At 36.1% G+C, this 59,004-nt stretch overlaps 3 protein-coding genes across 3 annotated transcripts; 1 reads left to right on the forward strand and 2 right to left on the reverse strand.

Annotated features, from left to right (window-relative positions):
• Positions 1 to 4,262: 4,262 nt before the first annotated feature.
• LOC143564350 (autophagy-related protein 13b-like) lies at positions 4,263 to 8,740 on the reverse strand. The gene is made up of 3 exons (XM_077051654.1): positions 7,208 to 8,740; positions 6,490 to 6,671; positions 4,263 to 4,806 (listed from the first exon to the last, which is right to left on the reverse strand). Exons 1-3 carry the CDS (start codon positions 8,603 to 8,605, stop codon positions 4,470 to 4,472), a joined length of 1,917 nt encoding a protein of 638 aa, XP_076907769.1. The 5' UTR covers positions 8,606 to 8,740; the 3' UTR covers positions 4,263 to 4,469.
• A 27,255-nt stretch (positions 8,741 to 35,995) lies between these two features.
• Positions 35,996 to 38,840, forward strand: LOC143564341 (short-chain dehydrogenase RED1-like). The gene is made up of 3 exons (XM_077051647.1): positions 35,996 to 36,369; positions 37,211 to 37,370; positions 38,438 to 38,840. Exons 1-3 carry the CDS (start codon positions 36,030 to 36,032, stop codon positions 38,775 to 38,777), a joined length of 840 nt encoding a protein of 279 aa, XP_076907762.1. The 5' UTR covers positions 35,996 to 36,029; the 3' UTR covers positions 38,778 to 38,840.
• A 1,503-nt stretch (positions 38,841 to 40,343) lies between these two features.
• On the reverse strand, positions 40,344 to 55,987 carry LOC143564354 (uncharacterized). The gene is made up of 4 exons (XM_077051658.1): positions 55,051 to 55,987; positions 41,442 to 41,642; positions 41,174 to 41,325; positions 40,344 to 40,676 (listed from the first exon to the last, which is right to left on the reverse strand). The coding sequence occupies exons 1-4, from the start codon at positions 55,985 to 55,987 to the stop codon at positions 40,344 to 40,346; spliced, it is 1,623 nt and encodes a 540-aa protein (XP_076907773.1).
• Between the last annotated feature and the right edge of the window lie 3,017 nt (positions 55,988 to 59,004).

Below are 59,004 nucleotides of genomic sequence, written 5' to 3' on the forward strand. Positions count from 1 at the left end.
TGGGACTCGCGTAGAGGGCCCGAATATACTTGGGAACTCGAATCTAAAATGAGAAAGAAATACCCCCCCAACTATTCTTGTAAAGCAATCTAGAGGACGAGATTTGTTTCAAGGTGGGGAGGATGTAACAACGTGAAAATTTCGAGTTCAAAGTATCAACTTTCCAAAGTCTTGCCAAAATCCAAATTTGAGGGTTTAAATTGAAAATTCTGATTTCTTGACCCATCGCGCTACGCGATGAGTCAGAGGAGAACCCCATCGCGTACCGCGATGGGGTACCTGACACATTGTGACACGTGTACCACGTGGCACACGGTGGCACTAGGTGCTGCCACGCGTCACCACGTGGCAACACTGCTGCCACGTGTCGCAACAGCTGCCACGTGTCAACATGTGGCAGGTCTATACTGCTGCGTCATCAGGCCTATATCGCGATACACCATAGGCCTGCCCAAGGACCTATCGCGTAGCGCGATGGGGTCCAAAATAAAGTCTATAAATAGCGGGTTCGGGATTCATTCCAATTCACACCAAAACCTGCTCTCTCTCACTTCTCTCTAGCCTCTCTCTAGAATCCCAAGTTCGTATACTCGATTTGCCTCGTAAAACGTGCCACGATTCCCTTGAAACCCTCGAATGTGCATCAACGTTTCTTTGAAAGTTTATACCACTTCCCACCCACATACAACCAAGATGGTGTTGGTTCTTAAAATTTTCTTTTAAACAAGAGGTTTTCAAGTAAATAAAGAATTGAACTAGAGGTTCAATCGATGATTGAGATATAAGACTAAAGGTCTTAAGCCGGATCGTGTATCCGACTAACAAATATTTATACTCGTAACTATAGGTTCGAGATAAAGAAAGGGAAAGACCCTTGGACGGTGAGTGAAGCCGATCCAAAAGAGACAAGGTGAATACGCCCCCAAACTTTTAAACTTGTTTTCAAACAAATCAATGTGTTATTTGAAAATGTTTACAAGGGACTATGTGTTCCTAAAACCATTATAACTATGGGTATGAACCTATCCCTCAGGCTGTGGTATACGTGTGTCTGGATCCTTACATAGGTGGTACTATGCGATGTATGGGCATGATCGCACCACCCTTGGTCGTAGGATGCTCCTCTGCAGGGAGTACGACCGTATGTGTATATTTATGGTTACTTAACTAAGTCAAACGCTGCGGTGTTTGTGAGGTGACATAGTGTATAATGTGTTATTTGACTTTGTTATCCCTAAGCCACGTTGGGCCGAGGCAGGCGTAGTCTCGAGGGGTAATAAAGTAAAAGAAAATATTTTTGTGTCAGCGAGTTCACCATCATTCGTTGCTGACGTATTTTATTACATTTTGCAGGTGAACAAAGTTAGAGCTTGGAACAACGAAGTACTAATATCCGATGGCTCGGATAACTTTGTATAAGTTTAATTTGGTGGTTTTGTAAATATAAACACATAAATATTTTGTAACTTAAAGCGGGTTTTATAATCCCGTCTTTTGATCGTAAATATAAATATTACGCTTTCGATCCTTAAAGTTTATAAGTCTTCCGCAAACAAACGTAACTCTGATTTATTTACAATTACGATACCAACTTATGAGTCATACTCCTAGGCCTTAGATAGGGGTGTGACATACTAACTGTTCATAAGTGCAGGATATTTAAGAACAGGGGCAACAAAGGCTTCATCCCCACAAACAGAGGATCCCTCCACCTTTGTCACCCCCGCAAATTGTCTTAAGGATCATGGATCCTTTACCCTAGTTACTACTGTTTATTACAGACCAAAAGTAATTGTTCAGAAAAACATCAACACAAATAAAAAAAAAAGTGGGCTCGGGTCTTGTCTTCTATATCCTTAATCGCCCACCTAAGCTGCATCTTCACCCTCTGCAGCACCATCCCCCTTGCCTGCTTCGACCGCATCCTTAACACCACTAGTCCCAGCCTCGGTGTTTTCAGCCATCTCCTCGTCGTCCTCACCACCAAGATCGTCAAGGGCAGTATTCCATTTCTCCACATCCCAGGTCGACTTGTCAAAAGCGGGATCACCGGCCTCCTTCGCCATCTTGATCCGTGCTTGGAATGTCGACCTGGCAGCCCATACTTTGGCCTCATCCGTAGCTTGCTGCACGACCTCCTGACGTTGGGCTTCGGCCAAAGATAGCTGATCCTCCAACTGTTTCTTCTCCTTGGAGAGCTGGATCATGGCCTTATCCTTGGCAACCACAGCTTTCCCTAACCCCGACAGCTTGTCACTCATTTGGCCGATAATCTTTTCATAGTGCTCTTTGAAACCACTCATGGCCTACACACAACAAAGTAATCAGAATCAGAAGGATATTGGATCCTCCAACTCAAAGTAGCAGGATACAGAATACTTACAGAGAGGACAATGTCATAATGGGTCTCAGGATCAGAGGACCTCTTCCTCTTCGAAGCAGCGGACTTGGCCATAGTTGTTGCAGTCTTGGGCTCGGAACTAGTGCCTGCTTTTGAAGCCTCTTTCTTGACAGCAGGGGAGGTGACCATACAGTCAATGTTTTCCAGAGAGAACTTGCCGGCTGACTTCTGGGATTTCTTGGCGCCTGAAAAAAAACTAACAGATAAGTTTTCTTATTCTAATCTTATTTATGTTAAAATTGTTAACTTACTTGACATGCTTGAACCCAAGGAGATTTCACAAAAACCTTCAACGAAACAAGCTTAAGAGGTCCTAATCTTGGTATCCAGTGCTAGGAACCGTTTTGTCTTTTCTTTTGTGCCGGGTAACTTGCCCAAGGAAGCAAAGTTGTCAATTGCAAACAAAAAGGAAAGTTCAGAATTTAAGTTGAAGCATCAAGGATCCTGCTATTTCTTAAGGATCCAAGATCCTACCCTTTCTAACCCACTTTGAAGGAAGATCAATTTCTCCTGGTATCGAATCACGTTTTACGAAGAAAAACCGATTCCTCCACAGGGAATCCTTTAAAGTGACTTTTGATATCGGGTGGGGTTGTCGAGGCTTGGATTTGAAGATGAACCGGGCAGGGCCGTGGGTAGTGAGGGTGTACAAATGTGATAACTCTGGAAGACCGACGTCCATCTCTTGCTCTTCTATGATTCTCTCGATAGTGCTGAGAACCCTCCAAACCATAGGCATAGCCTGTATATAGGATATGCCAGTGGAATCAATAAAGCTTTGAGTAAAAGACGGAAATGGATATTTGTAGCCGATCAGAAATGGGGTCGCCGGAAAACAAACCCAGACCTTGGAATATACATCACATCGGACGCTGGATTCGTAGAGTCGGAATAGGGTTTTCGGAGGAAACAGTGTGCGGAAGTCATCAACCTCTGGATCAGTGAGTTTGCAAATTTCGGCAGACGGGTTAGCTAACAGGCATTGGGGTCCATTTCCGTTAACTCAGAGTCATCGGAGGTTTGTTCGGAAGGTTTAGAGGGAGACGGAGAAGAAGAAGACGAAGCAGTCGACATGGTAAAAGAAAATAGGAAAGAAGTAAGAAGGATACCTGATGCGTCGGCTGAAGGTGTGGTTATAATCAAAGATATAGGGCGGCATATATAGACGGTTATTATTATCTTGGGGGCTAAATGGTAAATAATTCCAACCGTCCCATCATCCAGTTTTCGCAGAAGTTTGAATTTCAAAATGACAGCTGTGTTCCACTATCACCCGCCATTTTGGGGGCAATTGTTAGGGCTGATATTTTCTCTGCTGAGGATATATTATCCTTGAAGATATGTCTGGATCAGTTATCTTCCCGAAGAGCTCCAGGACCATGTCAAAGATCAAGGATCCTCAGAGGTTAATATTATTAACAATTGTTTCATATGTGTAGGTTATTATTCTACAGGAGTAACGGCTAAAGGACTTGGTCCACCTTAAATCTCGCTATTGGAAGCCGCTCGCACGTGGTCAAGCGAACGTTGGAAGGGTAGTTGAATAGTGGCGGATTAATAGGACTTGTTGTTATTTGTATTTTCCAATACCTAAGCTAATCAAACAGATTAATTATAAAAATCTAAAACCCGATACATTAACCAATTTAGCACAGGTGTCTAGGTTTATGCCAGGTATTATAAATCTTTTAAACCTATTTATTTTTGTATTTATGTTTCTGTTTTTGTTCTGAGTTATTTGGTCATGACTGGATATAAAACAACTAGTGAAATAATTTTAATCAAGATCTTCACAAGTGCTGCAGAAGAAACAAAGACAAAAATGGCCTGGTTGCTATTGTTTTTTATTCCTGGAATACCCCTTCTGCCCACTGCCCAGTGCACCAATCAATAAGCCATGTTTTGTAATGAAAGCTACCATATATACCAATAGTTAAAATATGTACAAAGACAACCCCAATATAACAAAACGAATATAACCAACCATATGACCAACTTTTATAATAGAGTAACACTCGACTTTAAAACCAAAACAAGATCATCATCAATGTTTTCCACACGCATCATTCTAGGGCTTACCGGATGGCCTTAACAGCATCATTTTCACATCCATATACACTTTGAGCTCCTCTAATGCATCAGATGTGGTCTTGATGCCAGTAACCCTAGAAGATGACATGGTTGAAGAACCAAGAGGTGGCTCTGGGTGGTCATCATGAACTTGAATCTGATTGAATGAATTTTCAGGCCTTGAAGATTTGCACACGCTTTGTGACCGATTCAGGTCTTGTTGTAGAGGTGGTGCTTTTTTTAACATCTGAACAAGAGCACCAACTGCAGCATCTTGTGATTTTATACGTTCATGCGGTGTGCCTAGATTTCCTGATCGATCAGATGAACAGGGTCTGGAAGATCATAGAGTGTTAAAATAAGCATAAATGGAAATTAAATCATAAAGAAAGGCAAAATTATAGTACCCGAATTAGTAAAACAAAGCGATAATCAAATACCCCCTCGAAACTTGATATAATAGCATATTTGCCCAACAAAATTCAGAATATCAAATATACCTATTTTCAAAATACTCTTCTCTTGAGAAGGATATAATAGTCATATTATAAATGGTATTTAATGAAATGGGTGAACATGAAATTAAGTATTTTCAATGGGTATATTTGATATTAACTTTTTTGATTGGGTAAATATGATATTATGCAAGTTTTCAAAATTGCTACTGAAATTCAAAAAGAATAACAAAATAGAAAAAAAAAGTCATGTTAGGATGTGCGTCAACAAGTCAAAACACGTCGAAAGTCGCCCAAAGTGTTTTCAATGCATAATACCTCCTGAATTATTTTCTAAAAACGAATATTAATTTACAAGTGAGATAAAATTACTATTATTAGCATATTTGACACTAACTATTAACAGAAAACTCGACAGATGCCGTTTAGCAAAATGAAGATGAATATTTAGTCAAAGTACCTCTTAGCAAATTAACAGAGATCTGAAATATGCATATCTATGCATCTGCAATGTCAACGATACTAAATAGCATTCGCACATTTTTATTTATAAATATAAGAATGATATCTGCTTAGGCTATGACACAGGACAAATCTGATCCAAGTGACCAAAGAAGTCTGATTATAAAAAATAATCATTACAAATATTAATAGTTAATCTTCCATATTTATGTTAATTATATGACAAAAACTTAGTTATCACTTTCCTAGAATAAGTATCAAACTTGTAGTAGAGATATCCTACATATTTTCGACAAGCATCTATTTCACCAGTCAAGTGATATCAAGGTCGCATTGCCATTTCATAGATGACATTGACTACTATTGAGGGTCTTTTGTGTATACTGTCTACATACATACATAAGCATTAAATATATAGTAATTCAGTGATATGCCAAGAAGCATAATAGCTGACATAAGTTTTTAACAAGTGTAAATATTTAAATTCCTCCTTGACCAAACTGTAACAAGACTTATGAGACTTCTGTTACTAAACCTAACAGAAAACCAAACCATCGCCCAAGCCGTTTTAACCACCAACCCACCAAAACCAAACCATGAAGTCATGAACCAACCATATTCATTTGTTCTACAGGCTTGAACAATATCAAAACACAAAATAAACAAAGTTTCTTCACACAACGCCTGTTTACCCTTATTTCTTGCATCTTACTAAAACAGTCTAGCAAATAAGACCTTGAAGCAATGGGCCCCACAGTGTCACATGGATTGAATGAATTATCTGAACTAAAGATAACTAATGAAGGAGCTAAAATTAACTAGTTTTAGAACTTAAGATTATATTCTGTCGACTCTAATCGACAACACATAACACAACTAGCCTTTTCAACAAAAAAATGAATAAGCATAAGTTCATTAAACGAGTAAATCTAACAGAAATGAAAAACCCCACAATAACTCATAACTAATAGCACCTTCTAATTCCCTGTTTTTCCTCATCTCCTATGTAATGTTATGGAACAGAATATATAACAAGTTCACAAATCAACATAATACTTTAACACCGTGCTAGAAACAGGACCCAATGTTATGTTTGCATACCTGCTACCAGGATCCATTATGCCATCGTCATCCAAGACAAAGGGGCCTGAAAAATCTGAGTCATCATAACTATCTTCAAATGATAACCTACTAAAGCTTCTAGAAGAAGATTTATGCGGGGAGTCGTTGGATAAAATCTTCACACCAGATATCCTTGCAATCTCTTCTTCCCTTAGAGATAACTAAATCATGCAAAATAACTTAATTAGCCATTTTTATGCATAACTCCATATTATAACAACATACTATAACCGGTGAACTCCGGTACATGTGGCCCATACAAATTACAATCCACTTTATCTTGTATTTTAGGAACTTTCTTATCAACCATGTCTATGTGGCTTTGAATTAAAATAACAAAAATCCCAACTTTAAAACAAGCAAAATAATTATAACTCTGAGCATCCGAATAAATGAAGTATCAGTCATGACAATGACCAGCACAAGCAAAAGTGCTGATGACATCATTATTTGTCATTATATTGATCATTAAACGACAAAATACGCCCACATTTAATGTACTTAATGTGTTTTTGTCTAATTTGAATAGAACACCCGATGATAATTCTTTTACATGGTAAGTTGCAAAGATAAATAGAGTTATAAAAATTGCATTTCAAACATCCTTGTGATATTTTGATCATATCTCATTTGAGCACAGTTTGAGGTGATTCTAGATCATGAAGAAAGCTAACAAATAATTGCATTATTAAAGTACCTTTCCAGCAGTTGTGGTAATATTTGAGCTCCTCTCCACTAACGAAAGACTTGGTCTAATGCCTTTAAGAGGAGGCGAAAAGGGCAAAACCGTCTTATTGCAAGATAAAGGTGCGTCCCCAAGCCGAGAAGCAGGTATATAAACAGGTGCGCTATCAGATCTTAAAAGAACCTTCAACATATTACTTCCAACAGGCGGTGACGGAGATGGGGACGGTGAGAAATTAGGAGAAGGAAAATACTCATCATAACCAACATCTTTCACATGACCCTGAGTCGGTTCTAATGAAGTGTATCTTGAACTAACAGGCGGCCTATGGCTGCCATATTTAGCCTGCAAAGTTCTTGATTCTGAATACGTTGGTGAAGGCGATGGTAATGCCGATGGTGGTGATGCTGACACCCTATTTGCATCATAACTCCAACTGTGTCGCCTTGCAAATGATGAAGACGATGGTGAATATTGTGGCATTGAGAGTGAAGGCAGTCTTTTTAACGGATCTGCTAACGGGCTACCAACATAATCAGGTATAAACTGTGGGGACATCGGTGTGGACGACTCAGAAGCGGTGTCCGAAATTGACGGAAGATACAATAACGAAACGCAAAGTTTACCACTAGAAGTATCCACAGGAGTGAACACAAACTGCTGCATTTCAGCTTCATCTTTACGGGTGAACGGCTCAACAGACGAAGACACCCTGTGGATTAAGCTAAACGACCGAATCTGACCCGACGAGTTTACCTCACGAAATACCTTGTAAGCAGGTAAAAGCCTAACAGTCACATACAACGATCTCAAAAGCAAAATCGACTTCTTGTATAACGCGTGCGAGCTCGTCGAGTTCGTTCTTTTATTATTATTATTCCCAGACAACGACGAGCTCGTTCTTTTATTATTATTATTATTCCCAGACAACCCGTCTTTGCAGCCCTTCTTATTATTATCATACTGCACGATCCATCTCTCAATAATCTTTTCACTAGTTCCATAACTTCCATCACACCCGAACTCATTCCAAATACCAGGAAACCGATACTCTTTCGACGATAAGTTCCTTTCAAGTCCCACTTTCGGTGAGCTTCTAGCCGAGTCCCAATTACCCGGCCTCTGAACCAATACGACATCCACCACCATCGGTTCTAAATTACTCTGGCGCCAGAAATCAATGTTTTCAAGCGCAGCAGGACAGTCCCTGAGAGCCAAATTGAACCACTTATCCCTAGGTCTCATACTCGAAGTGGACGAGTGAGGCGAATACAACCTCTCAGTGTTGTAATTACGCGACGACACGGACGGAGACCTGGATTCGAGTATGATATGCAAACTCTTTGCGAAGAATTCGGTGATTATCTGCTCGGTTTTCGCAAGCTCGGAGTGCGAAGAATTAACCGACATGATCGTAAATAAGCTTTGTTTGTCCGATTAAACCCTAAGTCAGTAAGTCTATTGCTTATATACTCAAACTAATAATAATAATAATAATAAATGATGGAATCGGAGCAAAATTGAAAGAAAGTGAATAAGGTGTTAATAATAGAGTGTATTGTAACCCTAGATAATACGAGTAAAAATAAAAATAAAAATAAATAGAGTGTGTTAATAATAGAGTGTATTGATGAAGTTGAAATGGTGAGTTATTATTAGGGTTTGTGCAGGAGGATCCAAAGAGTCGTCTGAGGAGGAAGACGATGACTCCATGAGAGTAAGAATGAATAGATGATTGATTTTGAGGCCACGGGGTTGTGGGATCTTGGAACTTATATGGGCCCACTTAGTTACCTTTTTATATATATATATATAAACATCTTTATCCTTTTTCAAATTTCAAACTCTATATAGTCGAGTTACTGTTACCGTACTGATATTGATCTCGACTTTTTGAAAAAACTTGATGCCCGTACTGAAATTCTTGGTACCACACGTTATCGGTTTCGGTACTGGTACCGAGGAAAATGTTCGATAAATACTAGTGACTGTTTTGATTTGAATTTCTTGATCTCGTTTTTTTCTTAAAAACCTGATTTGTATGGTATATTGAATTTAAAGTTAAAAGGTTTGGGGCTAGTTTGAAAGAGTCAAATGAGTGAGTCAACATTATGAGTGAACTTTACTCAAGCTTGAGTCGTTTACAAATCATGCTGATTTTGAGTGAGCTAATCTTTTTAGTTTTTTTCGGTTGAATTTCGAGCGAGCTTCGAGCTATCTAGTTATTTGAAAAGTCAACAAATATGACATATTATCAATATTATCTTGCTAGTGTTGTCATTACCCTGATTGATTATATAAAAATATGAAGATATAGTGTTTTGGTATAGTGTTGGCACATTGCGCGTTAAAAATGATGAACCTTGTTATGATAATAGTATGTGGTATGTTTAATCTTACGGATTTATTTATGTGAGGTCAGTTAGATTCGTAAATCAGCTTCTGGCATCAATAACTTTTGGATTAATTATAGAATCTGCTTTTTAATACATTGAATTTGATAAATGTTAGATTAACTTAATAAAAGGGATTTAGAAGAGAGTGTTTGTTAAAACTATTGATTGTTTTATGAAATAAACAGTTTAAAATAATAATCTAGTTAATTTGAGATATCTTAAAAGCAACTTAATGTTATAGAAATATTGAAATGACAAGTGATTTTAATAATATGTCAACATATTATAGTTGAGATGACAACTTTGAAGATGTAAATGTATGCCATTAAAATCTTTTACTAACATGTCGACATGTTACCTTCGTATGACACCTTATATAAACATGTAATCTCTTTGGTGTTATTTACTTGAGTTTTAGTCTATATAAAATGTGTATGATGTTTATTGATTTGTTATCCCTTTCGTTTATTTTTGTTTGTGAAATTAGGTCAAGAATTTAAAATCAAAAAATGACAAGTTAGACTTATGACCCACAATGAGGACACAAAAACCAACCCATGTTCCCTCACGTGCTTTGTGATTTGCCACAATCCGAGATCTCATGTAAAAATTTATTCAGTCCGGTTAAAACTAGGTCGGGTCATATAGAAAAAATCAAACTAGATTTTATAGAAATGGTAAAAGTTCGTCTAACATTATTACAAACGCATAACGGAAATCTAATATATCTAAGAAAAAATTACAAATTTTGTCCTTTTGAATTATATAAATTATGGAATGGGTCGTTTATCAAAAATAGTTTCAATTTTTGTTCTTTATTTGCATGTTTGCCATGGTTTTTGTTCTTTAAGCTAAAGCATGTTAACTCTTCCCGTAAACTAGCCCCATGTGCATAAAACGTTACGGGCATAATCGTCTTTTCCCCTGCCCCTTTTTTATACCTCCTGACCTGTTATAACAGCTCGTACATAACACTTTTTCAAATTTCATCACAGATCTAAATTAGGGCTTCAATATTTTATCTAAATTGGGATGCGAGAAGAACGATTGATGATAAAGCTTTGTAAGTGTGGCAAGCAAGCTATTCTAATAACATCTTGGACTGAAAGGAATCATGGTCGAAGTTTTTATGGTTGTCCTAACAAGGTAATGTAAATCTGATTTATAGAAACATACAATTTTCATATGCTTATGGTTTGTCTTTCAGTCATCAAGATTTTCGTTCCTTGGTTGGTTTGACCCTCCGATGTGTGAAAGGGGAAGGATCATCATATCTGGTTTGTTGAGATCCAAGAACAAGACGGAAGAATCCTTGAAACAAGCTGAAGCTAAAGCTAAGAGATTCAAGGAGTATCTGATACTCACATGGATTGGTATTTTTGCAATGTTAATTGCATTCAAGATTTATTAGCTTTGTAGTTCAATTGTGGGTAATGTAATGCTAAGGGCAAATAAAAAGTATGCCTTGTACTTCATTTGTATGTCATGTCTTAACTTTAGGCTAATAGTGCAATTTTTGTTCAATGAAAATGTATTCGCCCTGTTATTCCAATGACAGTTATCCATGATGATTATCTATTTACTAATCGACATGTTTACCAATATACATGTTATATATCTCTTGCCAAATTATACAAGATAGCCAAAATATACATGTTTACCAAATTATACAAGACATCCAAATTATACATGTTTACCAATGCAAAATCCTCAATATACAAGACAAACAAATTATAACCAACATATTGCACAAACACAACACTAAATCTCCATATACAACAAAAATACAACACAAGACAAAGATATATACACAAACATAACACTAATTACCATATTGCATTTTCATAACACTAAATACCATAGTGAAACAAAGACATATACACAAACATAACACTAAATACCATAGTGAAACAAAGTAGCTCCTTGTCTTAGCATTACAAATACACAAAAAATCAAACATCCAAACAGAAGTTCAAGACATGAAACAAACACAAAACAAAGTCTTTTTAAAAAGCAAAATAACAAAATTTAAACATAGAAAACAACCCTACTTTGTTTTTTTGGTTGCTTTATTGGAGGTTTTTTGGTAGTCTTTATGGTAGCCTTCTTGGTTGGTTTTTTGGTTGATTTATTGGTAACAATTTTTGCAGTACAAGACCTGATATTGTGACCCTTTTTCCCACACTTTGAACATCCATATTGACCCTTTTTTCCTTTTCTTACTTGGGCCTTCTTCTTCTATTTCCACAACAGATCTTTTTCTTGACTTTTTTGGTCTCCCAATGGGTTTATGGTACTTGAGTGGTACTATGATTGGCACATGTGACTTTGCCAACATGGATATACCATTCAATGGATAGACCTTTTGATTGTAAACAACTTTCCACCTTTACGTTCCATAAATATCATTCACAAATGTTTCTAGTATGCCAACACTTCTGTCATGGTTTCTTTTGACCCAAATGCTTGCTACAACATGCTTGCATGGTATCCTAGTTATTTCCCAAATCCTACAAGTACAAGACTTCTCTCTCATGTTCACAACACATTAATCACCATGTGGTCCATACACTTGATAATGCTCCTCACCATTCTGATGTGTTGTGTTGTGTTGATAAAATGATAACTTATTGGGGTTTAGCTTTTGCACAAGATCGTGTTTTTTAAATTTATAAAAGTGATTTATACTAAGACTAAACACACACAAAATAGACAAGTGTACCTATCGTATATGTATAATAGTATTGGTAAGAACCAAGTATCGATTCATGGAAACAAATGTTTCTAATAATGAATCTTTGTCTTACTTTAATTGGAATGTTTAATCATTTTGAGATTGATTTTTAAACTTTTTATAAAATAGAAATACATAGTATATAGGTGACAAGAAGAAAAATTTTAAGTGAGTAATTTAATTATATAAAGGTTTACCATCTAATATCAAGAATCCACTCCATTATTCCTTGATGATTATTAAATAAACATGTGATAAACTTGTCCTAATAATATATGATAGAGTAGTCCCTCATTTCTAAGTGAACATATTCTATGACATAAAAGAAAGTAGCATGCGCATTTTAAAGTCCATCCTTTCCTAATAATATGCTACCACGAGAATGTCAATTTAAGTAGACAAGCAGTTTGGTATAGTAGAACGATTAGGATTGACTTCGATTTCTCAAATACCAATCTTAACAACTTCGAGTGGTTGTCGTTAACTCATACAACCTCCCCTTGGTTGATTTAATTAGATTATAATCACACATTCCATTAACATATGATTTCTTTAACTAGCATGATAACCTAAGCAATCGTGTTAACAATGTTATTTCAGAATTATCAAAACTAGAGAAATAGATCATATCTTATATCTCATCATTTCTAAGTACAACATAAGGATCCATGTTTTATCTTGAATAATGTATCAAAGTATTCTTTTTACCATTTCTAGTTTCCAAGAACATGAATTACCATGAATGATTATAAATCATCAACTTTGATGTATTGAATTAAACTGATAAAACATTTCTTTATCAATGGATAATTGCAAAATAACCATGTACTATACCAAACTGAACCACATGTTTCACATAATTATCAAGTAAAACAAAGCTTCTTCATAGATTATAGATGGTAAATGGAGTTTAGCTCATAATGAGCGTTGTTATGAACATAAAAAGAGATGATGATAACAGACACATGATTAAACTAGAACAATCTAACCAAATGTGGATGAGCCTCCCTTCTTAATGATAATGGATTATGGTGATGGATGATGATGATAACCTCCAAGCCTTCAAACTTCTCACAAAATCTTCAATATGAGTGTAATATGGGTGTTTTTATAAGAGAAACTCGTTTAAAAATCTTCTTCAAGCACACCAAGTGAGTGCAACTTAAGCCTCTATTTGTAGGCTGTCTGGAGAGAGGGGCATGGCCCCGTGCTTCATGTGGCACGGTCCCGTGTCCAGGTGGCCAGTTGCATGTTGTCAGATCGTACATGATGACTCACCACGGGGGCGTGCTTCTGAGGCACGACCCCTTCCTTTTTAATGACATGTGCTGAATTATTTTTTTGTCTTATCTGAAGGTGACCACGGCCCCGTGGTTGAGGAGGCACGACCCGTGCTTTCTTCTTCAGTGTTTGTCTTTTCTTGTAGATTTTTGTCCTTTCTTGTGTTCAGAAGCATGGGGGCGTGTTTCTTGTTTTTCTTGTGTTTTCTTCCGTTTTTCTTTGTCTTTTCGCTTGTTTCTTCGTTTGAGGCTTGGGTTTACCTGAAATTGTATTTTATTATGATAAGTAGCCTTCTGAGCTATGTTATTTGATAGAAGTTGCAGTTTTTAGAGATTATTTGATGCTAAAAATATGTATAATTTTATGTACATCAAACATCCCCACACTTGAATCTTGCTTGTCCTCAAGCAAGCTAATTATAAATATTTTCTAAAAATAGCAAGTTTAGTACTATAGCTTTTAAATCCCCAAAAGAGTTCTAAAAGAATGGGAACAAAATAACCAACCTTAAATCATAGGAATATATGTAGTGATATATAAAAAGGTAATTTGTTTTTATAAGCTTTTGTTTATGCAAAACGTCACGTTCTCATAATATTCACTCACACTCGGTTTAAATATCTGATCATACCTGTGATGTATGGATGTGGACACTCTTATTCAGAATGTGACCTGTGAAAAATAAGTCTGTAACAAGTTCAAATCTCCACCTTTGTGAAGGGTTGCATAGATCAGAAGGTAATTAGGGTTGGTTTTGTCTGAACCGGGATTGGGTATTTTGTGGTGGTTCAAGGGTTTAGGTTAATGAGGATGGTAAATACAACTTCTGTTGATTGTCGGGAATCTTAAGATGTCTTCAATGGTCAGCTTTATTTTTCCCGTTTGAATTTTTTTTAAACAAATCTAATGACTCTTTTAAGGTCAGATCGTCAAGACCAGTTTTGTCGAGGATGTGAATCAGTTCTTCCTCAATCTGCTTTGAACATAACTTCCAATTCTAATGGATCGTTAGGCTTTGAGCCTAATAGCCCCCACCCTCATTAGTTCGGTATATTCATATTGAGACTGAGTTTGACTTTTTCTACATATTCCTTCGTGGGACCAGTTCCCGCATCCTAAGCATTGTTCATATCTTTTTGCTATTCTTTTCATTGCGCTTTTGGAAATTCCACATAATGGGGGCCTTTGTTCGTCTTGGCGCCACTTTTTTCTCACCTTATTGTTAATGAGAAAAATTATCTCCTTAAGTTCTAGAGGTAACCTAGGTTTTGCGAAATGTATGCAGCAAAGGAAATTTAAATTGAAAGACCAGTGTTGTATTTTACCGGTTTGTAAGGGATAAAGTGGTAAGGTTTTGGTTTATGGTTTTGTAATCTGCGGAACGGTTTGAAGGGTTTGTAGTGATATTACCTTCTTCCTTATAAAATGCTTCGTGTGTCCTTGAAATGACTATTTGTGACAAGTTCTAAGTCACATGAAACATATGACTCACTCAATGTTTCCGAAAAATATTTATATGGTATGAGGTTTATCTCACAGTAACGGAGGGATTGGCTATAAACGCCATATTTTGCATATTCTCAATATTACAAAACTTCTTTTTACTTTTTCACTTTTTTGGTTATAATTAATTTTTAGTTTGGTTATTTGCAAAAAATTCTCCTAGATATTTTTTTTGTTTGATTATAAAAAATAGTCTTTGTTTGCTATAAATATTATAGTTTAATAGAGAATTTTATAATTAGTTGATCAAGCAATTGGTCCAGTAATTCCTCTCCCCACACTTGAATCTCACATTGTCCTCAATGTGAAAAGATTCATAAGAAGATTAAAATTCTAATTACGTATGGTGGGTTTAGTTGAAAGGTACTTTCCTACGGGTTAACAAAATTTCGACAGAGCGTCCCATGTTTTTCGTGCGTTTTCTTGTTTTGTACCTGTATAATATAAAACTACAAACAACCACAAACAACTAAGCATAAATCTGCTGAAAATTGGGTATGGAATCATCCATTCTCTGCCCACACGGGCTAAATAAGTAGCTACTAAAGTGTCTTGGCACCTACGGCCATAAAAAGTATCCAACCAACCAAACAAACAAGTGATAGAATGTAAATTGTTCAAACTAACATGATAAGAATGTTATATAGGTACTACCAGCCCATCCCATACCCTTACCAGACCTACCATTGTCGCTGCTCGTCAGTTACCCGTGTCCGGGTCGAACGATCCCCACTGCATGTCCATGCGATATCCCAAACGGTCAATCTCTCGCCTCATTTCTGCATATTCAGCTGCCCGTTGTGCGTCTGAGGCAGCAATTTATCCTGTAACCTGTCAAAAGAGGCAGTAGTGTTAGCTTGGAACTGGTCAATGAGCCCGTATAGGCCTTCAAATGAGTATCTGCTATCGTATGACGAGCTAGGGTTGGCCCCTGATGAAGATGAGCCTCCTTGCTGGTGGTAAATGCGGTGGCGGGTCTGTGGATGTGGAGATCCTCCTCTCCTCTCGCAACGTCTTGGATCATCATGTCGGCCGGGTCCTCGGGATCCCAAACCTGGTTATGGGCATCATGAAATCTCCACACCTCCGGGTCTCTGCTGATCTGTTGGGCCATCTGTATGCTGATACAAAAACCAAGGTTAAGAGGAATCGGGTCTGGGCTACGGGTCCCCTCTGTGTCTACATGGTAAGCTTTATACAGCTTATAGATCTATGGTCCGCCAAAGATCGGGGTGTTTGGGCTCCTTGCATTTGCATTTGTTCTGAACAGTTGGCTGAACAAATAAGTGATGTTGCAAGGTGTGTTATTCTTCATGCAATACAGGGACCATAAATCCCTCAAGTTTACCACCCCTTCACTTTGACCACGAGCAGTGACAGTGTGGCTAAGTAATCTGTGAATGTATCTCATTAGTGGGTTGCGTAATGTCATGCTCTTTGAGCTGCTTACAATGTAGGTTTCATCACCGTAGCTTAACTGTTTCCATGCTTGTACCCGTGTTTTTCCTACCACTGCGTCTTCATCAACATCTTCGTCTGCGAATGTGGTTGCAGCCTCGTACCAAATTGGTCTGTCTGTTTCTTCACTTGTGTAAATTCCCAAATCTACCCCCAGTTGGGTGACCGATGTTGTATACCACTCACCCCCACACCTAAACTCGATTGCTTGTTCATCCACATGTCCAAATTTCTTGTCTTAAAAGAGAAATAGGCTAAGAATTCCTTTGTTTATTCGGTAATAGCTTTCCCTTTTTCACTCAAAACCCGTCGCCATGGGCCTTTCACAATAGTCTTGTATCTATTCCACTTATTAACTTGAATCAATGTATCCTTGCAAGCATAAAAGCTCGGTTCTGGAAAACTGTGACACTAGTCAATTTCAGGTTAACTCCGTTAATCCAAACTCCATCAATTCAAACTTAAGATCACTTGATCTATAACGCACATCTCATTATATTTAAACTAGGGTTTTAAATGACGCTTGACAATTACTACATATGTAGTCTTTCGGGATTGCACCGAAACGCAAACGAGTTGACGCAAACCATTGGTGAATGAACGAAAAACATCCAAACAATAATTATGTGATAATTATGTGTTAGGCTTATGTGTTATTTGATAATATTGTATAAAACGTTAACTCAAGATGCAAACAATTTACTTTAGGCTAGAAAAGTAATAATTAGAATTTGAGGGGCCTTGATGTAACATATTATTATTAATAATATTAAAAACCCTAACCCCTCCCTCTCTCCCTCTAACCCGATCGGCCTCACCTTCCCCCTCCCTCTCAATCTTTGCGACGGCAGCCACCACCCACACCCATATCACCTTCGTTTTGGCTTGGTTCTTCATAATCGGAGCATCCCGCACTCGTTTCTAAGCATCTCTCACCTTCCTCTTGCTTGCTTCTGTGTTTTTAAGGTATAAACATGAAACCCTAATTTTGTAAATCATGTATTAAGTGTTCTTATGCTTGGTTTTGATTAGATGATGATTGATTATGCTTTGGTTATTGATTTAGATGGTCATATGTGATTTTGAACGGCGAAAGATTGTTAAATCATTAATTGTTTGTAACCCCTAGAGGGTTTACTACTGATTTTATGAATAATTATGTTTATTTCATGATTGGAGATATGTCGTATGCTTAGGATGCATGTTAGACGATTATGTGTGCTTGCTGAGTTTTGACAGCAGAGATAGTTAAACTTGAACGAGATGTAACTTGTTAAATATAAAACCAAACTGGAATGTTTATGAGTCTAAAAGGTAGTGCTCTGAGTCTAGTTTTCAGAAAACCCAACCACGCCTAATTTGGAGGTGTTTTGTTTGCTTAAACAATTTAAATGTGATTAAAGGTCAAAACTGGTACTGGACAGATTGTAAGTTATGTTTAGACAACTGTTACTAAATGTTAATGTGGAAATTGGTCGAGATTGTTAACACTACAGGGTACTAGGTTGAGTCTAGTTTCTATAAAGTCCAAGTTTGTAATTTTTGGACGAGTAAAAGTTAACTTTTATTATTTTACAAAACTGAGGTGCAAATCTGAATTGTGAGACCTGCTGTTAGGCTGTTTTGTAATTATCATACCTCATGAACTACAAGACAAAATGGGTTGGTTCCACTTCTGGAAGTTAACTTGTTGAGTTAAGAACCTAACCCAATTGGTCTTGAATTAATTGGATTTTTCATTTAACGGGAATAACAAATAACATTCTGTTGCGCATGATTTTGACTGCTGTGAGTTTGCTGTAATGTTTTGATCATTGTGAGTAAATTATGTGGAATAAAAATACAATAAAAATAGTTCTGGAAACCTAACTCATGTGTGCTTTGTGACGATTTTTTGTGAATTAATTGATATGCTATGATCTGTTGAATAGAGTAATCTTTCAAGTAGAATTCTGTCTTGATGAAACTAGCTGCTGAACTATATGAAAATACATGAAACGTGCTTGTTGCGAGATAATTGCTATGTTTTGACTAAATTTCCCTTGTGGGGAATAATTGCTAGTAATGTACACTATTAATACTTGACACGTAAGTAGTTGTTCACACATGTAACGTATCACCAATGTGTTTGTTGAGACACACACAATTCACAAACGAAACACGAAACGTATCTTATGCATAGGTGTTATGTGCCGAGTCTAGAGACTCGATAATAGTTACAACACTTAGAAAATCTCATTGTTGTTTTAGAACGCTAGTGAGGATTTTCTGTGACGCGCATCACTTGGGTGACTTGTTTTTGAATTCTTCGCAAACAGTGAGTTTCACGTTCCCCTTTTAACTCTTTTAAACGTTTTTCACTTGGGGGAGAATACATACTCCGAAACGCTTTAGATTTTGTTATTAGATTATATATCACTTGTAAAGGCCAAGTGGCAAACGAAACAACTGAAGTCCTTCACAACATCGAACCGTTTAGTATTGGATAATAGCGAGTCACTGTTGAGTAGTACTACTGGGTTTGACAAACCCCACCCAACGCTAAACTCGACTGGAGGTCGAGTGGGTGTAATCTTGGCTAACACTTTACCATGGTCGGGATAGACCTGGTGGCAAGGCAATTGATAAACAGTCAGCTTCGGTGTCGAACACTTAGTAATACTTGCTTTATAGGCTAGCTACCTATAGATATATAATTGATTTAACATTATCTGGTAATGCAAATGCAAAACGCAAAACGCAAATGCTTTATTTTATATAAACTTGTGAACTCACCAACCCCGTGTTGACACTTTTAGTATGTTATTCTCAGGTAGCCGAGGCGGGCGCCCCATGTTTTGCAACAGCACGGTACCGTGCTTTCGGAAGCACGACCCCATGCTGCGGGTCTTTGGCAGTTTAACCTAAATTCTGATTTTGACTTTTTGTTGACCAGAAGGTGACCACGGGTCGTGTTTTGTAAAACACAGCCCATGTTTTTAATCCTAATTCTATCTTAATCAAGACTCGAACTTGCGATTCCAACCGGTTTAAGAAATCATCCTAGTTTGATTTGTAATATGGATTGTTCAAGATCCAAACCCGAATAGATTTATTAACAAATTATTAGTGAAAATCTATCTAATCAAGTTACTATCCTAGATTTAAACACATAACCATCTAATTTCTGGGTTTGAACCCGATTTAATCAATTGGTGAGATTTTGGGTTTAATTTAGACCTAGAATGATGAATTTGAACAAATGGATTTGATAATTAACATACCTTTGGTTGGAAATTGAAGATTTGAGGCAAAGATTATTGAAATTAGTGTAAGGTCGTCTATTTTAGACTTTGGACGAAGTTGTTTTTGGGGTTAAGTGAATGGAAATGTTATTTAATTGAAATAAAAATCGTAACTGTACTGGACACAAAAGCACGGCCCGTGCTTTTAGAAGCATGGTACCGTGCTTCATGAAGCAGTCAGTTTTCCTTTTTGTTTTGCTGTTTATTTTTCAAGTTTGTTCGTTTTTTAACTGATTTTCTTTGAGGATTTAAGTTAAGATAGAAATTAAAAATTCTAATTTTCATTAAACATAAAACAAATAATTAAACATAATAGAAAGAAAAGTAAACAAGAATCTTGAATTACGAAACATAACACTAGCAAGAGTAACTCCTAACAAGACAATGTCTGAACTTCTAATGACCACCATTCCCGAACAAGTATTGAATAAGTGGTGGGGCTCTTTTGGCTTCCAAGAGCTCGGTAAGACGGAAAGCTTTTTATCGAGCTTCGTGATCTCTCGGTTAAGATAATTGAGCTTGAAATTCACATCTTTGTTGTGGCTATCCACAACATGGAAATTCTCAAACTGGAGTAGTTCGAATTTGTTGGTCAGCTCTATTAGGCAAGCCTTAGTTTGGATGTTACTCTCGACTTGGTCTCTCACGATGCATTGGAGCCTCATGATTTCTTCCTCAAGGTTTGAGGAAGAATCACCATGCTTGCCCATTCTCACTAGTATCCATTCCATTTTCTTACTTTCCATTTGGTATAAATGGAATAGTGAGTTTTGCATGTATTATATAGAGACTGTAACGTCTGGCATGACCCCGTTCTTCTTGGAGCACGACCCTGTGCTTCTAGGGGAAAAAATGTTTATGAATCAGATAATTGTACGGAGTCAGCACGTATCAAACTGAAGATTCTAAGGTGGCCACGGCTTCGTGCTTTAAGAAGCACGGCCCTATGCTTTTTGTCACTGAACTTTTTCTTTTATTTTTCATCCATACGCGAGAGCCGAAATTTTTAGAATGATGTTTAGCATGTTATTTCAATAGTTCGAACATCCTAAAAATTACTTTTCATTAAAATTAAAAGTCCTAAAACAATTATGGGATAAGCCCGGTTTTCCTAGAAATGTAAAATTACTCGGGTTAAGCCCGAGGGTCCTAACACAATGTGCTTAGCGCACTTGTTTACACATGAAAACAGAAAACCTAAAGTTCCTAAATTTCACCGAAGGGTTCTCCTCCGTCGAATGGTCCTGGTGGCGGAAAGTACGTGAAGCCGAGAACTTAAAACTGGAGTTGTTCGTTAATGTCTCGAAGTTTCATTTTCATATTCTCCACTGATTCGGTGAGTTGAAGTGGACGCATATCTGCGAGGAGATTCATTTCGGTGAGTTCTTTGACGAGTTCTTGGAGTTTCATTAAAAGCTCGATTTTGGATACGTGCTGGGGTTTGTTCCTCGGTTGGCAAGGGACGTGGATGGTATCGCTTATCTCAGTAGGTATGTTGTGATCTCAGGGGAGAGTGTTTGTATTTGGGTTGGTGCAAGAAATGCATTGGAAAATGGTGCCTTTTATAGCCAACCATTTCCCAGACACACTCCTGTGCCTGTAGAAGCACGACCCAGTGTTTTTGGTCTGACAATTCTGTTACAAACCAGTCTGACTGAAATTTTTGCAGCGAAGATTCCGGCCGGCACTTTGTGGCACGGGGACCGTGCTTCTAGGAGCACGCCCCCATGTTTTTAGTACTTAATATTTTTTTAAGTAAAACAAAAATATTTACAAGACCTAGTTTACGAAGGTCTTGGCCAGACCCTTCTCCTTGCATGTTTATTGAGTTGGTTGGAGGATTATTACTTCCGAAACATCTTCAAATGTCCCATAGATGTATGGTTTTAATCGATGTCCATTAACTTTGAACTTGTGTCCATCAAAATTTGAAATCTTGACTGTCCCATAGTCAAAAACTGATTCAACCGTGTATGAACCTGTCCAGCGAGATTTCAATTTTCTTGTGAAAAAACATAAGCGTTGTATAACAATACTCGATCGCTAACTTGAAACTTTTTGTTTCCTTTTAAATGGGCGTCGTGTAAACGTTTAGTCTTTTCTTTGTAAGACCCGGAGTTTTCATAGGCTAATGTTCTTAGTTCTTGGAGTTCGTGAATTTGATCTTCCCGCTTTTTACCGGTGGATATTAGATCAAAGTTCACTGATCTGAGAGCCCAGTAAGCTTTGTGCTTTAATTCTACTGGTAAGTGACATGCCTTCCCATAAACTAGTTTGAAAGGTGTTGTCCCTATGGGGGTTTTGTAGGTTGTCCTAAGGGCCCACAGAGCGCCATCTAATTTCTCTGCCCAATTCTTGCGATTCATTCCTATAGTTCTTTCTAGAATCCTTTTGATTTCTTGATTCGAGACTTCTACTTACCCGCTAGTTTGAGGGTGATATGGTGTTGCCAGTCGGTGGTAAACTCCATATCGTGCTAAGACTTTGTCCATTAGAGCGTTACAAAAGTGAGTACCTATGTCGCTGATTAAGGCTTTTGGGGTACCGAATCGTGAAAATAAGTTTTTCAGAAATCGTACAACTACTCGAGCATCATTAGTGGGAAGACCTTGTGCTTCTACCCATTTGGACATGTAATCGGCTGCTACAAGGATGTACTTGTTCCGAATGAGTTAGGAAATGGGTCCATGAGATCTATTCCCCATACATCAAAGACTTCACAAATTTGAATGCCTTTTTGAGCCATCTCATTTTTGGCTGAGATGTTCCCGGCTCTTTGACAAGCATCGCATGCGCGGATCAAAGCATGTGTGTCTTTATATATGGTGGGCCAAAAGAATCCTGCATCCAACACTTTTCTGACCGTGGTGGCGGTGCTGTGGTGTCCACCAATTGGTCCTTCATGGCAGTGTTTGAGGATATCCAAGGCTTCCTTTCCTAATACACACCTACGAACAACCTGATCGACACCTATCCTAAACAAGTATGGATCTTCCCAGAAATAGAACTTAAGGTCAGAAAAGAATTTCTTCTGTTGTTGATGAGTTAGCCCTTTTTTTAAGATTCTACAAGCCAAGTAATTTGCGAAACCGGCAAACCAAGGACTTTCATCTTCCTCGCATGACTGCTTGGATATGTATGAGAATTTCATGTGGAAAATTATCGTCGATAATTTCCTCATGATGTTCCTTTGAAGCTGGGCATTCTAAGCGTGAGAGATGGTCTGCTGCTACATTCTCTGCTCCTTTCATGTCCTTGACTTCTATGTAGAATTCTTGGAGTAAGAGAATCCATCGGATCAGTCTAGGTTTGGCATCCTGTTTGCTGCAGAGGTATCGTATGGCGGCATGATTGGTGTAAACAATGGTTTTGGAAAGAACTAGGTAGGATCTAAACTTTTCAAAAGCAAAAACTACTGCTAATAACTCTTTTTCTGTTGTAGTGTAATTTTCTTGTGCATCATTAAGAGTTTTACTAGCATAGTAATTTGGGGAAAAATGTTTCTCTTTGCGTTGTCCGAGTACGGCTCCAACTACAAAGTTACTTGCATCGCACATGATTTCGAATGGAAGGGTCCAATCGGGTGTAGTCATGATTGGTGCGTTGACAAATTTGTCTTTTAATGTGTTGAATGATTCAACACATTCTTCAGAGAAGGCGATCGATGCGTGTTTCTCCAGAAGTTTGGTCATAGGTCTAGCAATTTTGGAGAAGTCTTTTATGAAACGGAGATAGAATCCTGCATGACCTAGAAAACTTCTAATAGCTTTGCCAGAAATTGGTGGAGGAAATTTAGAGATGGTTTCTATTTTTGCCCTATCAACTTCTAATCCTTCTTGAGATATCTTATGATCGAGAACGATGTCTTCTTTAACCATAAAGTGGCATTTTTCCCAATCAAGTACTAAATTTACTCCTTCACACCTAGCTAATATTCTGTCTAGGTTTTTTTGACAATGATCGAATGAGTCTCCAAAGACTGAGAAGTCGTACATGAAAACTTTCTTGGATTGTTCGATCATTTCATGAAATATGGCCACCATACAACGTTGGAAGGTGGCTGGAGCATTACATGGTCCAAATGGCATTCTTTGATAGGTGAAGGTTCCATACGGACATGTAAAGGTGGTTTTATCCTGATCTTCAGGAGCAATGGGAATCTGAAAGTATCCGGAGAATCCATCAAGAAAATCGTAGAACTTTTTTCCAAATAAACGTTCAAGCATTTGATCGATAAAAGGAAGTGGAAAATAATCTTTTCTTGTGGTGTCATTAAGCTTCCGATAGTCAATACAAACTTGCCAGCCTATGATGGTCTTCATTGGTATTAGCTCATCCTTCTCGTTCATTACTACTATCATTCCTCCCTTCTTGGGTACTACTTGAATTGGACTAACCCAAGGTGAATATGAGATTTGATAGATTAATCCTGCATCAAGGAGTTTGATTGCTTCCTTTTTCACCACATCTTGCATGTTGATATTGAGACGTCTTTGATGTTGGACCACGAGTTTGTATTCTTCCTCCATGAGGATTTTGTGAGTACAAAAGGAAGGGAGTTCTTTTAATTCTAAGGATGGTGGTTTTTCGATTGATGTTTTTGATTTTTCATTGCATTCGGTGATCTCATATGCTACCTCTGATGTTTCTTGATTGTTATTGATAGTATCAAGATTATCGTGCTCTAAAGTGATCAATCAAGATTTGTGTTTCTAATGGGGTGTTGATGGAAGATTTCCGCACATAGCAACTCACGATAGAAGCGATGATGTCAACACAGTATAATGTGTCACCGTGATGTTGCGGATGTTGCATATATTTTCCTATGTCAAAAGTGATAGCCTCGTCATTAACCCTGAGAGTGAGTTTGCTGGTGCAAACATCAATGATAGTTTTTGCAGTGGCTAAAAATGGTCTTCTTAAAATCAGAGGTACATTTTTGTCTTCCTTCATATCTAGAATTACAAAATCTACTGGGAAAACAAATTCGTCGATTTTGACTACCATGTTTTCAACAATACCCCGATGATATTTAACGGATTGGTCAGCTAACTGAATGCTCATGCGGGTGAGCTTGCTTTGATTCTCCTATCCCTAGTTTTGTAAAAACCACATACGGCATTAAGTTAATACTAGCTCCTGGGTCAGCCAGAGCATTGCTAACAGACAAATTTCCTATAAGACAAGGGATAGTAGAGCTCCCTGGATTGGTCATCTTTGTCGGCAGCTTGTTTTGGAGGACTTCTGGACATTTTTCACTAATGGTAACATGTGATAGTTCCTCCAGTTTCCTCTTGTTTGTCAGCACTTCTTTGAGAAACTTGGCATATTTTGGCATTCGAGCAATGGCTTCGATAAAAGGGATGTTGATGTGGAGTTGTTTGAAGAGTTCTAAAAACTTCCCGTACTGTGCTTCCAAACTCTCCTGCTTCAGTCTCCCCGGGTACGAAATAGGTGGAATATAGGTTCTGGCTGGTTCCAAACTCTCCTGCTTCAGTCTCCCCTGTGTTTTTCCAGGGGCTTCCTTCTCCATAACCGGTTCTGAAGTTGATGAGGCAACAGTGGTTGTGCCGCTTCTGAGTGTAACAACGTTAGCTGTCGCATTCGGATTGGTGATTGTGTTGCTTGGGAGAGTCTCGGGTGGTCTTTCGGATAATTGTCGGGTAATTTGTCCGATTTGGGTTTCTAGATTCTGTAATGATGCTTGTTGACTTTTTAGGTCAGCTTCATGTTTCAACAATACTCCGCTGATATCAACAGCTCTTGAGTCGGCCTTCTTTTCTGCTTCATTTGTTTTGGTCATGATTTGGATTAACATTTCTTCAATTTTTGAGTAGCTTGGATTCTGATGGTTGCTGGAACTTTGGTCTTGGAATTGTGGTTTAGGCTGGAAGGATTGATTCATCGGTCTTTTTTGGAATCAGGGTAGGTTTGAGTGTTACCTCCGTCATTCCAACTGAAATTCGGGTGGTTTCTCCATCCTGAATTGTAGTTGTTGCTGAAAGCGTTGTTTAGACGAGCAATGAAATCAACTTCTTCCATGGCCATAACGACTTGTTTGCAGTCACTTGTCTTATGATTTCCTCCACATGTGTCACAGATGATCTTGGTTTTTAATAGTTCGGCTTGAAGTTGTTCGAATTTTTTTAGAAAAGGGCTTCAAGCTGTGCAGTGACAAGAGTGTTAGAATCGACATGGTGCATTCATTTTTGGTGTAGATCTTGGTGAGTTATAAGCGAAACTCTTCTTTGTTGCCTTTTCCATGATTTCAAATGCTTCGTTAGGTGATTTAAATTCCAGGTCTCCACCGACAACTTGGTCGATGGCCTGCTTGTTTTGACTGGATTGTGCGTCAAAAAAAAGTTTGTACTTGCAACCATACGCTCAGTCCATGATGTGGGCATCTTCTTAGAAGACTTTTGTATCTCTCCCATGCTGCTTGTAGCGACTCATCATCATCGGTTCGGAATCTAGTAATGTTGGCTCGGTATTTGGAAATTTTATCGGGCGGAAAGTATTTAATGAGAAATTGTTCGACCATCTGGTCCCACGTGGTAATGGAACCAGAGGAAAGAGATTCTATCCATTCTAGGGCTTGACCCCATGGAGAGAAAGGAAAGAGCTTCAGTTTGATTTGATCTTCTGAACAATTTTGAATTTTAAAGGTTCCGCAGATTCGTAGGAATCGAGATATATGGGAAAGAGGGTCTTCATCGAGGAGACCATGAAATTGAACTGAATTTTCCACCATATGGATGATGCTTGATTTGATTTCGAAATTTTTGGTGATTTCGGGTGGAGCCATTCCATTGGCGTAGCCTTCTGGAGTTGGCTTGGCATACTTGCTCATGTTTAGTTCGTTGTTTTGGGCTGCCATCATTTTTTCGGTTTGATTTTATCTTGATGTCGTGGCATCTACTGACTCGTCTTTGATTGTTCCGGCGGTTTCTGCAGTCCGTTTACGTGCTCATCGATGAAAGAGTCGTTCCGATTCAGAAATAGGAGAAACATGCTCAGGTATGAATGTAGAGAACATACATGGGATTAAATCAAGACGAAACTGTTTAAGTTAAACTAAGGGTTAGTTAAAGTTATGCTAAAAGTTAAGCTAAGCTATTAAAACTAAACTAAGGTCTAAGTTAATTAAGCTAAAGTAACGTTAGGTAAACAAAGGTAAAGTTTAGGCTAGCCTTAAAATATATAGTTTAATAGTTAATAAAAATAAAATTAATTAAAAGTAAAAATTTTTGTACAATTATAAACAATGATTAAATTAAAACTTGGATTGTTCTTAGAAACGTATCGTGTCTCCGGAAACGTTGCCAAAAACTTGATGTGTTGTGCTGTGTTGATAAAATGATAACTGATTGGGGTTTTAGCATTTGCACAAGATCGTGCTTTAAATTTATAAAAGTGATTTCTACTAAGACTAAACACACACAAAATAGGCAAGTGTACCTATCATATATGTAGAATAGTATTGGTAAGAACCAAGTATCGATCCGTGGACACAAATGTTTCTAATAATGAATCTTTGTCTTACTTTAATTGGAATGTTTAATCATTTTGAGGTTGTATTTTTAAACTTTTTATAAAAGAGAAATACATAGTATATAGGTGACAAGAAGAAAAATTCTAAGTGAGTAATTCAATTATATGAAGGTTTACCATCTAATATCAAGAATCCACTCCATTATTCCTTGATGATTATTAAATAAACATGTGATAAACTTGTCCTAATAATATATGATAGAATAGTCTCTCATTTCTAAGTGAACATATTCTATGACATAAAAGAAAGTAGCATGCGCATTTTAAAGTCCATCCTTCCTAATGTTATGCTACGACGAGAATGTCAATTTAAGTAGACAAGCAGTTTGGTATAATAGACCGATTAGGATTGACTTCGATTTCTCAAATACCAATCCTAACAACTTCGAGTGGTTGTCGTTAACTCACACAACCTCCCCTTGGTTGATTTAATTAGATTATAATCACACATTCCATTAGTATATGATTTCTTTAACTAGCATGATAACCTAAGCAATCGTGTTAACAATGTTATTTCAGAATTATCAAAAATAGAGAAATAGATCATAGCTTATATCTCATCATTTCTAAGTACAACATAAGGATCCATGTTTTATCTTGAATAAAGTATCAAAGTATTCTTTTTACCATTTCTAGTTTCCAAGAACATGAATGATTATTAATAATCAACCTTGATGTATTGAATTAAACTGAAAAAACATTTCTTTATCAATGGATAATTGCAAAATAACCATGTACTACACCAAACTAAACCACATATTTCAGATAATCATCAAGTAAAACAAAGTTTCTTCATAGATTATAGATGCTAAATGGAGTTTAGCTCATAATGAGCGTTGTTATGAACATAAAAAGAGATGATGATAACAGACACATGATTAAACTAGAACAATCTAACCAAATGTGGATGAGCCTCCCTTCTTAATGATAATGGATTTATGGTGATGGATGATGATGATAACCTCCAAGCCTTCAAACTCCTCACAAGATCTTCAATATGAGTGTAATGTGGGTGTTTTTATAAGAGAAACCCATTTAGAAATCTTCTTCAAGCACACCAAGTGAGTGCAACTTAAGCCTCTATTTATAGGCTGTCTGGAGAGAGGGGCACGACCCCGTGCTTCATGTGGCAAGGTCCCGTGTCCATGTGGCCAGTTGCATGTTGTCAGATTGTACATGATGACTCACCACGGCGTGCTTCTGAGGCACAACCTCGTGCTTTTTAATGACATGTGCTGAATTCTTTTTTGTCTTATCTGAATATGACCAAGGCGCCGTGGTTGAGGAGGCACAGACCCGTGCTTTGTGTTCAGTGTTTGTCTTTTCTTGTAGATTTTGCCTTTTCTTGTGTTCAGAAGCATGGCGGCGTGTTTCTTTGATCATGGGAGCGTGTTTCTTGTTTTTCTTGTGTTTTCTTTCGTTTTTATTTGTCTTTTCGCTTGTTTCTTCGTTTGAGGCTTGGGTTTACCTGAAATTGCATTTTATTATGATAATTAGCCTTCTGAGCTATGTTATTTGATAGAAGTTGCAGTTTTTAGAGATTATTTGATGCTAAAAAGATGTATAATTTTCTGTGCATCATATTCCAACTCACAATGTACCTATAATTTACCTTGGTTAAACAATAATCTTTCAAAGGATTATCACAATAAAGGTTAAAAGGACTTAGACCAAACCTGGAAGCATCCTTTGTAACCTTCTCAAATATTGTGGTAGCATATGGTGTTAGCATACCTTCACATTTATCAATAACTTTTAAAACATTTACAATTCCCCTCATAAGATATTCCCTTATGTATTCTAACATAGTTATGATTGGTTTATCTCTTGCATCCAACTACCTTGCATTCAAAACTTCACACATGTTATTTAACAACACATCACTGAGTGCCCTACCTATATAAGCAGTAGCATTTGTTTAAGACTCTAAGACAATGTTTATCAAGTTTAGGAGACATAAGAAGATGTTACCAGTAAAATGAGATAATGACCAATGTTCTGGACTAATATCAGATAGCCATATTTGTGCATCAATATTTATCTCTTTCAAAGCATGCATTTCCTTCTCAAATTGAACAGGAGTTGTACATCTAGCCATATTATATAAAGCATGCTTGCATATTTTACCATTGAATTGTTGTTTCATGTTCTCCTGGATGAGTCTGGCACAGAATCTATGCTCAGCAAATGGGAATAACCTTTCCACAAGAGGTAGGGGGCCCTACAAACACAACAAAATAATATATGGATCATAACATGCATAAGATTAAGAAATTTAAAAATAGATAAAGAGAAAAAATAAAACTAACCTTTTGTCTGTCACTAATAAAGGTGAAATATGAGTTGCTATCCAGGTCCATGTATTCAGCAAGACATTGTAGAAACCATGTCCATGAGTCATTATTCTCTGCTTCTACAATTGCATATGAGACAGGATATATGTTATTGTTTGGGTCTAGCCCAACTGCAGTGAGCAACTGACCCGGGTGTGGACCTTTGATGAAAAGCTCATCCAGTCCAAGTAAGTTTCTCCCTATTTCTTTGAATCTTTGTTTCAAAGATCCCAAACAGACATATATTCTTTTGAATATTCTTGTGTTTGATGTGGGATCTGTTCAAGGCTGAACTTCAATTGTAATAGTTGTACCTGGGTTTTTATCCTTCAACGCCTCCACATAATCCCTAACCATATCATATTGGGAAGTATAATCTCCATGGATCTTCTCTACAACTATGTTCTTTGCCCTCTATGCTTTCATCTAAGATTTATTAACCTCAAACTTCCTTTGGAACTGCTCTTTAATAGCTCTTGGTTGGATCTTTGGATTCTCTTGTAGTTGCTCAAGTAGTTGGTCAGAAAGGAAAGTTGCTACGCAGGCATAAATGTCCCTTGTTTGAAGACATCTATGTTCAGTTTGAAGAGTTACTATTTCCCAATATCCAAGTTCTTGTTTTTTGGCAGCTGAACTACCCAAGGGCATTTATGAAGATCTGGGTCCTTCTAAATTCCCCTACCACCAACATGTTTCTCATTTGGCCATTTATCTTGATTACACTTGATACATTCAACCCCCTTCTTTTTACCACCACCTTTACTTTGGGACCCATCCATACTATCTCCTTTACACACTGCCCTAACCCTAACAAGATCATCTTTTACAATCCTAATTTGTTTTCTACTCTCAACAACATGTGCCCTTATCATTTTTTAACTTCTTATTTAGTACCAAATAGTTCACCTTTATAGAAAAAAAAATCTTTTTGGTTACCACCACTTGGTTCTTTATTAAATAATTCATTATCTAAGGGTTCATCTTCCATAACCATCTCATCTAATGCATTCATAACCTCTTGTCTATCAACATCCACCTCAAGGTGCAATCTAAAATCTCTCATGTCTACATCAATATCTACCATATCACTTTCATCCTCATAATTATCATCCCCACTATCCTCACTAGCATAATTAACATCCTCACTATCATCCCCACTATCCTTACTAGCATAATCAACATCCTTACTATCAACTCCACTATCCTCACAATCATCTCCACCATCCTCACTATTCTCACCATCCTCCTTTTCACCCTCATCTACATTAACCCCAACATCATTAACATTACCCTCATCTACATTAACCCCAACATCATTAACATTAACCTCATCTACATTAACCCAACATCATTAACATTTCCCTTATCTACATTATCCCCACCTCCACCATCAATGTCACCAAAGAAAGGGTTAAAATTTGGATCATTTAACATAGCTTCTATTTGTGGTTGATGGCCACTGCTTTGTCCAGTTTCATTAGTACTTTCATACCAATCCAAACGCAATATTCTCTTACCTGAATTAGCTAAATCAATAGCCATTAACTCTTCACTGGTCACCTCTTCAATCCTAACCTTTGATGGTGAGCAAAAGTATGTATGGACAGAGGAAGTGTCATGTTCAACATAGACATTCATCACTATGTTACCTTCACCAACATATTTACTAAACCTTCTCACATATTCATCACTTCCCAAAGCTCTAAGGCCGAAATCAAAATATGTATTTGGAATTTGATAGTGGTAATACCTAACTACTTTCTTGTATCCTAGTTGTTGCAATATTCCATCCAATTCATGAACATAGAACTTGTCTATATCGAGCAAATCAACAAAATATTTAAAGGCCTTTCATAGGAACGACCTGGGAATTTTGAAAATTTGCCACCATAATGCAACTTAACAGAAAACAGATGAGGGGAACCAACTGCATTTGAAACAATATCAAATAATCAATCGATTGGAAAAAAGATGAGTATAATCGATTGATGTTACTTACCGTGTAATGCATCCACCTCTTCTTGTGAGTGTCCTCTGATGTAGAATCGAGGAGGCAATTCGTCGTAGTCATCCATGGATAAAAGTGTATCATCTTGGCTAAAACTCCTCTTAACTTGGTTTAATAATTAACTGGTGAACATGTGATGGTGATTATATGTGGGAATAACACATTATTCCTAAGTCATATTATTCCATGATTATTAAAGAAAGAAGTATGCATAACTTCATGACTTCCACAAAAACATCATTTTATGTAAGAAAGTGGTTTATAAAAAAGTATTTATAATATAACTTACTTTAAAGATGAGGCAATCCCTTAAATTACTAAGTGAATCGCCCTTGATATTTTAATAAAAATAACCTTTATAGTATACTTAAAATACCAATTAAGATAAGTTAAGTACGTTAAAGGATCAACATTGAGTTATCAAGTTTTAACCCGCACAACTCTTAAACAATTATAGAACTCATGTAATAACCACCCAAGAGTTGTTTAAAATAAGTTATGTTGCACACTCACTTGACAAGTAATTAACCGATTTTAGTTGATGAATATCAACAATCCGTTTTCGCAACATTGTCGATAGTTTTCATTTTAAGAGGATCAATTACTACTAATACTTCATTTGATCCATGTTCAATTAGGATTATTTTTTCTCAACCAAGCCCTTACAAGAATCACAGTTCCCTGAGTTATCATCAAGCTCGGTACATGAGTCTCTTTTAAGGTTAACCAAGGCCTCAAGAGTGGCAGTTCTCCGGCTTATCATCAATCTCGAAACTTGGGGTATCTTTCAAGAGTATTTTAATATTCCTCATCTAGTGATAATTACAATATAATCTTTACTTTTTATAAACTGATCACATGTTCATCAACATTATTAAACTTCAAATAAGATTCATTATATACCAATATGATACTATGAAAGTTTAGTCAATAGTAAGCATAATGTTATACGTCAAAGTAATAGATACAAACATGATCAAATTAGATCAATCTAACCAATTTGGATGACTAATCTTTGATGCTAATGACTTCTTTCAAGAGCTTAATCTCCTTGATCTTCAAAGGATGAATGGATGGGATAATTCCCTTATTAATGGTGGTGAAAGTGAGTGGTGGAGTGCATTGATTGTTCCTCCAAGTCTATTGAATGTGGTGGATGAGCATTCAATTTATAGGTTGATGATCTAGGGGACTCAACATGGACGTGGTGGGCTAAACATGGTCGTGGTCATCATTTTGTCCCATTATAATTAATGCTCGTTGCCAGCTTGTATAGCAAAGAAATGGACACGGTTGTGGTGAGTTGGGCATCATCGTGGTGAGTCCAAATTTATCTTTTCTCTTGTACTTTCAACATGGGGCGTGTTTTTGGTAAAATATGGCCATGTCGAGCTTCAGAAACTTCTATTTTTTCTTTTCCTATTGTACTTGTCAACATGGGGTGTGTTAGAGGTTAACATGGCCATGCTATGACTTCATGAATTTTGTTTTTTCTTCGTATGTTCTTGACATGGCCATGCCTTGATTCACCATGGGGTGTGTTGAGTTTGTTTTCACCGTTTTTCTTCATATCAGCTCGTTTTATTCTTTAGGGTTATATTTATCTAGATATAGAAATTATAAATATTAGTGGTTATTTATTTTAATATAATTGTCTATATTACGCTTATTTGGAGATATTTTAGTGCTGAAAAGATGTATAAATTATTATACATCATGAGACATTCGAGCTTTTGCACAATTCATATTTGTGTGAGACAACTGGTTTTTCAAGGGATCCTTAAACTTATTAAAATATGAAAGATAGTCCAAATATTTTCTAAAATATTTTCAAAAGATTTTCATTACATTACAATGATTAAGTCTCTGTAGACTTACGGGATGTATACTACTGGTATTATGTGGTTTTGTATACAAGGTTTACCTTAATTGGTTGTTACATGTTACTTATTGGACAAGTGTTAGCCAATAAGTAATATGACCACAATCACAGATACGAGCGAATGACAAATACCTTTCGGTAATCTGTAAGCAGGCAAGTGTAAAAACGTATTAATGTTTTAATTGCAAAATGTGTCATTTACAAATGAATGTACTAACCAGTATTTCATGTTGATCAAATATTTTTAAACATTTTTCATGTGACTTGTTAAATACACAATATTAATGCATGCAAGTCTTCCAGCTTAAATAAGTGGCTTGTTACCAGATTAAAGAAATATGTTTTGTAAATTAGGGTTTGTCCCTATAAAACTTATGTTTGTATAAAAAAGAGTTTTATCCCCAGTTTATGATATAAGAATCACGGCGTTTTTATACTCTGATAATTTTTCCCAACTACAACATAATGAATCTTTTCACCACCATATATTTTAATAAACACCGACTCCACCGCTCGTGTTCACGGTTCCCCTCTCGGGATAAGGTCGAGGGTTGTGACATTCGGTTTAATTACAAAACTACCAACGCATTAAATTGAAATCAGAGATCAATATTCTCGCGTACCTATTGTACGATAAGATATTATTGTATAATAACCCATCTCTCTCTCTCTCTATATATATATATATAATGGTATAAGATCCAATAAAATAATGGTTTATCATACATTACATACGCAATTGCAAAACACCGTTGATTTCAATTCCAACTAAAAACATGCGGAGGCAAAATTGTAATTCATTCAATTCCATTTTCATCTAATTAATTGTTTGCATTCACGATGGTGGCATAACTGCTTTTTGCATACCTAAATTAGACCTGACTCACTTTTTTAAATCATCAACCAAAATCAGATTTGAACTCCAAAATTGCCGACCAAATTAAAAAAGAAGATGAAAATGAAATTCAAAAATCGAACGTATTGTAGTGAAATCGCGAATATGTTAAGAGATTGAACCTGATAAAAGAGCTATGAGGTTGAAGGACAGAACGTAATTGATTTGAGTGTAATATTCTAAACCCTAATCATAACTTAATTGAGCTTAACTTGAATTGTGCGTAACTGGAATTCTATTTGAGCCTAATTGAATTTAAGTATACGTTAAATCGTTGAGCATTAGTTTATTTACATGAATAATTGATTTTAAAGGGCGTTAAATGAATAATATGGTTTTACATAAACGCTTGAGTATAATCAATTGAATAAAATAATATGTTCGTGTAAATATCCAATTATCGAACATTGACTAATTTAAGCGTAAGAAAATTAGTGCACTATATTATTTTGAGCGCAAGATCTCACAGAGCCACTAAAATTAATTATTCTATTAGGAATGTAAATATTCAAATCAATTATCAATGATAAACTTTGAATAATTGTGATAGCTTTGTAAAATCAATTATTCAATTGATTTTACAGACACTAGAGAAGACGGAAGAGATATGGTGAATTAACTATTGATCAATTTTGTTTTGAGCTAATCAATTTTTTTTGCACTTATGGGCTTGTAGTGAGCGTAAATCATGAAGATGCGGTTCAATGAATGTTATTTCTTAATTCATTCCGTTAAAAATCTCAACTTATAGGTGGGTGGTAAATTTGCAAAAAGCTTGGACATCAATTTTAATGTATGACAATGGACCATTGTTTTACAACTTGTAAGTTCAATTAAAATATCAATATTGATGCATATTGGGATTGAATTCAGACACGAGTGACATTGGAATTGACTCGTAGATTGTGATTGAATTCGCATATTGATTCAACAAATTGAGTTGTCGAATTCAAGTGTGAAATTAGATTTAGGTTATTTACATTTATCTCATCGCGTGAAATTGATCTAGACCTTTAATAGGGTCGCGTACATAATGTACGATAATCCATTATTGTACAATAACTCACCTCTAAGAATAATAATCTAAATAATAATTCGAGCAAATTGAATAAACCGAACGGAGCAAGGCTTTGCTCATACTGTTCATTATTACAATGAATCAAAAGTTCAAAACTAAACAAATATTTTTCTAGTAATATTTAGAAATTTTGTCTATCCTTAGGTTTAATTGTGGAAAGAGTTGGTTGTAACTTGTAACTACCAACTACTAGTCCATGAAGAAAGAATAATAATAATAATAATAATAATACCACGTTGGTGTTCATGGGACCTAGAGTTGATAGGAAATATAACACGTATGTCTGGCGCGTGTGTGTGTCATTTATATTTATTAACTAAAATAACAAAAATCAATATAAATATTCTCACCGGTCCCCTCACACTATATAATATTTCCAGCTTGACGGCCACACAACTTTCGCCATCTTCACTTTCATTTTGGTTCTCTTTATGGAAACATTTCACAAACAGGTTGTGCTTGTCACCGGATGCTCAACCGGCGGCATCGGCAACGCCTTGGCCCGTGCTTTCGCGGCCAAGGGTTGTCTGGTGGTTGCCACGGCACGCTCGATCTCTTCCATGGCTGATTTGAGCGGCGTTCCTGACGTTTACTTTCTTCAAGAGCTTGATGTGTTATCAGATCAGCGTGTTCGAGAAGTTGTGGCGAATGTGATCGATAAGTTCGGCCGGATAGATGTTGTTGTTAATAATGCTGGCGTGCAGTGTCTTGGTCCGCTTGCGGAGGTTCCTCTTTCTGAAGTGGAACATACGTTTAACACCAATGTTTTTGGTATGATTGTTGGTGTTTTTATGATATTGATTTATGAGTTTGTTGTTGTTGATTATTATTAGATCTGGTTTGGTTTAGAGTTGTTTTAATTTAAGGAAAAATTGAATTATTTTATCGAACAATTTGATCTTTAATAGGCCCGGGTTTTCATGGTTCGGTCTAGACTAACATACGTGTTAGGTATCTATTAGGGCAATTATTCAGCGGTAATAAACAATCACAGAGTATAATAATAACACGTGATTTATGTGGTTCGGTCAAGGCGACCTACATCCACGGACTGCAACTAGAGTTTCTTTTTTAATCAGGGTTTCAAACTTAAGGAACAAGAAAGCCAGACGGGCCTTCCAACCTACACTAGATTAGGTCCGAAAGGTCTTCCCAAACCTAACACTATGCTCCCAGGGTGCAACCAGGAATTTATTATTGCTTTCTAATCTCACCAATAAAGACTAAATCAAGGTTACAAACTTAGAGAACAAGAAAAAAATAACGGACCATAATAAGATACAGGGTTGTCCAAAAAAGCTCTCATGTTTTAATCTTCACTAAATTGTTTAAACCCAATAAAACATGTCTTCAGGTAAGTAGCTGGGTCCAAACCGAGACCCACGTCTCCACAGACACAACACATACTATATATCCAATACACAACAATATAATTGTAATCGTCCAAAAGGTCACACACTAAGTAGTTAATCCAAGTAAACGTTTTAACTCGGTTTTGCCTAAAATGATTGTTCTTGTCTTTCTTTTTTGGACCTATTCAGTATTTATATACTTGGGATGTATTAGTGTTGAGGATCTTGATTAGTTTATACATTGCTTGTGCCATATGTAGGTCCCATGAGGTTGATTCAAGCTGTTGTTCCTCACATGGCATCAAGAAAGAAGGGAAAGATTGTGAACACCGGAAGTGTTACGGTTCTGGCACCCGGACCATGGTCAGGTGCCTACAGTGCATCGAAAAGTGCTCTGCACGCACTAACTGATACGTTAAGGTTAGTTACATGAATACATGACTTGTATACATTTCGTGACACCGTTACCCCAAAGCCTATAAACGTGGAGTTCCCATCAAGCAAAATAAAGAGTACATACAAGTTTACCCTTGAGGAGTAATTGGTCATAGATTTACACTATTTTCAGCTAAAAGATTGCCATGTAGATATTAAAGCTGCAAGCTTGTTACTTATATCTGTCACTTTTAATACTAATTGGCCGTTTATTAATGTGGAAACTTTTATGTACACATGCTTTTGCACGGGAAACTAATAAGGTTTATATTAAGCCTGGCAAAATGAGTGGTAAGGTTGGTTAACAGGTTTGGGTCAAAACAAATTGCTTTATAAAAGTATCAGTCTAGTTCGGGACAAAGTTGACCGCCTTGAAATGGGTCGTTTTTAGATAAAAAAATAATAATGAAAAAGAAGTATCAAAATTGGTAAATCTATATTTGCTTTTATGGTAGCTAGTGGTACTGGTGGTGGGTGGTGCTAGCCCATTTGGACCCATTTTAAGTTAGCATGTTTTATAATAGTGACCTACTATACAATTTTACTAGACACAAATTGATTAGTTGTATGAATTTAGTAGCCCCAAATGAAACAATGAGAATTTTTTCTTTTATCCAAATCAACCCATCTATTGAAGAATGGTCATAGTTTCTGAGTGTAGTTTATATGCTTAGGGGCATTATAAACGACAACCAGAAAGTTATATCAAATTAATTAAGTTGAAATTAAGAGGCGGTGAAGATTCTAAGACGGAAAATTAATTTCACTTTTGGAAAAATTGAAGATCAAAATGACAAACTTTTAAGTTTTAACTCTTTTTAATAACCCCTTTAAAATCTAAATATGAACTTTTAAAACCTTTTATACGGGTTAACATGCTACCTCATGTCATGTTTATATTAGTCGACCCAGAACCTGATTATTTTCCTGTCGTGTATGTGTCTAGAATTGCGCCCCTACTTGAACCACAAAGGTTCTTTCTTTATATTGATTTTTGTGCATAAAAGGTTTACAATATGTATGTAATATAGAATAAATTTCCAACTGCACAGATTGGAACTGAAGCCGCTTGGTATTGATGTAATTAACGTTGTACCTGGAGCCGTAAGATCAAATATTGGAGATTCAGCTATAGCCAACTACAATAAAATGCCTGAGTGGAAACTGTATAAGAAATATGAAGGCGCAATCAAAGAGCGAGCATATTTTTCACAAGGTCCGAAAGCAATGACATCGGAAGAGTTTGCAAACAAGACAGTAGCTGCAATCTTGAAAGAAGACCCACCTGCTTGGTTCTCTGAGGGGCAGTATTCAACTATAATGGCTATCGTGTACCACTTGCCTATTTTTATCAAAGACTTTTTTTTGAAAAAGGCTATGAAATGCTCATAGTTTCTATATATCTGCAATTTGAAGCTGATATTTTATAACTTATAAAGTTTTTTGTTAGAATTGGTAGTTTTTTGTAATATGTTTTCTTGGCACTAATCTGTCTATATGTGTTAATGTGTTGTAAACAGATTGTAATCAAATTATAAACAGCTCATTAAGTGGTTCATCATCATCATCATCATCGTACTCAGTATATCCCACCAATAGCAAAGCTATGTTAGGGTCTGAGGAGGGTAAGATATAGACAGCCTTACCTCTACCCCATAGGGATAGAGAGGCTGCTTCCGGTGAGACCCCCGGCTCGATAGTAGTTTTGCATCAAGCCTTGGACATAAAGCACATAGCACTCAATCATCGGGATACCGGCTGATTGGTGCATGTACCCTCGTCTTTCGGCTATCAACACCACCACATGATGCCTGATTAACCTTCCGCCACTTTTAACGTTATTTTCACGAGATTAGTAAAATAACGTCAAAATTAGTGCAATTTCACTTTTGCCCACCCGAGGGTTTACACATATATACATAATATGCGCGCACCTCAAGTAGGGCGTATAACTCATTAAGTGGTTGACAAGTTATAATAAGTAGATCAAATGACAATGTATCTTGTATTGTTAACCCAAAGACTATATATAGATCAAGCAAGTGAATTCTCATTTTATTTTATTTTAAAATTTTTAACTTGAAATTGGTTTATAGAAATGGATTAAACAAGTCAACACAAAGACAACAAATTTATCACATCAGTTAAGACATAACATCCTAAAAACAAACAAACCAATTAAGAAACTCGAACCCACTGAAGTGAAGATACATGAACATTCGGGACGGATATCGGACCAAATACAAGACTGTTAAAAGAAATTCATGGGTTTAGATACGGGTATGGTATTAGACTATTAGATGATACTCATCCCACGTACCCAATATCATATACTAGTTTATCTAAATATGCCCAAAAATTAGATGTTGATAAAAAAGAAATGTACTTAGAAACATCAATGGGGATTTTTTGTAAACCAACTGGTATTTCAAGACAAATACCCGACGAACATTGGCTGATTATAATAAATTTGCTTTAGGCCGGTTTCTGTAAGCCGCTCAACAGTAAAGCAATGTGCACCTCTAGCCAACGCAGAGGTGATTACACAAGATCTTAAACTAACATAAATCAGTCAAATGTATTATCAATTAAGATCCATAACACACACACACACACACACACACACATATATATATATATATATATATATATATATATATATATATATATAAAACAATTTGCTGTAATAAAAATGAAACATAAAACATGTCAATTTGATCCAATAAAATAAAATAAAATAATACTTCCAGATCCAAACTCAGTTTTGACCTGGAACAAACTTATGTTCATCAACGAACCACCAAGCTCGTCCAGGGCCCACCTTCGCTCGAACCATTCCTTCCTAAATGCATCACCTGCAGACCTGCAAACATATGATTATACTTTACAACTACCACTAATCCACTATCTTTACACTGATCTAAACCCTAATCATTCCTCAATTTTGCTGCAACTTGTTCACCACAAAGCGGTAAGTAGTAAATACGACCTCGTCTTTTTAAACAGATCATCCAATGTCACAATTAGCGGGTCAACTTTCTCAGGAGGAGGTGGTGCACGGTTTCTCACTGGCGGTGGGTTAGCCAGCGTTGGCATCGCTGGGAGGGCGGATGGAGGAGGCAGTGGTTGTTTCCGGCTGGGAGATGGCTGTGGTGGTGGTTGCGGGTCCACCCGATTCTTAACTTCTTGTGGGTTCACAAAATCAGCCATTAGCAGACGTCCACCGTTAACGGGCCATTGCAAGTTGCATACAGCATTTCGTGTATCTATAGCTTCTTCCACTGATGCATACTGCAGAAACAAGCATGTCATATGTTTATTTAAAAAATGCACAAACATGAACACAAAATTTGTTCGTTTAGTTTAAATTCGTTTATGTTCATACATTTACATTCATTTATGTCCGTATTTACGTCGATTTACGTAAAGCTCGTTACGATTCTTAATATTTTATTTAAAAATTTTTGGCCCATTAAAACTTATTCTAGTTTTAATAAATTTTTAGACCCAACACATTGTTCTTCGCATTACTTTAACTGGTTCTAGCATTAGTTATGTCCGTTCATATAAGTCAGTTATGTTCGCTCGTTTACGTTCGTGAAGCCTTCGTTTGTACTGTTACCGAATATACATAAATAAGCATAAACATGCTCATTTTGAACACGAACAAGGAAACCCTGTTCGTTTAAATGTCCATGTTCGATCGTTTGTTCGGTTAAAGTTAAGCGAACGAACACGATCAAAACTCTAAAATTAAACCTCTATAACTGAAAAATGTAAGGGCGTACCATGACATAACAATGAGTTTTGATTTGATCCATCCAGAAACTAACAACCGTACCCGTTTTGCTAAGAAATTCTTGCACAGCCTTCAGAGTAAACGGACGCAAAAAGTTATCAATTCGAAGAGAAGTAGTTGGGGTCTTTGATGATGGAGGAACTGAAAATACATATAAAAAAAGTAGTAAAAAATGAGTCAAGAGATTGAAGTGTATGAAAAATAATTTAATACCAAATTTCAAAAAATTACACTATAAATGACAGGTGGCAGCTTACCGACTCGTTCCTTGGACAAATCTTGACTGTTTGTTGACTCGGATCTTGAAAACGCGGGTTTGGAAGGGATCTGAAACGTATCCTTAGGTGTGGTGGAAGTTGAATGATTAGTTGATTGTTGGTTGGGCATGTTAACGTTTTCAGAATTCCACCTGCGCTGTCTTTTTAGTGTTTCATTGTTTTCTGATTCTTTGTCCTGGTCTGTCACGCAGATATTTATATAGTTGCGAACATAGTTGAAGTTAAAAAATAAATTTAAAATGGTGATGAATCTTGAAATGTAACACAGAAGGTTACAGTTTTGGTGATAAAAACGATGCTTCTCATTGAGTTACCCATCGATCTTTCTTGCATTAATGCTAAAATGAGGGGAATAAAAGGCCAACAAAAAAGAAATTTAAACCATATGGGCCAAGGTTGTACATCATCCCATACTACCTTTGGCCCTTCATTTGTTGCATCTATAATCTGAATTTTATGAAAATGTCTCAATTCTGACAGGTCAACAGGAAATAAAATTGGTTTAAAAAGAAACGGGTCAAATAGATTAAACGAGTTCAAAATCACCCAAAATGTTTTAATGCATAAAACTCCCTAAATCATTTTATTCAAAAACCTATATATTATTATTATTATAATTGTTATTGTTATTGTTATTATATAACTTTTGTAATTGTATGTAAGCTATTTGTTCATAAAATTTAAGTTTTGAACAAAGATTGGCCCACACCAAAATTTAGAGAAGTGCACAAAATCAAATTAACTGAACCACAACCGGAATAGCTGATACTCCCGAACCGAAATAACAGAACCCAATAAAAAACGACGCTTTGTCTTTTAAGTTGTTTTAAAACCGATTTTTCAGTTTGGTTTCGGTTTTGCTATAAACAAAAATTTGATTTTACATAATTTATAAGAAACTAGTTGTGGACCAAAAAGTTTAGTTCCAAATGTGTAATAATCAATTAATCATTAATTAAAAGAAAATTTAGCTCAAATTCATTATTTGGGCCATTTTTTCCGGTCCAAAAGTTTTAAGCCTAAAGAACCAAAACCGAACCTGTTGGGACTTATATTTTAGACCGACGCATCGAATTAATCTTTGGGTGAAAAATATATTATTTTGGTCTCAACCAAGGGTGGATGGCTTGAAGACCAAGTCATGCTAGGCTAGTATAAATAGATGTTTTTATTCATTTGTCTAGTATGAGTGACTGTATTGTGTATGTGTGACATTTAGGGTTTTATCCCTTTGAGAGAGTCTCTGCCTCCAGGATGAGCTCTCCTGGTGGCGGCTGAGATATTTCTTAATTGATTGTATGTATGAGTGTTTCATCTTAATGAGAATCATTCGGCTAATATTTCATACTACCGTTTCTATCTTGTTTGTGTTTTGATTACAATTGTTCATCCTACTTTATTGTTGATTGTTAATCAAATCAGGCTCTCTCCCAATACACCTCATCCGTCCAACTAACATCATTCAAGAGTGAATACGAGTTAGATTCGATCCTAACCCTAGATCCGAGCTCCACACCGTTGATTAGTATTGACTATTATTCACGCTTCCGCACCGGGGCTCGGACTTGTCAATTGGTATCATAGCCTGGGTTACCGAATCGTTCAGACTAACCGCTGAACAGATTCATTTCGCTCTTGAATCCACCATGGACGTTAAATGATGAAGTTCGTTGAAATTATTTTTTGGGGTTTTGAAATTATTTGATGATTCGGAGAAAAGTATATGGATTGATGTTTGGGTTGATGACTCGTTTGGAGATCCAACATCAATTTCATGTTTATTTGGTCAAAATGGTCCAGATCTGATGTAACAGTGTTATTTGGCTCGCTTTGGGGCAACACTGTTCATCTGATTATTTCTAGATCTGAAAAGGTTGATTATGATATGAAGATAGGTTTCTTTGATTTCGAGATGACTTGGATAGGGCTATAGTGATTAATTTCAGATTACGAAACTTGTTTCTGGATTTGAAATTAGGGTTTTGTGTGCTCGTGCTGCAAAAACAGTAGATGTTTGTTGAAAAATATTGCCGATGGTACAAAATGATAAGGAGAATGTACAAGTCAAGAATGAACAGGTACTAAAGGCAATTTCATCATTGTTTGTTGCAGCAGATGCAAAGTGAATATTCGAGCAGGTTCTGCAAGGGCAAATCAGTGACTGATGACGCAGAAATGAAGTTTTGATGTCTCGAGCACACTATGAACAAATAAGATTGGACTCGAGTATGGAAAATGACTAAGTGTTGCTTCGAGCACATGAGGTGTTTTGCCCAAGCACATATTTGTTTGGCTCGAGCACAGGTTATTTCGAGCACATCTTATATCGAGCAACATCAAATTCGAGCACACTTTGTGAAACCCGGAGCATATCCTTTGTCTTCTCAAGAAAACTATCTTCTTTAAGTCTCGAGCACACTTTGTTATTTATTCGAGCAGGCTCTTTTTCGAGCATACTTTGTTTTGTCTTAAACAATTATGCTTGTGAAGAGAAAACTCAAGTTTGTGTCGAGCACACCCATGCTCCCGAGCACACTTTTGCTCCCGAGCATGTTTGGTGGAAAATGAAAAAGCACTAAGTAATTCGAGCACACTTTTGTTTCCGAGCACTAAGTAATCCGAGCACACTTGTACTTCCGAGCACACTTTGTGCTAGTTGAAAATTGAAAAAACTCACAAGTGTTTTGATTTCCGGGTACACTTTGTGCTAGTGCTAAAATTGAAAAAAACACAAGTATTCCCGAGCACACTTTTGCTCCCGAGCATGCTTGGTGTTAAGTAAAAAATTGAAAAATCACAAGTGTTTTGCTTCCGAGTACACTTTGTTTTCCGAGTACACTTTGCTTCCGAGTACAGTTTGCTTCCGAGTACACTTTGCTTCCGAGCACACTTTGTTTTCCGAGTACACTTTGTGCTAGGAAAGTGCTTCCGAGTACACTTTGTGCTTGGAAATTGAATCAGAGTATTCTTTGTGCTAGGAAACAGAGTTTGTGAAACATTTCAAAGTTTTGAAGAAACTTTTGAGATTTTTGGTGCCGTTGACCGTTTGACCAAGCTGTTCTCTACGGAAGATATATACCCGGGGTATTTTGGTAATTTTTCTCCAATCATCAACAAGCTTATGGAATTCAAACCTCATCCAATTTCACGACTTCATCAAAAGCTTTACAAGAACAAGTGTTGACCAAGCTTAAGGATTTAATCACTTTTATTGTCAACCAACTTTTGAATATGTTCATTTGAGATTTTTACAATCTTGATGAGGATGATCAAGATTGTTTCACCCACACTTGATTTGAAGACACATTTATTAAATACAATTGCAACGAAATTGAGGGAGTAAAACATCTTTGAATTTCATTGTAAATGGCTAGCTTCAAATCAAGTAAAAGACTCAAGTTAAGGAAAAGTTGATCAAGATCAATAATCCAAGGTTTTTCAAAGACGTTTCTAAGTTATGTATCATTTCAGAACATAGTTTAAGAGCAAATGGTGCATTAAGAAATCAAATTTCAGTTATACTTCATTTCAAAACAATTTCTTTTATAAACTGAAAAGATCTCAGGAATGGGATCATATTGACTAAGTAGCTATTTCATTATTTCACTCTCAGCATTATTATGACAGCTTAGATAGGTTAACAGCAGGTATAAACTTAGCATAATTTTCATCTCTTTGGTGATATGATTAAGGTTCAATTTGAGCATAATGCAATAATGGTCAACACTGTGCTATGATGCCTCATATCTCTTCTCAAAGCTTATTTGGCTTTCCCCAGATCACCCCAATTTGACTCCAACCTCCTGTATTTGTTCAAAAATAGTTTCTTATGACAGAACTTATTGTATTTTTGGACTTTTTATATTCAAACATGTATAGAGGTTGAACGTTGGACTTACAGTTAGCAACATGCCTTTCATTCAAGATGAGACAGATTTTGCCAACATCTTTGTAGTTCTTGTTGTAACCCTCTTGTTTGATAAAATATTTAAAACATTTATCAACTTTTGGTTGATTTATTCATTCTTCCCCTTGTTTTTGATATTTTCTCAAATTTTCTTAAAGCATGTTCTTTGTCATATTTAAAAAAAATGTTTCATTTTGGTTGATCAAATAACAACAGGCTTGTGTATGACTGGGTAATCACTTTTCTGCCATATCATTCGGAGAGATTTATCTTGAGACATGCAAAACAACTATGCATCTCTACATAAAGATTAGCATATTCATTATGTTTATATCACCTTAGATTTTACATCATCATGGGAAAGCAACCATACATGTTAATGACTATATTAAGGCCTTTTTAGCCTATTAATTCCATATGATCAGCTAAGTAGTCAATGTACTATCATTTCCCATCTATACAGTTTAATATTTAATCACCCCAATACCTCTTCATTGTCAGGTTAATGGCTATCCTGTATTGACCAAAAGTGATCAACAGGACCAAACATACATGTGAATATATGTCCTGTCAAAGTCAGAGTTATTGACATAGTTTTAAGTGAAGGAATGAGAAACAAGTCATAATTGCCCCAAATGCATTCAGTTTTCAGGTCAATGGCTATCCTTTGAATCTATAGAGATTTAAGGACCAAACATACACAAGTGCATGTCCTTTCAACTAGGCAAATGACATAATTTTTAGCAAAAACAACTGTTTGAGATCTTTCCCTTTAAAAATCCTTCTTTTAAGCTTCTTAAAATGTAACATGCGAAAAATTTGAAACAATAAAATAATAAAAGTAATAAATGTCAAATAATAACGAGTTGATAATTATTAAAACGATCGAATACTAGCGTCAAGTAACCGAATTGTTTATAATAATAATGACTTTGAATACGTTATTAATTTTAAAGTACAGTGTTCAAATGAATTCAAAGCTAAGGTAGAGGGTTGATTTAGAAATTTGTCAAAACTATCAACAAAACAAATAAGTAATATAAGATATGCTCATGCAAGGGAATTAAATAATGGTTATGCATTTTAGAATTTTTAAAGTATAACATATATATGTATAATAATATAATAAACATGCAGTTAGGATATTTGGATAGATACCATCGTTTTAAATTGCTTATCCCCAACAACAAACATACGGAAACATGCAAGGGTTTTTGAGTTTAGCGATAACTATCACATATTTAAACCCCTGGATACCTAAACGAACTCCATCGAACCCTACCATCTCACCTATAATATTCCATGACCTATTCTGTTCTAAATATCAACGGCCACCGGAGACAACTATCACCATCGTAGACGCTGCTGAACTTGCCGGAAATCATCAGCACCAACAGTACCGCCGCTTGACTAAAACCCGTCGTAAATCACCACCGATCTTTACCGCTGCCCTCTGTCACCGTTCGAACGCCGCCACAGATATTCACCGACGCCACCACTTCCCTGTAACTCGCCGGAAAGCAGACACTCGATCAGTCGCTGTGTCTCTCGCTTCCGCCGTCTGTTACAACTACTACGTGCAGCCTCCACGTACCGCCGCCGCGTACCATCACTGTTGCTCACCATTTGATGTCTTGTTCCGTTATTAAGACACCGTCAGACGCCCGTAGTCTCTCACCGTTCTCGCTCTGTTATACGTCCGGTTTTGTCGGCTTGTGAGGTTATCATACGACTTTTGGACAACTTTGAGTTTTAATTAACTTGGCTTACTTTTGTTCTGCTAACTAAGGTACGGTTTCCGTCTTTGTTTCCTCTTAGTATTATTTATATTCCGTTACTTCGTAGTACGGTTTCTGTTTTCATTCACTTTTAGTATTAATTATAGTCCGCTACTTTGTTGTACGGATTCTGTTTCTTGTTACTTCGTAATAGGTTTCTGTTTTGTTACTCTTAGTATTAATTATTTTCTGTTACTTGGTAGTACGGTTTCTGGTTTCTTTCATTCATAGTATAAATTATATTCCGTTAATTTGTAGTACGGATTCCGTGTTTTTCTTCTTTTAGCTTTATATTGTTTTCACCGTTCTCGTAGTGGTACGGATTCTATTTCTTGTTACTTCGTAGTACGGTTTCTGGTTTCTTTCTCTAATAGTATTAATTATATTCCGTTACTTCGTAGTGCGGTTTTTGTTCTCGTTACTAATAGTATTGAATCTATTCCGTTACTTTGTAGTACGGATTTTCGTTACGCGTCGGTTATATTTTGAGTTCAGTTATTTTATATGATATATTTTAGTTATATGTTTTTAGTTTTAGTACTCTGTTACCCGAGCATTTTCTGACTTGTCGTTGGGGCGTCAACGGGAAGGCACTTATCGTGACAGTGCGTAACCAAAGTTTACGGCGTCTCTAACTAGTACTTTTGAAGTATTAGGGCCACTTGGAGGCGTATAGATCGATCTTAGCTCTGACTCCTGACTCCTGACATGGCACTTATCGTGACAGTGCGAAATCAAAGTTCACGGCGTCTCTGAAAGTACTCATGTAGTACCTTGGCCACTTAGAGGCGTATAGATCGATCTTAGCTCCGACTTCTGACTCCTGACTCCTGACTTCTGTTTGAGATGGAACAATGTGTGCACGCCACCCACACCGTCTCCTTGGTGCATGGACTAGCTAGCTGTGTACCCCTCTGTTTAGGCTCTGGGTGCTTCCGTATTACACGACCTATTTATTTTAACATCGTCGTCGTGTATTTTAGTAATTATATTTTGTTTCGCTATATTTCTGGTCCGTTTCGATATGTGTATATGCATTTGGTTAAAGTTGAGTATATTCAGATTACGTCCCGATCGTGTATCGGATTATGTTTCACATCTAATTATAGTTCGGTCTAAAACGTGGTTTTATATCCGCAATAGTTTCAGTTTTATTTCAGTATGTGTTTTGTCTTATGTATGCCTTTACCTATACTATTGTTCTTTCCGTTACTGGGCAATTTTTGGCTCAGCCGTGTTTTCTTGTTTTGTTTTTCTTATTTTGTTTTCAGGTAATCCGGGATTCGGGGAATTTAGTGATGAGAGATAAAAATGAAGTTCAAGCTTCTAAAAGTTAATTCATTTTGTTTAATAATATGACGTAGGTTGCATTAATTTTTGTTGTATTTTGGATTGTGGCGTTGATTTGATATCTGTAATAGTAACACGTTAGTCTGTTCCGGGTTGGGGTGTTACAGTTATGGTATCAGAGCAAAGGCTCTTTCCTGTAGAAAACTTAAACCTAAAAGTAAAACCTGTGAGGGAATGGGTAGACGTTGGGTTAGGGTTTCATGTTTCCTGTCATTATTCATCATTTTGTGATTTTCCCAATGTCAGTAAGAAACCCGTCGTTGTTAGAAATAGGCGTCTTTTTAACTTTATAAATTAGTCAAGTACAATGAGTTAAGTTATTCTGTCTTCTCCACCGCTTGCGCTCTATGACTTAAGAAGTGACTTCCGAAGACATTGTTTGAAGCCACCAAAGAGATCATGACTTTGACTAACCCTCTTTACACTCGATTTAGACCTTGCTACCTCGTATGCCTCGAGACATATTCCGCAGGACCTATAATCTAAATAAATATGAGACTTGGTGTTAGTAAACACCTTTAAGTAACCGACATCTTTCATAATTTGTTTGTCATCGCAACGTTATTTCCTTGTAATCATAGCTAGGACTTTGAGATGCATTACGGGTGGACAATTAGGACACTACTGTAAAGTAAATTGACGATTACACTTGATCAACGTAATGGTGAATTTACAGTTACATATGTGTGCTATTGAATCCCTATGATGTAGATTAATGTTTTTCTGAATCCGTAAAGACACTGTAAAGTAAATTAATGATTGCACGTCGCAAATGTAACCGTGAATTTATACGTACGCATGTGTGCTACCAAAATTCTGTTGTGCAGATTTTGTTCCTCTAATACTCCGTCCGATATGACCTCGTCATAATATTTTCACTTTATTGTGCTAGTGTTATGTGTTTATTAATTTATCTATTTATTTATTTGTATAGAGTTAAAAAAAAATATGTAAACTTATAAATTGTGATTTTTGAATTTGATATGTTTTGAGTTTTTTTAAATTTTTGAAGGATCAAATTAGTTACCGTTTTTAAGTTCTACTTATAGTATCCCGTTTCAGTTATCTGTTTTGTCTCGATTACTAGTTATAGGATTCATTTAGATGTCTCCGTTTGACATTATTTTTTTTTTGTGATCCACCCAGTTATATGCAATTAAAAAAAAAAAAAAAAAAAAAAGGTTAACCATGTTTTAAGATGCATAATGGAAGGACAGTTAGGACGCGGTCGTAAGGTAAATTGACGATTATGGTCGCGAATGTAATCGTGAATTTACAGGTACGTATGTGTGCTACTAAAATCCCATTGTGCCGATAAATGTTTCTCTAATACTCTAATATGACGTCCTAAGTTTTTCATATTATGTGCTAGTGTTATGTGTTGTTTATTTTTATTTGTTTATGAGTTAAGAAACGTATGTTGGCATATAAATTACGATATTTGAATTTGTTTCATTTGGATTTTTGAATTTATGAAGTACCCGATTTGCTACCGCTTTTAAGTTCCACTTATATCAACCGTTTCAATTATCTAGTTTTGTCTTGGTTACTAGTTATAAGATTGAGTCAGATGTGTTTAGTTATCAATTTATAGTTATTATTATTATTATTATGATATTATTTTTTTTTACTTATTAGTTATCCGCTCACATATATGTAATTACATAAAATAAAATTTTCGTTTTCAGAAATAAGATTAGATATCCTCGGTTAAATGTTTTAAGGTTACCATTTAAGTTATTTGTTTCATTTAATATCATGTTGCTTGGACTCAGATGTTGCTTGGACTCAGCTGCTTAGGTTATGTTTTTATTGCTACATATCTTAAATGTATTGAAGTTTTATTTGTCTGACCATGTGAAGTTTGATGTTTTGTCATATATCTATGATGTTATATGTTTCTTAGGTTATCTGCGCCTATAAATTTCGAGATTGATTTTTCTACGAGGGTTGAATTGTAACACTCGAATATTAAAGAAAAAAAAAATAATAATACTTAATATAAGTATCACTTAGTTATACATCACGTATTTGTTTTAGTTACCAAATTATATTATGACTTCAATATCAGATTCGCTACCAGTTATCCATCTCTAGATATTTGTTACTCGATTTATGTTTTTCGTTTCCACTATAAATTATTCGTCTCTAGTTAGAACATCATTTCCCAATACACTAAATACTAGTTTCCTTTTTCACCTCTTTTACCGGGGCTCTTGTATGATGGTGTACTTAAAGTTTTGAATACCCGAAACAGTGAATGTTTAAGTTATGTTATGTATTTGTTACGTCTGAAAATTGTAGATTGTTCGCCATTTAACAATTTCGAGGACGAAATTTTTTTTTTTTAGGGGGGAAGAATTGTAACATGCGAAAAATTTGAAACAATAAAATAATAAAAGTAATAAATGTCAAATAATAACGAGTTGATAATTATTAAAACGATCGAATACTAGCGTCAAGTAACCGAATTGTTTATAATAATAATGACTTTGAATACGTTATTAATTTTAAAGTACAGTGTTCAAATGAATTCAAAGCTAAGGTAGAGGGTTGATTTAGAAATTTGTCAAAACTATCAACAAAACAAATAAGTAATATAAGATATGCTCATGCAAGGGAATTAAATAATGGTTATGCATTTTAGAATTTTTAAAGTATAACATATATATGTATAATAATATAATAAACATGCAGTTAGGATATTTGGATAGATACCATCGTTTTAAATTGCTTATCCCCAACAACAAACATACGGAAACATGCAAGGGTTTTTGAGTTTAGCGATAACTATCACATATTTAAACCCCTGGATACCTAAACGAACTCCATCGAACCCTACCATCTCACCTATAATATTCCGTGACCTATTCTGTTCTAAATATCAACGGCCACCGGAGACAACTATCACCATCGTAGACGCTGCTGAACTTGCTGGAAATCATCAGCACCAACAGTACCGCCGCTTGACTAAAACCCGTCGTAAATCACCACCGATCTTTACCGCTGCCCTCTGTCACCGTTCGAACGCCGCCACAGATATTCACCGACGCCACCACTTCCCTGTAACTCGCCGGAAAGCAGACACTCGATCAGTCGCTGTGTCTCTCGCTTCCGCCGTCTGTTACAACTACTACGTGCAGCCTCCACGTACCGCCGCCGCGTACCATCACTGTTGCTCACCATTTGATGTCTTGTTCCGTTATTAAGACACCGTCAGACGCCCGTAGTCTCTCACCGTTCTCGCTCTGTTATACGTCCGGTTTTGTCGGCTTGTGAGGTTATCATACGACTTTTGGACAACTTTGAGTTTTAATTAACTTGGCTTACTTTTGTTCTGCTAACTAAGGTACGGTTTCCGTCTTTGTTTCCTCTTAGTATTATTTATATTCCGTTACTTCGTAGTACGGTTTCTGTTTTCATTCACTTTTAGTATTAATTATAGTCCGCTACTTTGTTGTACGGATTCTGTTTCTTGTTACTTCGTAATAGGTTTCTGTTTTGTTACTCTTAGTATTAATTATTTTCTGTTACTTGGTAGTACGGTTTCTGGTTTCTTTCATTCATAGTATAAATTATATTCCGTTAATTTGTAGTACGGATTCCGTGTTTTTCTTCTTTTAGCTTTATATTGTTTTCACCGTTCTCGTAGTGGTACGGATTCTGTTTCTTGTTACTTCGTAGTACGGTTTCTGGTTTCTTTCTCTAATAGTATTAATTATATTCCGTTACTTCGTAGTGCGGTTTTTGTTCTCGTTACTATTAGTATTGAATCTATTCCGTTACTTTGTAGTACGGATTTTCGTTACGCGTCGGTTATATTTTGAGTTCAGTTATTTTATATGATATATTTTAGTTATATGTTTTTAGTTTTAGTACTCTGTTACCCGAGCATTTTCTGACTTGTCGTTGGGGCGTCAACGGGAAGGCACTTATCGTGACAGTGCGTAACCAAAGTTTACGGCGTCTCTAACTAGTACTTTTGAAGTATTAGGGCCACTTGGAGGCGTATAGATCGATCTTAGCTCTGACTCCTGACTCCTGACATGGCACTTATCGTGACAGTGCGAAATCAAAGTTCACGGCGTCTCTGAAAGTACTCATGTAGTACCTTGGCCACTTAGAGGCGTATAGATCGATCTTAGCTCCGACTTCTGACTCCTGACTCCTGACTTCTGTTTGAGATGGAACAATGTGTGCACGCCACCCACACCGTCTCCTTGGTGCATGGACTAGCTAGCTGTGTACCCCTCTGTTTAGGCTCTGGGTGCTTCCGTATTACACGACCTATTTATTTTAACATCGTCGTCGTGTATTTTAGTAATTATATTTTGTTTCGCTATATTTCTGGTCCGTTTCGATATGTGTATATGCATTTGGTTAAAGTTGAGTATATTCAGATTACGTCCCGATCGTGTATCGGATTATGTTTCACATCTAATTATAGTTCGGTCTAAAACGTGGTTTTATATCCGCAATAGTTTCAGTTTTATTTCAGTATGTGTTTTGTCTTATGTATGCCTTTACCTATACTATTGTTCTTTCCGTTACTGGGCAATTTTTGGCTCAGCCGTGTTTTCTTGTTTTGTTTTTCTTATTTTGTTTTCAGGTAATCCGGGATTCGGGGAATTTAGTGATGAGAGATAAAAATGAAGTTCAAGCTTCTAAAAGTTAATTCATTTTGTTTAATAATATGACGTAGGTTGCATTAATTTTTGTTGTATTTTGGATTGTGGCGTTGATTTGATATCTGTAATAGTAACACGTTAGTCTGTTCCGGGTTGGGGTGTTACATAAAAGCTTGAACTGAATAATCTTATCATATCTCTACACCATTAATCAACTTGCTCATGTTTTGACCAAAATCTAGTATTTATGCAAAATTCATTAAAAATTTCATTGAATCACATAATTTTGACATAAAACACATTTTGACACAAACAGTTGCATCTCTTACTCAAATCTTAATCATTCTATCATCATTAAGAAAAAAACAGACTGTAATCTCATTCAATGTCTATTCTACCTTAACAACTTCAGAAGATCAGATTAGGATCATATTCAAGTAATCATAAACATGTGATTACTCATGACATTATATAAGCAATTAATCTCACCTAAACAGATCTAATTACTTATCATAACATCAGATCAGTTAAAAGATAGTCAAGTATTATCATCAAAATCAACCAAATTGCACAAGTAGTCACTCAAGTACCTATCAGTTAACATCAGTTAATACGAGTAAAAAATCTTTGAATTTCATTGCAAATGGCTAGCTTCAAATCAAGTAAAAGACTCAAGTTAAGGAAAAGTTGATCAAGATCAATAATCCAAGGTTTTTCAAATACGTTTCATCATTGTAAGTTTTCAGATTTCCTAGTACGGATGAGAAGATGGAGTCATCACGAGCAACAATGTTGAAAGAATGATCAGTAGAGTTTAACCTCCTATGAAATAGTCACTTGAACAGTCAAGAATGGGTTATGGTTGACTTGAATGCTATCTTAATTCAGGGAATGGTTTGAAGATGATTTACATGGGAAGAAACGGTTTTTGAAGAATTGAAGATTATTTGATGATCACATTAAGTTTATTTATTTTTGTGATGACCATGTTACTTGAAGTTGATCTTTGAAGTTCAAAGCCTCGTTCATATGCCCATACAACTATATCCAGAAGTGATATAAGAGTGATGATTCGAAATGAAAAATGGGAGAAGCTTAACGTGAGGGGGAGAATTTCAATGAAAGACAACGAGTTATGAGGTGATCATGGAAGAAATTCGATGACATCGGTCTAAGGGGGAGACTGTTGGGACTTATATTTTAGACCGACGCATCGAATTAATCTTTGGGTGAAAAATATATTATTTTGGTCTCAACCAAGGGTGGATGGCTTGAAGACCAAGTCATGCTAGGCTAGTATAAATAGATGTTTTTATTCATTTGTCTAGTATGAGTGACTGTATTGTGTATGTGTGACATTTAGGGTTTTATCCCTTTGAGAGAGTCTCTGCCTCCATGATGAGCTCTCCTGGTGGCGGCTGAGATATTTCTTAATTAATTGTATGTATGAATGTATGTATGAGTGTTTCATCTTAATGAGAATCATTCGGCTAATATTTCATACTACCGTTTCTATCTTGTTTGTGTTTTGATTACAATTGTTCATCCTACTTTATTGTTGATTGTTAATCAAATCAGGCTCTCTCCCAATACACCTCATCCGTCCAACTAACATCATTCAAGAGTGAATACGAGTTAGATTCGATCCTAACCCTAGATCCGAGCTCCACACCATTGATTAGTATTGACTATTATTCACGCTTCCGCACCGGGGCTCGGACTTGTCAGAACCCACTGTAAAGACCAAAACCCGAAAAACCCAAATCCAACGTTTTCAGAAATCCAAAAACCAAACTTTTGGTTCGGTTGGATTCCAAAACCATTTCAAGACTATCAACACACATTCCTACCAAAATACCTATTTTGACCCCTTAATGTGCCATTTTTTCAACTCCAATTCCACAAACAAATGAGATAAAACTTACCATGAGCCTTTCTTTTTGCGGATGTCACACCAGGAGCAGTTGTATCTTCAACAGCCAGTAAATTCTTATCAGTTGTTTTATCGTCAATCGTAACATTAACAGAATCATCTTCCTTAACTTTAACTTTCTCACTTTTATTTCCCACTTCATCACTAAACTTAGAATCAACTTGCTTGCTCTCCGAGGCGTCTTCCTCCATTGAATCATCACCAGAACTTCTATCAAGATTCAATTTTTCTAACGAACCCACATCTCCACTATCATTTTTCTTAATAATATCAATATTTTCCTTAACGTTATTAGCAATTGCGTTATCTTTTTCATTTAAAAAACGAGTACTTTCAACATTGATATCATCAGCAATAACATCATCCTTTAGGTCTTCGTTCTTTTCAATTATAGTATCAAAAGAAATAGAATCAGACTGTACTTTGCTGACCTCATCTACCTGTTTGCATGAACCGGGCTGGGCTTGTTCTTGTTCAAGAAACCGTGATTCAGCCTTTGGCTCACCGTTTCTTGGTTCCTGGTTCGAACCACCGCCAGACTCTTCAGACACCACAACAGTGGTTTCCACTGAAATCTTTTTAACTATTTTTGTAACCGTTTTTTCAGTTTCAACCTTATTATCTTGCTCTAAATTCTCAGTTTTGTCCTCAGTATGATCCGTGACATCTGAGATGTTCTCTGCATCATCAGATTGGGCCTCACTGTTTAAGTCGTTTTCAAGATTAGTTTTATCATCATCATCCATTTCGGCCCGTATAGCTTCATCAAACCGCTTAACAAGTTCTTCTTTTAATCCCCCTGTGATTAATTTCCGTTTCTTGAGTTCCTCTTTTAACTCGGTTACTTTCCATAAATTCAAAGGTCGGTTTTCAAGAACCATGTATGGTGAAGACACCTTTTTAGTTTTACTATCTGACTTGTCTCCCATTTTCCACACTTAAACCCTAGTAAAAGATTAAAGATCAGCAATGTAAATAAACCATGTTGGAAAATGTAAAACCATGATGTATCAGAAACAAAACAATACAGTTACACTACATTAAAAAACGAGGGGCAACTTCATATATTGTTATATACCCTAACAGACTTGGAAAATATCATATATACCCAAGCAAAAATAATAATATCATATATGCCTTTACAAAGTAGTTAAAACATCAAATACACCTAATTCCCTTAAAAAAAATAATAAATGACCATTTTACCCTTATTTTTCTAAAACTTTATATGCCCATCTTTAAGAATAAACATAATATGATTTCAACATGAATCTTTAAAATAGCAACAAAAAGTAAATAATCATCAAATAGATACTTTATATACATGTTCTAACAGTTATCAATTATATTAAAACAAAGGTTTAATAATGCAAATGAAATAAACAATTGTAAGGATGGAGTGAGTGTGAGTGTGAGTGTGAGTGTGAGTGTGAGTGTGAGGTAGATTAGATGAGAGTAGTTACTTACAGTACAATGGTGATGGATGAAGATGAAGATGAAGATGAAGATGAAGATGAAGATGAAGAATGAATTAAGAGTATGTTCCAAAGTTAATCAACCCTAAGACAAAAAAACAAGGATTAGAAAACCCATCAACAAAAAAAAATTTGTTTTTAAAATAAAACAATCTGGATGGATAAAAGATCTTGAAAATAAAAGCAGGTTTTTTTTTCTTTTTTTGCAGCTCAAATGTTGTTTCTTGGTTCTTCGGTGGAACAAAGGATGATAGGAGGAGGGTAAATTAAAATGAGACTGTAAAATTTGGATTGGGGAAAAATGATTTTTAATTAATTAATTAATTATAAAGGTTGAAATAAAATAATAACTATTTATGACCAAATCTTTACACGTAGTGTTGACATGGCATCAAAGTGAAAAGTACTCACTCTTTTTATTAATAACGTTTGGATCAGGCGCCAACGTTGAAACCCGAGTAAGACTTTTTAAGACGGAATGTCAATCGTTTATACTGACTTTGACGTTTCAGGCCCGACTCACCCAAAAACACCGTCTAAGAGGAAACCCACCACTATGAGAACCCCCCTCCCCCCGAGTTAAGTTTCAAACCTGAGACCTTAAGCCCTCACTAGTTGTTCCTTTACACCAATGTTTTCAGACCCGGCCCGGACGTCGACTTGGACGCCTTACTAGGTCAAAGGTCGGACCGACCCGGAGGGCGGACCGGTGTTGACCCGGATGACGTCTTATATATATATAATATGAGAAAAGATGGAATACGCAAATCATTATCGTACAAAACCGCACGCGACATTTTTGAGCGTCTATCTACACTTTCCATTCAGTTGAGGGCGGTTGAGAAGATCCAGTGTATTTTAAGCGAGAATGGTACGATTGTCTTTTTGATTAGTAATTTAAATTTGGTAATTTGCGTATAAACGGTTACGATCCTAATATTTAGCTTAATCAAAATTAATTTCTTATTTACGAAAGAATTTTTGTACCAAAAACTATCAATTGAGCTCTCTTGAGTACACGAACCAGTTTTCAATCGATTTTTGTGATTTAGGGTTTTGAAATGGAAGATGGTCGTGAATGTAAGTTTTTGCTTTGTTTAAACTAATCAAAAACTATCGATTGTTAAGACTCGTCAGATTGAATGAGATGATGATGAAGAAGAAGATGGAGATGTCCCAGATTAATTGTGATGAGATTGAAAGGAATCTTTCTTAAAAATTTACAATGACAAAAGATGAGGAAGACATTAATGGACTATCTCTCTTTCAAAATGAATAATTTTAAGAATTGTCTCCTTTTTATATTAACCCTATCTTTGATAACACTATTCTTCTCAAGTATTATATCCCTTTTCTTTTTCTTCTTATTTAATAAAACAGAACTTATATTTTGAGTAACAAAATAAAAATCAAGTATTATTAAAAATAAAAACTACATAATTCAAACAAAAAATAATTAAAAATAAGAACTTGATGTTGTTTAAAATGTTTTTTCTTTTGACTATATTTCGATTGTTAAGACTCCTTATCGTTAAAATTTGAGTAAAAATATACTAAAAATCGTACAATACCAGAATTATAAATGTTGAGCCACACACTTGCATTGCGGCACGTTAACCCATGCTTTGCGGAATGTTAAAACGTAAAATAACAAAAGCTAAAACGAAATGCAAAACACTATCGTATAAAAGAATAACCAAGTTGCAACAATAGAAAACTAAAAAAAAAAGAAGATGAAGAAAACTTTAATGACTTGTTCGTCTACGCTAAGATTACTTTTACATTATCACACACAACTCTGTTTTAAACGAAACTTAAATTGAAACGTAGATAAAGTTAAGTATGACGTAACCGGGAGGGGGGGGGGGGCTCATGTACAAAATGATCTTAACACGAGCACGTATGGTGGCGAAGCTTGGACATACACGTCGAGGGGGGCCGGACTCAATATGTATAAAAAAATTCATAGATTATAGGGGGCGGGCTCAAAATTTCGGTCGAAAAAGGGTGAATTTATACCATGTATAAAAATTTTCGGCTGAAAAAGAATAAATTTACACTGCCGAGTGAAAAAAAGGAGGTTGGTCTCAAAACTTCGATCGGAAACGGGTAAATTTTTACTATGTATAAAAATTTTCGAGCAAAAGTGGATAAATTTTCACTACCAAGCAAAAAAACGAGGGTGCCGGGCTCAAAATTTCAGTCAAAAACGGGTAAATTTACACTATGTATAAAATAATTTCGGTCGAAAAAGGATAACTTTACACTATCGACCGGAAAAACGGAGGGGGCCAGGGCCACTCCTGGCCCCAACTAAAGCTACGCCCCTGAACACGTAGGAAACAATACAAACTACAATACCAATCTGCATAATCAATGTTTTATAATATCAAAGAAAAAGACCCTAAGAATAACATCAAAAGAATCAAAATTAACAACAAAATAGTAACAACAAATACTTATAACTAACA

Source organism: Bidens hawaiensis, unplaced genomic scaffold (genome assembly GCF_021521415.1).
Source record: "Bidens hawaiensis isolate Kalapana, Puna unplaced genomic scaffold, B.hawaiensis_p1.1 tig00021989_1, whole genome shotgun sequence".
NCBI lineage: Eukaryota > Viridiplantae > Streptophyta > Magnoliopsida > Asterales > Asteraceae > Bidens > Bidens hawaiensis.

What these genes read in the sequence shown, in the direction of transcription:
- LOC143564354 (XM_077051658.1), bottom strand. Translation starts at nt 55,987, where the DNA reads ATGGGAGACAAGTCAGATAGTAAAACTAAAAAGGTGTCTTCACCATAC. An exon ending in CGCAAAAAGAAAGGCTCATG is followed by an intron (nt 41,643 to 55,050) that starts GTAAGTTTTATC and finishes TCTGCGTGACAG; the next exon opens with ACCAGGACAAAGAATCAGAA. An exon ending in AAACTCATTGTTATGTCATG is followed by an intron (nt 40,677 to 41,173) that starts GTACGCCCTTAC and finishes TTGTTTCTGCAG; the next exon opens with TATGCATCAGTGGAAGAAGC.
- LOC143564341 (XM_077051647.1), top strand. Translation starts at nt 36,030, where the DNA reads ATGGAAACATTTCACAAACAGGTTGTGCTTGTCACCGGATGCTCAACC. An exon ending in GTTTAACACCAATGTTTTTG is followed by an intron (nt 36,370 to 37,210) that starts GTATGATTGTTG and finishes TGCCATATGTAG; the next exon opens with GTCCCATGAGGTTGATTCAA. An exon ending in GCACTAACTGATACGTTAAG is followed by an intron (nt 37,371 to 38,437) that starts GTTAGTTACATG and finishes CCAACTGCACAG; the next exon opens with ATTGGAACTGAAGCCGCTTG.
- LOC143564350 (XM_077051654.1), bottom strand. Translation starts at nt 8,605, where the DNA reads ATGTCGGTTAATTCTTCGCACTCCGAGCTTGCGAAAACCGAGCAGATA. An exon ending in TTACCACAACTGCTGGAAAG is followed by an intron (nt 6,672 to 7,207) that starts GTACTTTAATAA and finishes TGCATGATTTAG; the next exon opens with TTATCTCTAAGGGAAGAAGA. An exon ending in ATAATGGATCCTGGTAGCAG is followed by an intron (nt 4,807 to 6,489) that starts GTATGCAAACAT and finishes ATGATCTTCCAG; the next exon opens with ACCCTGTTCATCTGATCGAT.